Below are 60,948 nucleotides of genomic sequence, written 5' to 3'. Positions count from 1 at the left end.
AAAGCAACCAGAGAGATAAAGAAAATTAAGTGGAAAGATAAAAAAAAGTTTAACACTTTCCAAACATATTGCAGAACCCAAATATAAAATTTAAAAAGAAAAAAAAAAAAACCCAAAAGAACAAGATCAGGTTTTGTTTGATAATATTGATAGTATAATAGTAAGATACTAAAATCGTATCTTACTATTATATCCAATATAATAAAATACATATATATTTTAATATTGACTATTTTATTTAAAATTTAATTATAATTTATTCAACTTAAAATATTTAATAATTATTTTTTTAATAAATATTTATAAATTAACAAAAATATTCCCCACTCAACTAATTGTCGACAACCGACCACTACCATCGAACGGTGGTTGAAAGTCACCAGTATAGTGCATGACCGATTAGATCTGATCAGTCGTACACCGATCTGGTTGAAAACGGCTAGATCTATGACCAAACATCTAGCCGTTGACAACGAGTATATGTTGACCGTACTTCTAGCCACCGTCCGACGGTGGTGGTTGACTACTGACAGTTAGTTAGATGGATGAGGGTGTTTTTTGTTAATTTATAAATTTTTATTATATAAAATATTTAGTTAAATTGATAAATGTAAAAGGTTAAAAAATAATCTAAATATTTTTAAAAAATGTACCAAATTTATTATCAGATCTCATCCAATTTGATTAAATTCCATCCTATCTTATTCGGAATAAAAAACTATTCTAAATAATTAAACAAACTGTGAATACAAAAGACTCTAATGTAATTTGCTCGTAATTATCCTAGTATAATTGACATTTGACATAGTTACTGTGTTGCTGCAAAATTCTGCTGATATATGTTTAGTCAATATTCTACTAAGATCAAAACAGGTCTTCTATTTAAAAAGTCAAGATTCGTGCCATTTGATTTTAGAGAGTTAATATGTGATTATTATTCTAATAATTATTTATCAAAGTACAATAGGCAACGTGAATTTGATTGCTCGTTTTCTGTCATGTCATTACTCATTAATTGTGTCAGGCGAGTATACCTTCATTTCATAACATATATACATCATCAAATTTTTAAGATGATTTTTTAAATCAAAAATTTATGGTCATCATCATGTCACATTATATTTTATTTTGATCGTTTATTTTAAACTTCTACCCACATGTATTATTATGAAACATAGTATAAAATAAACTATTTTTAAGTAATTGAGTAATTTGATATTTTAATAAGAACTTTTAGATGTATTGCGTAAGAGGTATGAGTTTGAATTATTTTTTGGTTGCTGATAAGTATAGTCACTAAAACTCTTAATCGACCCCTTATTTTAGGATTTTAAATGATTAATTAGGTTACACGTAAACTAGTCTGGATATCCTTGATCATTAAAAAAAAAAAAAAAAAGCAGATGGACTGATTGTGGTGATTATTTGGGATTGGGTTAAGAAGAAGAGTTAGAATTGCAGTTGATAACTTAAAGTTACGACAAAAGGAAAATTTATTTTTAAGGATGGACTTCAACATTTGATGACATTTCCTTTTTGAGAAGAACGGTGGTGAAATACCAAATGCAAGCATATTAGCATAAGATAATATATCCCTTTTTCTAAAGAGATTGGTTAGGACTTAGGATAAGATAATGACCCATTTAATTAATACATTACTTATTTACATTTATGCCCCTTCGGAATAAGTTTAGTTTGTTGGACTTTACCTTGATCTAATTTTGTAGATAATTCTGAAGCTATTATTTATGCTTGTGAAATTAAATGAAAGACAGATTAATTAAGATACTTTAAATAGGCTTAAAAAGTTGGTAATGTAATCTTTCCATTTTAGTCATGACAAGTTTAAGGTCGGTTTGTATTTGGTATTCTCTATTTCTCTAAAAGAAGCCATTTTTTTGGCTCATTGATAAATTTGACAATTACTATGAACTAATTAAAAACCTTAAATGTAAACATTTTAATTCTTACTTGCACAAATAATATAAATAATTATACTTACTAATCAATATTCTCTTCATCTCTTGTTTAAGTTAAAATTAATGAAAATAAAAAGAGTTAACGACTTTTTCCCACCCAAATAATGGTTTAATGATACTTTTTCACCTACAGACTTTTAAAATACCACTTTATTATCTAAATTTATAATTTTGGCAATGAATAAAAAATAAATTCAGTCCAGACTATTGAGGTTTTGAAGAGGGGACGTCGATGAATCTTTTGATGGTTGAAATTGATTGGAATTTGACTTGGGAGCAGTGGTTGCGCAAACCCTAATCACTCGATTGTCGACGATTAGCGCAGTAAACGAGAGTAGGGTTTGAGGGGTTTTGATGAGTGATGATTGGGAAGGAGAATGATGGTGGTCTAAAGTCGCAACGATGTCAGACTAAAAAACAAAATATAAATTTAGATAATAAAGTGGTATTTTAAAAGTTTGTGGATGAAAAGTGCCATTAAGACATTATTTGGGCGGGAAACAGTTGTTTACTCAAATAAAAATATGAATGTCAAGTGAACAATATAAAAATACAAAGTCAATTAGGATACAAAATTCAATAAATAAAAAATTGAGGGCCTGAAAAAAAAAAAAATTGGATTAAAGCAAGACCCCAAGAGATGAGGTTTGAATGGTGAAGTGGAAATAAAAAGAAAAAAAAAATACAAGGGCCCATAAAAGGGGTAAAATAATGAAAATATGGAAGTAAAATAAAGAAAGGCAATCCCAGTCAACGCAAGTCATGATGAGTGGGCGGAAAAATTCATGCCGGCTTTTTGGTTGTATTCCCAGTTCATGCATTTCTTTAATCTTTAATTCTTATCGTCATTCTCATTTGCTTAAACTTAGCTTAGCTTACTTTCCCTTTCTTTAATATTACTCACGTACTCCACTCTATACGTGCACCCCAATCGCTCTTTTTATCATTTAATTAGAAAATACTCATTTATTGGCTAGCTTATGATAAAAGAGTTAAAAAAACGTTTTATGAACTTTCGAGTTTGGATCTCTACAAATATTAATAAGGTTAATTATTAAAAGTTTAACTATTAATTAACTTTAAAATCTTAAAAGAATAATTAACATATATATATATATATACTCAACTTGCTTTCTCATGGTATAATAAAAACATTATCATGTCAGTGACATATGGACAGAATCCATCTTTGTATTATCACATTGAAGGCTAAAGTATGGGTTAAATTATAATTTATTATTGAAGATCTACTTGTAAAAGGGATAATCATGAAGAATTTAGTCAAATTAATGTATTATTATTATCACAAATTTATTACTTTTACTTTTTGCTTTGAAAACTTTGTTCACAATTATGTGTCATCGTGATGATGAGCAGGTATGATTTTATCACCATCCTGTTCCTGTCCTGTTTTTATTTAAGAGATTTTAGTTTACACAACTAGCTTTCTACACTAGTTGTACTACATCTACATTTTAGGTTACATGACAAACGAGCATCGAGGACTCCACACGGCGGTAGGTTTTATCAGTTTAAAAAATTTTAAAATACCAATTTTTTTTTTTTTTTTTTTTAACCCTAAGTTGATATTATATTATTATTAAAGTCCGATTCTAACAATAAATTTTTTTTCTATCATCATCGTTTGAATCTTCAGTTTTCTCTTTTCAAAATCACTCACACTTGATTTCTGGTTGATTGTTGACCACTGTAAAACTATGGTTTTCTGTTCTTAACTGATTTCTGACTGTTAAAATTCAATCAATCACCACCATTTGATCCAGTGATCTCTAATCTACAAAACACCTCTTATCTTGGTTCTTGATAACTCACTGAACACTGATTAAGAAATAACGTGTATTTGGAGTATTAACAAAATATGAACTTTGGGTGAAAAAATAGTATTTTGAAACTTTTTATATGGGAAAGTGTCATTAACCCAAACCTTGGGTGGGAAAAAGTGGTTTACTCTATTTAGTACTACTTTTATTTCCTCAGATGAAACATTTGCACTTATTTGTGTATGTTATTCATAAGTAAGTACAAGTAGTTACACTGTTTCTAAGAATTACCCAAGTGAAGTGCTTGTATTTATTCCAATTAAAACTAAAATATATTATTAAATATTTCCTAAATGCATTCCTTATCCGTTTGTCTGTAATAAGATGTCGAAGACCGTGAGAAACAAACGACAAAATAATTATCAAAGGCTCGAATTCATTTAAAATTGCTTCAAAAGACAGCAATCTATATGTTATTCAAGGCTATGATCATAAAATTAGGGAGATTTTCAGGTCTACACAAAATCACTTGAACCAAGAATCGACCTCTCAATCTAACATATAAACTACTTCTCCTTTTTAATAGTTGGATAAAATTTCATGGTCATGTTATGTAATATTATTAAATCTTAGGCATATTTTAATATGGGTTTAATTTAATGTCATCCCACAAAAAACATAAAATAAAAAAAAAATTGAAAGACCATATATTATATGATTGGTATACATGTATGAGAAGTATCTCTTTTGATTTAACCAATTTATGGTTGTTATAAAATACACATAGCAAATTAGATTGAAGTAGGAGAAGAGATAATCTGGTGAGTTTGAGTTTCTCTTTGATTGTTAATAAGAAAAGTTATTGAAGCTCTTATCTAAGATTTTGATATATTAATTAAATTAGGCATAAACTTATTTAAAAATTGACATTAAAAAAAAAAAAAAAGGTGACGACTATAAAGTTTAGGATAGATGAAGATTATTAAAGTCGTTGGACTTTTCAAAGAGGTAGAAGCAACACAAAAGGAATAAAAAGACTTCGCTAAACGACAGATTATTCAACAGTATTAGAGCTTTCTCACATGTGGTACTAAAATCACAACTGCACGGTTAAGCCCATCTACTTTGACAATAACCCCCACTTTTTACTTAACTTACTTTTAACCATTCTGATTAGCACAAATAAAACTTAACACCATTTTTAATTAATTTTTAAAGTTTCTATAAAAAGAGATAGGGAACCAAACACAGTAGTCGGCAAACTCTCTCTCTCTCTCTCTCTTACCATCTCTCTGTATCACTTTTAACTGTTGATGTCTGATCAAATCTTTCAAACGCTGTTCATATTTTCATTAACCGTAGGCGCGCTAGATTTTCTGCGATCTGAAATGTAGAGCCAGTGATTGGTCATTTCGCTTGAAACGTTTGATTCGATCTTGAGCGTTGGTCTGGTTTGTTTAAAGGGTGGCTAAGATGTTTTCTTTTTAGATTTTTTTTAGAGTAAATTAGAAGCTGAACGAAGAAAGACGGTTCTGAGTCTTGGGTTTAATCATTTGATTTCTTGGGGTAACGTGAGTTTTGGTCAGAGAAAGCTAGACCGATTCAGAGCTGCTGGTAGGTATGTTTAAATAAAGAATTAAAAAAGCTGATTGACTGGTAGCTAAGAGAGCTGAAACAAAAACATTACCCTAGGTAGAAAATAGTCTATATAAATATATAAAAAACAAAGCTTTTGTCTTCAAAACTTTTCTTCAGAATTCTACGATAAATGCTCTAGATTTTCTCTTTTTTGTCCCGTAGTTTGATGTTAAAGAAAACCCTAGGAAAAATTTTCAATATTCACAACTATGGTCGACTTGGAAAATTCCTCTACAGCTTCAGGGGAAGCCAGTGTTTCTTCTTCTGGTAACCAAAACCAGAAGCAGACTTCCAATTCCAAATCCAACTCCATCCCCAACTCCAAGAAGAAGCGAAACCTCCCTGGAATGCCAGGTAACATTTAACATATTTCTCTGATAATTAATACTTGTTATTTTTCTTCACTTGACGGGTTATTAATGTTTTTATTTTTCAGATCCAGATGCAGAGGTTATCGCTCTGTCTCCGAAAACCCTTATGGCCACGAACCGATTCGTGTGTGAAATTTGTAGCAAAGGGTTTCAGAGAGACCAGAATCTGCAGCTTCATCGACGAGGCCATAACCTTCCTTGGAAATTAAGGCAGAGACCCACTAAAGAAGTGAAGAAGAGGGTTTATGTGTGTCCTGAACTGACATGTGTCCATCATGATCCAGCTAGAGCTTTGGGTGATCTTACAGGAATCAAGAAACACTTTTGTAGGAAGCACGGTGAGAAGAAGTGGAAATGTGATAAGTGTTCTAAGAAATACGCCGTGCAGTCTGATTGGAAAGCTCACGCCAAAGTTTGTGGCACAAGAGAGTACAAATGCGATTGTGGGACTTTGTTTTCAAGGTTTTCTAATGACTTCATTTTCAATTTCCGACCAAGTCTTCTTTTTTCTTAGGGTTTTTCTTTATCTTTTGGGAGATATCGGCTTGTGAAATTTGTTTGGTTTTCGATTGTTTGAAGGAGGGATAGCTTTATCACCCACAGGGCGTTCTGCGATGTTTTGGCAGAGGAGACCAGAGTTCAGACTCACCCACAAAATCAAAGTAAGGCGGGAGCGAGTGTAAAATCAGAAGCGGAACCTAAAGTCAAACAGGCTGTTGATTCTCCTACATCAACAGCGGTGGCACCAGAACCAGCAACTCCGGCCTCAGCTCCGGCTCATTCTACTTGTGTTACAACCTCTTTAGTTTTGCCGACTAAGAGTTCAGGTAAACATATGGCCCAAGAAATTGGAGAATTTTGAATTCTTTTTGTTCGGGATACGTTGGACTGGGATTTTATTTTTTGGTTAAAAATAAGTCATAAAAAATCTCTGTTTTTTCTCTCTCCTTGTAGATCTTGGAGTGTAGTAGCTTTTGTCTGTTACTGATCTTTGTTGTTATCTGGATGTATGTATGTTACACAGTACAGTCGGTGACCTAAGATTTGAAGTTAGAAAGTAAGACAAAAGTAAGGTTCTTAGAGATGTGCCTTTCAAACTGTAAGATTTAATTGATTTCAATTTTGAGAAAGAATGGTTAGTGATTCAAAAGCTAGAAAAAAAGAGCTGTAGGTTTAGAGAAAGAGAACCCATTATTGATACTGTCTTTTCTTCTAAAGTTCATAAAGAAAAGCCTTAACTTCCCTTTTCTGTACGTTTAAAGAAGTGGGCTTGGAGAAAGGAAACTGTGTTTACAGTCATTTTATTTCACTTTCAATTTTGATTGTGTTTACAGAGTTAGCAGAAAATCCCGCACGAAGTGTTGAGGAGACACCAGGAACAGGGGGTTTAAATGGAAGCTGCAGCAGCAGCAGCAGCTCAAGCAGTGTTGGAACTACCAGTAGCAATGTGTTTGCAAGCTTATTTGCTTCTTCAACTGTATCGGGAAGCTTACAACCTCCTCAAACTCATGCATTCAGCGACTTACTTAGAGTCACGGCACGTCCAGAACTCCCATCTGACCTGACTCTATCAGCAAATGACCCAATTTCACTGTGCCTCTCAACCACTCATGGTTCTTCAGTGTTTGGAAATGCGGGACAAGAGCGGAGGCAATGCACACTGGCATCACAGCCTGCTCTGTCGGCCACTGCCCTGCTTCAAAAAGCTGCACAAATGGGCGCAACAACTAGTAATACTTCATTGCTTCGTGGTTTAGGAATTGTTTCATCATCTACTCAGCACGACAATATACAATGGAGTCAGGGGCTAGGAGATTCTGAGAATGCATCTATTGCAGCAGGGCTTGGACTTGGGCTGCCTAGTGATGGAGGTTCTGGATTGAAGGAGTTAATGATGGGAACACCTTCCGGCTTTGGTCCTAAGCAGCCTACTCTTGATTTCCTTGGTTTGGGGATGGCGGCTGGTGGATCATCCCCCAATAGTGCTATATCATCTCTGGTTCCATCAATTAGTGGTGGTGTGGATGTGGCACCGGCCTCATCCTCATCTTATGGAGGAGGAGAATATTCTAGCAAAGAAATGGGAAGTGGTGGCTCATGAATATAATGCTGGATTAAAATAAAAAGTAATGCATATCTCAATTGTGATGGAGAAGTTGTGTAAATTGTGTAGGCGTACTATTGGGGGGGTTGCAGAGAAGAAAACAATGGTAAGCAACAAGCCATTAATGGCAGTTGGGTCTTTTTTTGTTGTTCTGCTGCTTCTTATGGCATGGAAAATAAGCAGGATGGTGTTGGCCTGTTGGGTGTGTTTAGACTTTTGTAGCAAAGCTTAAACACTGCAGACCCCCCCTAAGTTATTGTATACTTGTGCTGTGATACTACAAGATAAGTAAGATTTTGATCAAGCAATAGGTCTTGTCTTGTGCTAGGCCATTTGGTTTTGATTGAATTCGTTGTAGTAGGTTTTACAAGTCTGAAAAATCACAGAAATTAACCAGACGGCGGCCGTTGTCTGTGTAGCATTAGGCATTAATGAATATGTAGTTGTGAAGATTAAGGTTGACCACAACCTTGTATCTGTTATTATATTCGTCATCTTTTTCAACTGAATGGAATATGTATTATACTTACCTTCCTCTTCTTGTTGTTGAAAAATATTTTCATGATTAGACCTCCTGATACTTCATTTGTCCAGTAGTAGATATTATTAGTTTCATACTTACCCAAACGCCAAATCCTGCGTTCTATATTATATACAGTAACTTAGAAGATGAAGGCTGAGAATAAATAATAGAATAATATGATGAAACAAAATTAGTCAACAGATTCCTTTAGTATAAGAATGTGAATGAATTAATTTTCCAACATGAGGTCAACAAATTTACACTTTCTTGCTCAGCTATAACTCTAATAAAACATTCGTTTAAACTAAACCATCTCTTTAATGAAGATGCTGACATTGTAAAAACTCTTTCCTAACATAGTGGTTTTAAGTTGGTATTTCAAATCACGGGGTACTAATTAAGGAGGTTAATTAATCGATATATTTTTATTTTTTGAAATTGACTATACCCTTTATAATTAATCAACCACATCTCTAACATTTCATAAATTGATGTAGTTTTTGGTAATCCTTTTTTTTTTTTAATCATAAACAGGAAGTTTAATGAAAAAAAAATATATAATTAATTTCATAAAAGACAAATTAATTAATTGATATCATCCCTATCAGTATTAATTATGATTTTTGTCTTATTTATATCACAGGATATTATTAATGAATTAAATATCATATCATTTAGTTGAACAAATTACTAAATTAGAATACAAGCTATAAAACTTATTATTAATTGAAAAAGATAACCTTATTGCTATGAATTATGTAAATTATTGAATAGTGGGTGATGGTGAAACACAAAGTTTTCCTTTTCAATTGCTTAGAGAATAGCAGACATCCGCAATCTAGTTCTAAAAGATTTGATAAATCTCACTTTCACATTTCATGGGTTACAGCGCAGAAGCCAATAACTCATTTCGCGAAATTTTATCATTCCTGTTGTTTATACATATTAGCTTTGTCATTTTTTACTATACCACGTGGTAGGTGATTTAAGAGAGCCTTTTGATTATATTATTAAAAATTTTTGAGTTCGATTCATCCTCAGTTGTTAATAGGGTAGTTACTAAACTCTTATCTGACTAATAATTCTAAGATCTTGAAATTTAGTTGAGGTTTGTATAAATTGACTCGATTATAAAAAAAAAATAAAAAAACTTGCTAGTTTCCTCAAGGTTTTATCTCTAAGTATTCTACCCAATCAATAATAATAAATTTTGAACTTTTATTTATAATAAAACTATTTATTCCTTTTATGATCCATATAGAGTGGGGAGGTTGCGTTTGTCTCCCCTCATCCTTGTTTGCTTTTCATGTGAAAAATGATATTTCTTTCTCTGTTTTCATTTATTTTAGTTTTGATTTGGATAAGAAGAAGTATTGCAGTTTGATTGATTGGGGTCATTATTATTGGTTCAGAGATGGAGTGGACACTAAGAGACAAAGAAGAAAGAAGAACCTTCACTCGCACTGCCATTGGTGATGTAAACCTTCACTAATCTTTTGAAGTTGATAATATTATCTTAGTTAACAATTGAGATGATAGAATTTAAATTCTTTTAAATAATACATGCAAAAATTCTAATTAAACGTTAAACTATTTCAATTTCAATATTAACCAACCTATAATAAGTACTTTTTTTTAATTACTGTATAATTAAATGGCGAGCGTTGGTAGCGTAAAAAAAGTGAGACAGGAGGTGTTTAAGAAGAAACGGATAATAAAGGGGGTTTGAATTGATAGAGATGAAAGAACGTCGCCATCAGAGCGTGTCTTTTGGTGATTGTCGTTTTGCAGTTTCCGATGCCTGCAAGCAATATTTTGCTGCCACCTTACGTCGTGGCTTGTCTTTTTCTTCTAGGCCACGTTTCTTTGTCTGCCTGTTTAAAGTATAATTTTAATATTTTAATTCTTTATTACTGTTGTAGTGAGTTTTGATGTCCCTCAAGGTCAAGGGTTTTTTTTCCCACAAAAATATAAAGGTCAGCTGTTATGTCAAATCTCGAAAGACTGCTACACAAACCGTTTCAGTCTTTCAGATCATGAGTATTTTTTGGAATAAATAATATTTGAAATATTAAAAACTTTTGTTTTAAAGTGTAATTGCTTGATGGAATAGTGGGCATAGATGCAGAACAGCTAAGCCAATCAATCTTGGCAATAAATTCTTTCTCGAGTAATCCATTTTCCCACCCAAGGTTTACCTTAATTACCTTTCCACCCAAAAGGTTTGAAAACACCATTTTTCCACCCAAAGTTTATATTTTGTTTACTATCTAGAATACACTTTTCGATTCGGTAGCCAACGGAGAGAAAAATTGGTCCAGGTTGTTAGAGTTTTTGAAGGGGGGATGCCAGTAAATCTTTTGATGGTGGTAGATTAAATTTTGATGGTTAGGATTGGTCGAAATCTTACTTGGGAGAGACGGTTACATGTTATACAAGGTTTGAAGAGTTTTGGTGAGTGGTAATTGGGAAAGAGAATGGTGTTGATAGAGGTCGCAAAGATGCCGAAATCGACTGGTGATTGGTCAGAATATAAACTTTGGGCGGAAAAGTGGTATTTTAAAATATTTTGGGTGGGAAAATTTATTTACTCATTGTTTCTCTATAAATTATGAGACTGCCAGCTGCACCGCATATTGATTTAATTGGCGCTTGGCAGGCCAGTAATGAACTTCATGATTCTCCTCCGACCTTAACAAAAATTTAAAGTTATCTGTTATAATATATTTCTCTTTCTATTGAATGATATAAGATGTCAGATGTGTGTTCCATCAGCGTTTCTATAACGGGTCTCAATTCCTCGTCCACTTGGTATGTGCTAACGTAAATTTGGTTACAAATCTATGTAATTTCTTCACATCCATCATCCATGTACAAATTTTTCCAAGTCGAAAACATTGTCCTAAAGCAAGTGTCGGCTTTTGTAAATAGACACTATATTAGGTTGAGTTGGTCAGATCTCCAACTATTAAACTACAAAATGATGATTCCCAAAACCCTCAATTCTCCAAACTTTTTAGTGCATAAAAATGACAGAAAACCAAACATAAAATCTTTTGTGCTTGGATACATACATTAATCTTGTCCGCTACACTGTATTAGGAACGTTCATTTGCAGATTCTCTCAACTAATAATATGGAATTTAGTGAGATGGGTTCTGGTATAAATTGCTCAATTTTATTCCTACTACGTGCATGAACATGTTGAAATATCTGATCATGAGTAGAAAGTGCAAGTTCTTCGTGTTCTTTCTCTTATTCATCATTAATGGAGCTCTTCTTGATGCTTGGCCCAATGCCAGTAATAAAAGATATTATGATTTTAAGGTGGTTTTGCGCATAAGAGATAAAAGATTCCCTTTTTTTATTTATTCTAATCATTCCTAGGAGTGATAAATTGAATGTCAAAGTCTTATCTATTTCCAAAGTCTAAATAATGATTGAAATTTCAGGTTCAAACAACTTCTATAACAAAACTGTGCAAAACATCAACTATTGTCACAGTGAATGGAATGTACCCAGGTCCAACCATCTATGCTCGGGAAGATAACAGGGTGATTGTAAAAGTCACAAATCTTACACCCTACAATCTGTCAATCCATTGGTAATTAATTAGCAAAAATCGTTGAATTAATCCTTCAATTTTAAACTCCTCTTTCATGTTATTAAGTTGGGATTAATTCTCAATACAGGCATGGAGTTCGACAAAGACTAACTTGTTGGTTCGATGGTCCTGCCTACATAACTCAGTGTCCAATTCAAGCAGGTCAAAGTTTCACGTACAAGTTCACGTTGCTCAACCAACGTGGAACACTATTTTGGCATGCCCACATATCCTGGCTCAGAGCAACCGTTCATGGCCCCCTTATCATCTACCCAAAGCAAGGGGGCAGCTATCCTTTTCAAACCCCCTTCCAGGAGCACGTAATTGTTCTTGGTATTCACAACTTGTACTTCCAGGAGCTTTATTATTTCAAGTTTGTTAAGCTTGTAAGTTTGTATCTAAGATTGTACATATTGGTGTCTTTATTGTGAACAGGAGAGTACTGGCTTCAGGACATCCAAGAATTGGAGAAGCATGTGAAAGATTCAGGGGGAGGTCCACCAGGTTCAGATGCATACATTTTTAATGGTCATCCTGGTCCACTTCATAACTGTTCTAAAAGTGGTAAACTTCTAATCACTTACAACTAATTAATGTTTCCAGCACCTTCTAGTTCGAGATGATATTGAATGGAAATCCTTTAATTTAATCTTGTGCAGATGTGTACAGTGTCGATGTTACTAAAAGGAAGACATATCTTTTAAGAATAATCAATACGGCTCTGAACATGGAACACTTTTTTGGTGTGGCTAACCATAGCATGACTGTTGTTGAAGCAGATGGAGAGTACACAAAGCCCTTCAATACCTCGTTTCTAATGCTAACTCCAGGCCAAACTTAAAATGTTTTAATTACTGCAGATCAGCCCAATGGAAAATACTACATGGCTATGGCCCCTTATATGCCAGCCAAAAGGGTCCCATTCTTGAATAAAACGTCCTTTGCAATTCTCAATTATATTGAATCTTCGAAGTTAGATTCGTTATCCCCAATAGAATCAAATATGTCAGTCAAAAAATCTTCTCCCGAAAGGTCATTGGTACCTTACAAGCCCATCTTGCCTTGTGTGAGTGACTCTGACTCTGTCCAAGCATTCACAGGCCAGATTAGAAGTTTACACCCAAATGAACATTGGTCACCAATTGATGTTCCTTTGAAAATTGACAAAAGCTTGTTCTTTGCAATTGGGCTGAATGTGTTTAGTTGCAGCTCCTCGGATCCTGACAAATGTCAAGGGCCCAATGGGGGAGTTTTTGCGGCTTCAGTTAATAACATAACATTTAAAAGACCAATGGTTTCTCTGTTGAATGCATACTACAATAATTTAGAAGGGTATTACACTGCTGATTTCCCTGATAAACCTGAAAAAATGTATGATTTTGTGAATGAGGCTCCAAATAATATTGGTGTGGATACACAGCCTGTTATTGGTACTCAAGTGAGTGTGCTGGAGTATGGATGGACTGTCCAAGTCATATTTCAAGACACTGGCACTATAGGAACAGAAAACCATCCAATACATTTACATGGCTTTAGCTTCTATCTTTTGGTCTCAGGGATTGGGAATTTTAATTCCACCACTGCGGCTCTTAATTTGTATGATCCTCCTTACAGAAACACAGTTGGTGTGCCAGCGGCTGGATGGGCCGTCATCCGGTTCAGAGCTGACAATCCTGGTACTTAACTAACTTTCTGTGCTAAGAACTTCACTATTTCATTGCTTAATCTGATCATAACTGTTGATACGAAGCTACTGATATATATATATATATATTAGAATGCTTATATAGGTTATATAAATGCTTGCTAAATATGCATTGCAATTGTATTTTAAGATGCCTCAAATTGTGCTTTAATTGCTTAACAGGAGTATGGTTCATGCACTGCCATCTAGAGGTGCATACAACTTGGGGACTTTCTATGGCTTTTCTAGTGAAAGATGGCAAAGGTAAAATGCAAACTTTGCCACCGCCACCTCCTGATCATCCATTTTGTTAGATGAATTCCAGTGGCAAATCTCTGCTTGCCCTTTTCTACAATTTCTACTCTTTTACATGTATGTAATATTATAGTTCTTGATTGCTGTGTATTTGGTCATTTGCAAGTTCTAGCGCTGTGAATAGAAGATGCATTATTATTTGTAACAAAGATCTCAGAAGTGTGGACTCTGGTGATTTGAAGTTGTGTTTCTTGCTTTGCATCTTACTCTAGTAAAAAATATGAAACGTTAGGGTGTAAGCAAATTTCTCGATACTTTGCTCAATCCATCGTGTTGATATTATATTAGTTTTTAGAGAAATGCTAGATGTAAATATAGTCTTTGTACAAGTGATGTGACAGTTTTTATACCACTAGTTTGTGAAAAAAAATAGAAGATTGATGTGAAAATAGTGGTGTGACAGCTGTCACATCACTATGTACAAAGAATCTTTGTAAAAATCTTTGTATCTCTAGCATTTTCCTAGTTTTTATGGGAAGAATGACAATTTTCCACCCAAACTAAGGCCTAAGTAAGTATTCTTACCCAGAATGTTTCACACCCACTGTTAAAATTCAGACGTTAGTTTTAACGGCAAAAGGTTGTTCTTGTCATTTTGCACAACATATATTATAGGTTTAATATTTCTTACACTCATAAATTACAAACACATAACAATTACCTTCGTTAACTAGGGAATTAGCTATTTAAACCCCTATCTTTGATTTCATTTTCTTTTAGCCATTGACTCAAACAAGTTTTAACCATTTAATAGACCAGATTAAGGATCGGTTCTTGGTCGGATTGGCTGATCTGATCTAAGTTTTAAAACCACGGATTAATCATTGAAGTGGATCTTTCGAGTCCAAGTTTCGTAGCACTCTTACTAAATTTCTATCCAACCCAATTTTAGCCCTTTTACTATAATACCTGTAATAATAAAATCTTAATGCGCAATGATTAGCTCCATTTAAAATAACAATAAGAATCGTATCCTTGACCATTCAATTTTATTTATTTTCTAGATAATATTCTTCAATTGACAAAGCTTTTACAACCCAAAAACCTAAGAAGATATTTGTCTAAGTTTATAAATTAGTCAAACTAGTTTAAAAGTTCTAAAATTAAGTTGACCTGTTTATTTATAACTTTTTTGAACTTATAAGTTGAGCTTATAAGCCAAAAAAAATAAGTTGGGGGAAAGTATTTTTTTTTTTTTTACTTATAAGCACTCTGCTTATAAACTAGTTTGACCAAGTATATTACCACCTTATCCTTATTTAATTTTAAAATTCCATAGTATACCCTTATTTAAGGTAGTATCCTTTTTAGCCATTTTATAATAAAATGTACTTATAAATCATATTTTACCAAACACGTCAACTATTTATCAGTTACTTATAAGTACTTTAACCAAACACGTAATTGCTCAAAATTTCAAATGCTTATAAGCCAAAATTAGCTTATAAGCACTTGCTACTTATAAGCTCATTTTTATAAACTCAGACAAACACCTCATAAGTTTGTTCTATGTATAAATAAATAGTTGGTCAAAATAGTTAATTGGCATTACCCATATTTAGCAAGATACACAGACACAAAAAAGATTTTAGCTTACTAAAAACTAATAAATACTACGTATTTATGATCAATATTGTTGACACCAAAAAATACACCAACTTGAGTAATTCGATTGACCGTGACGGAATCAAAATGGATGTACGTGTGATTAATAAAAAAGAACGTGAGTCAAGCAAAAGAAAGTGAAAATGACCCAAGAAGTTTTCAAGTGATTCAACGAGTTATTCCTCAAACCTACGTCCACTGTTTTCTATTGTTTTTCTTTGATTGGGTAAATAATACAATCTCTCTTCTCCCAAATAATTCTCAACCCCCTTACACTGTTTTTTTGGGTATTTATACAAGAATTTCTATAAAGGTAAGTGAGATAAATTTGGGATTGTGATCATATTTGATGTATATCCCATGTGCAACAAAATCGAGCAAATGTATATAGGCATTATCTATTTCGAGATATCAGGAGATAGAGCTTATCTTTTGACCTGTCGGACAACTATTAAGTAGGTCATGTTGAGCTTTATTTTGATCGAACTCTATCTTCTTGCGAACTTTCGATCGCAACAAGCTTTGTGTTGTACGAGCTATCGACATCTCTGAGTTTATAGCAAATTCACGCACAACAAATATACACTTTTCTATCAATAATAATCTTTAATTAAAATGAATAAAAAAAATCAAATATTTAGATACTTAAGTATAATAATACATAGGAGGATATGAAACTTTATATCTGCAATTTCGAATTCAGATATATAATGAAATATAACATTTTTTAGTTTCTATAAATCTGCGTAGCACTTCTTAGAAAATGTAATCTAAAAAATCCCCCGGCTGAACATATGATAACCATTTCTCATGGTGTACAATATTTCTCCTTTGATTGGCTGAGACTAATTACAAATGAAATTAATTCACTATAGATAATTGACGTCACGTGCGTGCCTGTATTTTAAAGTACAACAATCCGTTTCATTCATTATTATGATATTTTTTAAAATAATATTTTAAAAAAAAAAAAGTAAAATTAGATTATATTTACGAAAAAGATAATTATTAATATTTTATAAGATGAATAAAATATAATAAAATTTTAAAAATATTAAAATAAATACATTTTTTAGTTTTAACTTTATTAAGAAAACTAGAATAATATTTAAAATAGTGTACTGCATGAAGCCTAAGGACTCCCAAATAACAACAACAAACGGTGTTTAACCTAGCTTAGAAGGGGCACTTTAGTCCGAGAATCTACGAGTCCATACTTTGCTGGAGCATTGGCTCACCCATCCCATTTATCACATGTTGTACTTGTGGTTCGGGTTTTTGTCTTTTTGATTCTTGTAATAAGTGAAACTTACGCGAGCTTTATTTTTGAAAGCTCCGTTGATAATCAATTCCAATTTAATTAACTTATATTTGGAGCTTCAATCCATCGTTTTCCCCTCCACATCGAAATCACAAACTTTACTGGTTTTTCTTTATCAATCAATTACAGTCTAAAAACCCGCTCAAAGTAAAGAGGTACCATTTTTAATATTTTTATTGTTCTATGCTTTTACTTCTATCTTTTTTTTTTTTTTTTTTTTAAATAATTAAATCTGCTAATTAATTGGTTTCTTTATATTTTCGTTTCTGTGTTTGGATAATTTTTTTTTGGGATTTATATATTTCCGATAGCAAGTTGTTAAAAGTTTACAACTTGAAATTGACAGGTGTTTTGGTTGTTGATGCGTCGAAAGTGATGAAATTTAGTCTGTTAAATGCTATTGAAGGTTGGATATTCTTTGAGAGTATAATTGAATCAAAGGTATTTTGTGTTAGGGCCTAAAATGCCAGCTGCTGCTCTAACGAAACTGAACCCTACTGTTTGTTCTGGCTTTACGAGAGTTTGTAATTCGACAAGGTTTTTCGGACAAGGAAAACTCTTGTTGGGGAAATCTAGGTCATCTGAGTTTTTGCCATATTCAATTCGGTTGTTATCTGAGACCTCGGGGTTTAATTTAAGTGGGCCTTGTGAGAGGAGTTCTATGGCTGCTTCTGGTACTAAAGCTGTTTTTGGAGATGTTTACATTGATGATTTAGTTTCATGTTGTAGTAATGGCTTAGACTTCACAAAACCTAGTAGTGTTTATTTCAATGACAGAAGTCAGAACCGATGTCGAAAAGCTAGTGTGAGTTTGAGAAAACAGGAATTACCAAGGAATGGGCTTCTTTGTGGGTATTTTGTTTTTGATTCTGTGAGAAAGACTTGGAACTCTAATATTCTTGTTGGCCCATGGTTGAAAAATATTCACACCTCCTCTTCTGTGTGCTTTTCTGCTGGGGCTGCTCATGATGTGTCATTTGATGGAGGTTCTCATGATGAACAGCTTGGGAGTTCCTCTATTGCATCTGACGAGTATGTGCTCTCATCTCTTGTTTATTTTGGTTATATTTTATTTGTTGCTTTGTCATTAGTTTTACCTTAGAATACCCATTGCATTTTTTTTGTGCTCACTGGACAGCAATTGATAACGAGGTGCCTTAGTGCTCTTATTGAACTTCTCTTTTTGCAAAATTTGCTAAAACTTCCCTTAGGTTTTAGTTATTGCAGAAATAGGCTCGGCAGCACTAGAACAAGTAGGTTCTGTCTCACGATAACAGACTTTACTTCTGTAATTGCCCTATGACTTTCCATACTCCCTGTCTTATGCTATCTTCTGCTTGGCATTTGCTTTAGAACTATTCTAGGAGAGAGACACTTGAAGCTACTTTCAGGATCATGTTACTTGCCACATCCTGCTAAAGAAGAAACAGGTGGAGAGGATGCTCACTTTATTTGTGTAGATGAGCAAGCCATTGGTGTAGCAGATGGTGTAGGGGGATGGGCAGATGTTGGTGTTGATTCAGGAGAATTCGCCCGTGAACTTATGTCGCATTCAGTGACGGCGGTTCAAGATGAGCCCAAGGGTGAAATTGATGCTGCAAGGGTGTTGGAGAAGGCCCACTCAAGCACGAAAGCCAAGGGTTCATCAACAGCCTGCATCATTGCCCTTACAAGCAAGGTAATTTTTTAAATTAATTTCTCTAGCAATTCATGGCCATCCCTTTTCTTATTAGTACCAACTTTTGATTATAGCCCTTGATAATAAGTGTTTGAGAAACATATGGTTTAGGTAATAGAATATAAAATCTTACTTCTGTTTTTGTTAGTGATGATTGTTTTTGGCCGCTATCTTTGAGAAAAGGTACTATAATTATTTTGTTCATTTTCAGTGTTTGGTTCTTAATCGTTGTGATTTCTGTCTGAAAAACTTGAGAATGATTTGAAACATCATCTGATTACAACAATTTTGGTGAATGGAAGTGTTGTGGCTAATGTACTATTCTTTGTGTCAACAAAATTTGTGTTATTTTGGTGTCAATCTCCAACATTATGACAACTTTTAGAGTTTTTGTGGGCATTTCTTTTGTAGATTGAGGAAAAATTGTTTTATCCATTTAAGTGATTAGGAGCCTTAATTTCTAATCCTGTGTTGGAAGTGGAGATTTTCCTTTTCCTGTAACAGCAATCCTTAGGGCATCAAACATCTACTGAACCAGATAAGGTCAGTAAAATGTACCTGAACTAAATAAGGTCAGTCAAATTTACTTTAGAATTGAGTTTTAGTTTGAAGATGCTTAAAGATTCTGACTAAGTTTGGTTGTACGCTTAACATTTGGTTCTATATCTACATGTTGGTTGCTTAGAAGCAATGTCCACTTATAGTTTATCCCTTGTCTCTGCATCAAGGCCTAAAAATTTCTCAGGATAATTCCCATGTTGGATACTTTGCGTTCCATAGTATAAAGAAAGCAAATTTTATCACGTTCTACCATATGGTTTATTTTATTTATTTTTTTGTCTTCTTTTAACAGGGAATACATGCAATTAATCTGGGAGATAGTGGATTCATTGTGGTTAGAGATGGATGTACTATCTTCCAGTCTCCAGTGCAGCAGCATGGCTTCAAATTTACATATCAACTAGAGAGTGGCAATACTGGTGATCTACCCAGCTCTGGTCAGGTTAGTTTACTCATTCATACTTCACACTAGCTACAATGTGAATTTGTGCAATAGTTTTCTTACTTTTGCTCTTTTCATTTGGACCATTCTGCACCTGTGCATGTGAAAGAATTTTTTGGCTTATTTCTGGTCCTGTTTACTTCATACATTAGCCAATCTCAAATAATTGGTAGTTTGTGTACTGTTACATTGCAATTTGCTTATTATTAATGGAATTTAAGAATTGAAGTTAGGGCTATTATCATAAATGAACTAAAGAGAGGCATAAGTTATGAAACCTTCAAAAATGACACTTAGTTGCTGTAAGATTTAACCAAAAAAAAAAGTGATTTAGCTTAATGAAAAGACTTAAATACCTCTAACTGATGATTGACTTTTGTGCATGTGAGAAATTTGGCATAAATACTCCAAAACTTAACCTGAAATGCCCAAAACGTGTTATCTTAAAAAACCCAAATGAATGTTCAAATATCAAATATGGTTGTCTCCTTAAACAAACATAACCAGTTGGAAGAGAAAACTTCCATAGCCATTAACACACCTGTTTTGTAGACACAATTTTATGGAGCCATGAAAGTAAATTCCAAACACCAAGATATGAAGTTCATCACTTGGTTAATCAAACTCGATGGGCAATTGACACCGTTTTACAATCCATGCCACGACATTCATGAAAAGTTCATTACTGCAAGTTTCAATTCCCTTTAAATTTAACATTTGTAAAAATCATTATTGCCAGTTTTAGTTCCACCTTTAAATTTAAGGTTTGTAACGTGACCATTAAAACAAGAATTTAAGTCTGCTTTGTTCTTTTAGTTTTCAGTTTAGATTTACCTAGTATCAACATTCACTATCCAACACCACCCATTCCGCCAACTCCTCATCCCAATCCACAAATTTCAGCATCACAAACACTATGAATATGATGAATTAATACACAAACAAAATCTAAATGCACAAAGAATCATTGCACTTGATTTGGGTAACACTCCTGATAAAAAACAAGTATAATAAAATAAAGAACTATCAAATTATCCACAACAAAAAAATTCCAATAAGAACTTTGAAATTGGCATCATCACACTATTGACATAGCATGATTTCCCAAAATTCATTTGATGGAGTAGCAATGAATAAGATAGATAGTATATAAATGAAGGAGATTTAAAAATAGAGAGAATAAAGAAGGATAAATCAAAGGGAGAACAAACAAGAAAGGAGTAGAAAAGAACTAGAACAAGATAGAAGATATAGAATTAGTTTCTTCATTTTCCTCCCTTTCTTGTTGTTCTCCCTAGTCTATCCTCTAGTTCCTATCTAATTTCTCTCTCTCTCTATCTTATTCTTCTCCACCTCTATCAGGATGGGGAGATTTCTCAAGTATCCATCTATCTTATTCTTCTCCACTTCTATCAAAATGGAGAGAAGAATAAGAACAAGATAAATTATTTGATAGAGTAGAAAAGAACTAGAACAAGATAGATTACTTGATGCAGCAGAATAAGATGGGGAAAATAGCAAGAAAAGAACAAGATAGATTATTTGATAGAGCAGAATAAGATGGGAAGAATAGTAAGAAAGAACAAGGTAGATTATTTGATATAGCAGAATAAGATTGGAAGAATAGCAAGAGAGCACGAGAGATAGATTATTTGATAGAGTAGTAGAAAAGAACTAGAACAAGATAATTATATGATAGAGCATAATAGATAGGAAGAATAGCAAGAATCTGGAGAAATCAAGAAGAACTAAGAGAGGAAGAAACAATCCATATGTAGAAAACCAATATCTTTATTAAATCAATAATCAGGCCTTAAAACAATAATGAGAGAAGCCTTCATTTGTAGGCTTAAAAAACTAAATTCTAATCAAAATATAATTTTAATAATCCTAATAACAATTAAACAATGAAATATGAAATATTCTAATCCTAATTAAACAAAGAAACAATGAAATAAAAGACTCAAACAAAATAGAGTTCCAAAATACTAATCCTTAATACAAACCTATTTTCCTACATCACTTTTTATTTGCAAAGTTTCTTAAATACCCTGCATATAATTAAGTCTTAACAGTATTGACCGTTAAATGTAGGTTTCAGAAGGTTTTGGAACATCTGTCTCTTTTTAATTTACTTTTGAAAATATGGTAACCCAAATGCTGATAGCCCCTACAGTTAACTTAAAAACAATTAGACTTTTTTTCCTGCAGATATCTCTTTTAACAGTTCCTGCCATTGATTATAGAAGAGATTTTTTTTTCCCTAACCCTCTTGTTGCTGCATATATTGGTTTATGACCAATGGTTTTACCTTATGCATCACTTCGCAATGTCCAAGATTTTCTCCACCTCAACTTTCAGTAGTTGATCTCCTCCTTTTAAAAGTCTTTTTATTGAGGATCTGAATTTTTTTGATTAGTTTAGAATGAAGTGGTTGGAATTCACTTTTAATTCTTTNAATCAATAATCAGGCCTTAAAACAATAATGAGAGAAGCCTTCATTTGTAGGCTTAAAAAACTAAATTCTAATCAAAATATAATTTTAATAATCCTAATAACAATTAAACAATGAAATATGAAATATTCTAATCCTAATTAAACAAAGAAACAATGAAATAAAAGACTCAAACAAAATAGAGTTCCAAAATACTAATCCTTAATACAAACCTATTTTCCTACATCACTTTTTATTTGCAAAGTTTCTTAAATACCCTGCATATAATTAAGTCTTAACAGTATTGACCGTTAAATGTAGGTTTCAGAAGGTTTTGGAACATCTGTCTCTTTTTAATTTACTTTTGAAAATATGGTAACCCAAATGCTGATAGCCCCTAAAGTTAACTTAAAAACAATTAGACTTTTTTTCCTGCAGATATCTCTTTTAACAGTTCCTGCCATTGATTATAGAAGAGATTTTTTTTTCCCTAACCCTCTTGTTGCTGCATATATTGGTTTATGACCAATGGTTTTACCTTATGCACCACTTCGCAATGTCCAAGATTTTCTCCACCTCAACTTTCAGTAGTTGATCTCCTCCTTTTAAAAGTCTTTTTATTGAGGATCTGAATTTTTTTGATTAGTTTAGAATGAAGTGGTTGGAATTCACTTTTAATTCTTTATTCTTATCACTACATTAGTATTTCTTCATGTTCGATTAGTTTTTATTTACTTGGTTCTATATTTTAGTTTTTTTTATATAGAATATAAAATTTTAGATTTTATATTGTGAATAGCTTTGAACAATTTGGTTAGGTAAATGATATCATGACTTTTATTGATTGATGGAATTTGAGGCTTTTTATCGATGGATATACATTCTGCCAACAATTTAACTTCAAACCTCATACCTGACTTAAAAACTTGTAAGTGTTTAAAGAGTTATTTTTTAGTTCAAGCAGATATATTCTTGATAAAACACCCCTTTGTTTCAACTTTTGTCATTCTTTGACAAATTTGTTATTGATTCTTTCTTCATGCCAAAATGAACAATATAAAAACAAAATTTTTTATTTTTTTCATCATACACATCTCCTGAAATTCAGAAAAATAAGGATCCGAATCACATATCCTGCTCAGGGTTATAAAACCTAGCAAGATTCTCTATCTACCTAGACTAAGCCTATTTCAAAGTGATATCATTGTGACAAAGAAGCTATGAATAAGAGGATGTATAGGAATTTATAGGCGTAAAGCCATGTACACCTGATTTCTTTTGATTATCTTGAGGATTTGAAACACGATACCAACATCCTTTGTTTAGTTACCAAATTGATCTAATATAAAGAAATTCAAATGTGAAGTGATAAAAATAAAAGACTTAAAAAGTGCATTCCGGCTATCTCATTCTATGCCAATTAAAATATTTTGGGCATCCTCAATCAACTGACCTATAAAAAGGGGGCAACTAATGAAGTTGGGGGAAGAGGGAGACCAGAAAATTGTTAATTAAGGTAAAACCATTGGTTTGAACCAATATTTGCAGCAACAGCTCATGTCTGAAAATCAGACAGACAGGAAAGTAAATGAATTCGGAACTACTTAATCCTGTGTTTGTTCTGAGCTTCAAGAATTTTATACTCTGTGACAAGTAGATCATTTTATTTCTTTAGCTAAATTTTGTTTATGTAGTATACATTTGATGTCTTGTCATGCTGTATATATCTTATGAATTCTCTCCTGTTTGAGTTTATAATGAATGAATAAGCAGTTTGAATATATGAAGATTACAAGTTATCTCACAAAGATAACCAGAACCATCTCTTTGGGATTAACCTGTTCAGGTTTATACAATTCCTGTTGCCCCGGGTGATGTCATCGTTGCTGGAACGGATGGATTGTTTGACAACTTGTATAATAGTGAGGTCACTGCTGTTGTTGTTCACACAGTACGTGCTGGCTTAGGACCCCAAGTGACAGCTCAGAAGATAGCAGCTTTGGCACGTCAACGAGCACAGGATAGGAACAGGCAGACACCATTTTCAACTGCTGCTCAAGATGCTGGATTCCGCTATTATGGTGGCAAGCTTGATGACATAACTGTTGTTGTGTCTTACATAAGTAGCTCCGATAATGTCTGAGTCTGTTCAACAAAGTCATCGTGTCTATTATCGACCTTGTAGATGTTCTTATATTCTTTTTCGCTGACCAGTAGTGCTTGGGAGGCCATTAATCCTGTTCTATTTATGCCGAAATCTTGTTGAGCAAACTGTATTTCACAGTGCTTCATTACATTCATTTGATTATCCGAAGTTTTGATCTTCATTGGTATCACAGAACCTCTACTCCCTCCCCTCCGAATCCTTGTTTCTGCATCTGATCAAAATGTCGAGTGAAAGCTGGTCGAATTTGTGATTCAGAGTACTAAATGGCAGTTAGCTTAGGCTTGTTATGCGGCAGTTTTGAGATTGTATAGAACTTATTAGCATTTGTTCACTTCTATCCGTTTCAGTTTCAATCATTACACATCATATAAATCGTTTCAGCAATAGTTACTTGAAAGTTTTCAGTAGATCAACTGAAAGTAAGAGTCCACCAACCATTATAGACATGAATTATAATCACAAAACTTACTGCATTAAGCCATTAACAATAAGAAAACATGGGATCACTCAATTCATTACATCAACAACTTTAAAACCAAAAAGAAGAACACGGCATTAAAGAGTTTTATTCACGCACCGATATCCAAACCGATGGGGGCTCCACTTTGGAGTTTAGGGAACATGTATAAATCCTTCTAAGAACACATGTTTTAGAACTCTTCTCTGCCCAAGGCCACCTACATTGTCTTCTTGTTCTCTTCTCCAGGGTTCTTCTTCTTGTCCCTCTCCTCTTTGTCTTTTTTCTTCTTGTCTCCTGGCCTCTTCTTCCTCTCTCTTTGCTGCTTCTTCTCGTCTTCTCCTTTCTTCTTCATCTTCTTGTCTTTCTTTCTCTTTCTCTCTTCTTCTTTCTTCTTCCACCTCCTCTCTTTTCCTTTCTTCTTCTTGTCTTTGTTTCTCTTCCTCTTCCCTTCTTCTGTCTTCTTCTTCCCTCTCCCTTCTTTCCCTTTCTTCTTCTCTCTTTTTAGCTTCTTCCTCTTCCCTCTTTTTCTCCTCCTCTCTCTTTCTCGCTTCTTCTTCTTCTTCTCTCCTTTTGGCTTCCTCTTCTCTCGTTTTGGCTTCTTCTTCTTCTCTTCTTTTGGCTTCTTCCTCTTCTCTCTTTTTTTCTTCTTCCTCTCTTCTCTTTTTTTCTTTTTCCTCCCTCTTTTTCTCTTCTTCCTCTCTCTTCTTAGCTTCCTTTTCCTCCTTTTCCTTTTTAATTTCTTCCTCCATTATGCTCTCCTCTTCCTCAGCACATGATGTGCAATCTAATATGATTGAATCTGCCTGCTGCGCCAGAAGCTGATTAATTGTTGTGTTTGAGACATTGAAGGATACAGCCAGAACTCGGTTGTCTATTGTTTGAAGGACTGAGCTCTTTCCTGCTAGAAATTGAGGGTAATTTCTCCTTCTTGTTGTGCTGAACCCCATGAAAACAAATGAGTCATTGTTAAAAGACATCTGAGCCATGGGATGGAACCTAGGTACAGCAAAAACATCTCCTTCCTCCACCCTAAACCTCATGTTTTTGCAGCTTGACTTTTTTGCAGTGGTTGGACAAACCACCCGAACCATCCCTTGTCCATGTAGCACTACTGCTAACTCTGTAGCCATTGGATTCCAATGCGGTCCCATCATTGAACCCTTAAAAAACACATTCAGAATAATTGGAATTAGTAAATTAAATGTCGTGAAAGTTCAATTTTATATATGCTAGAAGAGTTAAGTCTATAACAAATTGATCAAACCAACCTTTGTCAAGTTCACCATGAAAATTCCAATGTTTGAGTCCTTTAACAAATTCAAGTCTTTCCTATCCACTGTCAGGCTCCACCCGTTACAATTCCTGAAATCTGGATCAGCATCAAGGATGTTAAATGTTTTAGTTTTCTTCTTCTTGCCGTTCATGGCATGCATGTTGACACCTCTGCCACCTACAAAGGCCTTCAGGAATCGAGTTTCAAATTCCCAAATGGTTGATTTCTTCTCCCCTGGCAAAGCATGAATCATAGGTGGTGGTCTTGTTGTATTTCTTAGTGCTTCTATCAAATCCTCAGGCACCTATTACTCATCACACCAAATTGCATTAACTGTGTCAGTACACCAACTGTAATGTGGGGAATTTAATTATGACTGTGATCGGGAATGGATTATGATTTTACCTTGAAAGCTGACTGCAAGACTTTATCATCAAATCCTAGGACCAGATCACTGATACTACTGTATGCGCCAATTGCGGATTCCTGCATTTGTATCAACGTATTAATTAAACAAAAAAAAAAAAAAGTATAATCGAAGATAACAAAACGATAGTGATTATAATAAGCAAGTTTTACAAATGATTCTTCATCTTTATTGGAAAAGATTGCATAGATCCTGAGCTTCTCTCGTTCCGGCTCCAAATCGCTCTCTATAAAGAAAACAGACCCTGGTTGCAGCCTATACACATCTCCTCTCTTGATATTCAACCTTCTTGTGTCCTTTTCATCAGCCCAACTCAGTCTCCCACTCCCTACACTCAACAAACGAAATTTTAACCACAGTCACTTACTGCTTCAATATTTTGTTAAGAATTTCAATTACTTTGGAATGAATTAATTATTAATCAATGAAATGAACCTACCTGTGTGGACATAGAACACCATGTCTGCATGGAGAAGTACAGGAAGAAAGAGAGAATTTGGCTCCAATGCGATGAAGTGCATATAATAAAGGCCTCTTGTTCCATCACTGATTCTAACTGCAGAAATCTCACCATATTCTGTCTCAACAAGAGACTTTCTCTCCCCTCTCTTCACCATAGACCCCAACTCTGAAGCACACTCATGATGATCATTTAAGGCTTCTACATTCAATAAAGATACAGAAAGAACAAGAAAGAAGCAGAATAGTGAGAGAGATCGAAGCAATAAAACCGAAGATCTGTTCAACATCTTTGCGATTTGCCTCTAAATGATTGTTAAGCTAGTGTCTATAAAGATGAAGAAGACGAGTTTTACGTGTCTTGCATGTAGACACGTGCATTTTCATGCAACGCGTGGCAAGTGATTGGCTATGCTCTTCCCGCTAAAAAACATATTTGTTAAGATTCTTTCTCTTCAATCGAGAGTGTAGATGTTGATTTGGTTTTTATTGTATATACTTATCTTAATATGTTGCGGGCTGGTCCAGTCGCTCTAATCAGACATACGGGCCGGTTACGGGCCCAAACTGTCCTTCTTAAGTGGACTTAGTAGAGGGCTCTATCAAAATAGGTTACTTGGGGTGTAGTTTAAAGCTAGGCCTATAGCGTTGTATACATAACTCTATTTTTTTTTTTTGGTTAATTGGGGTGTCCGGATCAGCTTACGCACACTTTAACTAATCCGTCAGAGTCTTAAAATTAATGACCCGATAAACACCTTAGTGGTCACCGCTATTAGCACCTGTAGGGATTCGAACTTATGAGCTCATAAAATCTCTTTTTATGCTTAACAATCGGCCACCCAGTCATATACATACTCGTATCAAGAGATGCCCATGCATTTTAACACATAAGTAACATATTTTTAATTTAATTAAAGTAAAACTATAATATAATTGTGTTATATCTATAATTAAAAGTAAAAAATTGATGATTCAAAAGAAAAATAATTAGAGAAGATTGGAATTATAGAAAAGAAATTGACTTTGTTTGTAAAGTTAAGGTTGGACCATATGAAGGTCCATGAGAAATGTTGATTAACTGGACCACCTGATTTATTCACGTCATAATCTCAAGTGGTACAGCCAGCAATACCAATTAATAATATACCTTTCATTATACACCACATAACATCTCATGTTTCTCATCTTGACAATTCCAACTCATATTGGTGGTCTTGTCCATTCAATACCCCAAAGAAAACACTATGCAAGTGCCACTCTTTAATCACTTTCAAACTAATCACATAAAATCACGAGCAATGCGACAGCCAATATTGCGTATCGAATCTGTGCACCGAATGATGTGGTAAAATCCTGATCGTTGATTTATTATCAGTTAATATTAATCAACGGTCAGGATTTTATCACGTCATTCGATGCATAGATTCAGTGCGCAACCTTCGGTGGCTTTATTATTTTTGTAAAATCACATCCATAACTGTTGTGGCTGCAAATACACCTATCCAAGTCCGAGTGGGTTATTCTATGATCTATCATGCATGTTCCAGAAATGATTTTGAATGAGAAAGGTTAAGGTTTTTTTTTTTTTTTTATAAATTTAATGATTGGATTGTCCAGGTCAGCTTACGCACACTTTAACTAATCTCATAGGATCCTGAAATTACTGATTAAATATGAGCTCTAATGATCATCCTTATTAATAACGTTAGGGACTTAGAACTCGGATTGTTAATGTTTAAAGTGTTATGAAGAGTAATTAGGACGTTGTTTTGTTTAGAATGTAAATAAAGAATCCAACGGTATAATAGCAAAGCAAATCAAACATATCCAAAGGATCGCCATTTTGGAAAAGGATGTAAAACAACAGAAGATAGAAGATCCGCCTACCACTACCAATATAAGAAGAACAATCAAAGATCAGCTCCACTGCTTTGTGTGTATATATATATATATATATTTTTTTTTTTTTTTGAAATTATTTTGTTTGGCTTTTTTCTTTTTTGATGAGTGGCTGTGGCTGTGTGTGTATAGAGACTTAACTTTACACTTAAATGATTTTAAATTAGAATCTCCACACCAACATTACCACCACCACCACCATCAACTTTTGTAAGCTACAAGCAAACTCCTCCCTTTTCCACCGCGTGCACTTGTAGCCTTAATTCCTAAGTATTTGACTTATTTTATTCTTCTTCTCTTAAAAAATACTTTTCCTTTCAACGTTAATCATGTCTTTTGCTAAAAATATATTTTTTATTTTTACTGCTAAAGATGTTAGCTTAATTAGTATAAATCGGATCTTTCTAGTGGATTTTTTCCTTTTCTTTTTGCATTGAACTTGTACAATATACTGTCGTTCTCAAATATCATGCTCAAAGTGGAAGAATATTATGTTTATTTGATTTTGTAGATAATTAAATAGAAATTTACGTAAAAGAGCAAAAAGAAGATCTAACATAATCTCTTATGTTCGAGTTCATTCGATGGTAAAAGAGCAAGTGAAAAATCTAACATAATCTCCAAAGAGAATGATCTAACATGGTCTTTAAAGTTTAAGTCTCCATGAAGATAGAAGAACAAGAGGAGGATTTAACATGATCTCCCGTGTTCGAGTCCCCACAGTTGTTGATAGAGGTAGTCATTGGAGCTCGTATCTGGTCAATAGTTCCAAGGTCTCGGGAGATTAATTAAGATGTGCGTAAACTGATCTGGACACCCCGATCATAAAAAATAAAAAAAAAAAATTGCATAAATATTCTTGTTTAAAAACTAATATTAGTGCCTCTTTGTAAAGCCTTTTAACTTCTTTTTGTACCTTATTATTATTAATTACCCTCCATTGACCATGGCATCAAAGAGGCTTTTGCATTGGCCTTTACACGTACTAGAACTAATGATGATATACTCAAAATAAAATTTTCATTGATTCCCTCTTATATTAAAGGATTGCCAACATTTAGATTTAGTAGCATTGGATCCCTTAAAAAAATGGGTTCACACCATATAACCATAAGATATTACTTTTAAAAAATATAAAGTATGCCACTAATTTATGCAAAAGTAGAGTATATTGATCATATTGAGCAATGACATAACATTATTTATGTAAGCTTGATTACGACACGAGTTTTACAACTCATTAATATAATTAAAATAAAGAGTAAACTATATATGTTTCTAGATATCGGATTTAATATCTCATAATTATTAATTAATTAAAATTTCTTGGCTGAGAGCCTGAGACTGAGAGTGAAAAGGGTTTAAAACATCTTTTTGTATGTGGGCAAGCTTTTATCTTAAAGGTGGAGATAGTTTGTTTCTTTCTAGTAAATAAATGGACGGATGGATTTTGATTTTATCATCCATCCATCAATCAATCAATCAATAATGCAAAATATGACCCTTCACCATTTCAAGATCAAAGGAACTTATTCTCTTCTTCCTTTCTCTCTCTCTTGTCGTGGCCATGGGCAAAGGCTATCCTACGTGGGCGTGTTTTTAACGCGCTGACTATACATGCATATCCGACAAAAGCCGTCCCAAGTGGGTCCCTAACAAAAGACGTATCCATCCAATCATATCACACTTCGGACAACCATGTGAATTTTTGGTGGGTCCTACTTTCAGCACACGTCAACAACAATTCTAAATAACCTTTTTTTAAAAGAAATTTTTTAACTTTTTTTTTTCTTTTTTTTTTTAATTTTTCGTGTGAACCGGTTGGTGATTCTTGAGTGAAGAGGTAGCGAGAGAAGATCAATTAAGATTTTTAGTGAATTATTTAAAATATTCTGATTTTCATCTTTTTAAGTTGTTAATAGGGATAATTACTTAAGAGATTTATTCTGATTATCAATTTTAATATCTAAAAAAATTAGTTGAATTATACATAAGTTAGTCCGAACACTCTCGATTATTAAAAAAATAAAAAAAAGATAAGGAGAGATTTGTAATTGAAACGTTTAGGTACCCCGTAACTTTTAGGGATGATCCAACGATGGATACTCGATCAACTCTTTTTCTCTTTAAGATGCATCTCACCTAAAAAAATCTTTTCTGTAAGCGTAAATTCAAGAGAATATTTCAGTAAAGATGTGAAATGGACCTGTTACTGTTAGGGTTGGGGTTTCTTTTTTGCATTATTTAGTAAAAGGAATAATATATTTTCATATCTTTCTATTTTAGTTTTTCGTAAGTTTAACATTATTTCTATTATACCCTATTTCTATTTGGTTAATTAATTAAGAAGTTTAATAAAGTAGGTTCTAAGACTGGTCCATACTGTGAAGGTGATGTGACTACAGGGAGAGGAGGTGGTGTCTCTTTCTTTTAGCTTTCTATTAGAACTTTAGCGGGGCCTGGTTATAATGGAGTTGGACCAATGGAACTTCAATGGAACTTTAACGCTCGCGCTTTGACTTGTTTGTCGTTTACTGCTTGAAAACTACATTTGTGGCTTCTATTAGGTTGGAACTCTATTATTTTTTAATTTAATTTGAATTATTTTTTCATTTCTATTTCTGAATTATTTTTTCATTTCTATTTCTGACTTATTTTTTTAGGGTTCTGAATCGTCCCCTGTTTCTTTCAATAGGGTTTGGGATAAACAGGGTCTCTTTAAAAGAAGACAAACCAGACCAGGGTGAATGGCGATCAAATTTGTTCGTATCTCTATCCTTCCTCCTGTATACTCTTGCATCATGTTTGCAATGGAATCATACAAAGTGTATTAAAATATATTTCAAGTGATTTGACAAAATCTACTAAAGTTATATGAAAGCATAAATACTAATTAAAAAGAGTAAACGACATATTCCCACCCAAGATTTGACGAAACTCTAACTTGGTATCCCATATTATATTTATTCCAGATTTTCATCCTTAAAGTGATAGAAAAATATTTGATGTAACAGTAAAGGGGTAAATTCATCATTTTACATGGGTGGCGTACGTTAGCAGATCGTTGCCTCTAACAATCCTCCGATGCACGTTAGTAGATGGTGTCCCCGATGTTTTTTGCCTTTTTTTGGCAATTCTTCCACCCAAAATCACCATTGTCACCACCATTTGAACCCTTATCCTCCCTTGTACAAAACCATACCTTTCACAAGCCCTCATCACTCGTTGATCGCTGGCCATGGCAGCTGCGACATGAGACTGGTTTTTGTCGGTTTTCAGCCGTTTTGAACGGTGACAACCCCAACCACCACCATCATTTAACTCCTCGCATCCTCCCCTACAAAATCCCTAACCTTCCCAGCCAGGGTAGCTCACCGTTTGCCGTCCACCACTTCACCAAAAAATGATTGATGAACACAAACTATCAGCCGGCAAATGGCGACGAAATGGTTGCTGGGGACATAAGGGTTTTATAGATTTGGAGACGATGGTTGCAGTGGTGGTGTCCAATTGGATTTTCGCCATTGGAATCGACCGGAATTTGATGAAGAGCACCGAAACCCTAAGCCTAACGGCATCGGCGACTGGAGGGACCAATGAGTCGGGAACCATAGGGGTTTTGGACAACGGACTACAGGGAAGGTGATGGAGGTGACCAGGGGGTTTGACAACATCGAAAAACAACCCAGGTTTGACGAGGGTGTATAGTAACTGAGGGTGTTTTTGACATAATTTGAAAATAAAATGATAAGTTTATAATTCTACTAATTTAAGGTTAAGGGCATTATGGTAATTATACCCTCTAAACCCCCCCTAAAAATTCTGGAATAAATATAATCTAGGTACTAACTTCGGATTTTATCAAATCTTGGGTGGGAATATGTACTTTACTCAATTAAAAATTTGAATCCTAATTGGATTTGGAACTATTTCCATTTCACCTCGCATCGTCTCTCAAATCTTCGAGAAGAAAAATCTACTTCATAACTATTAATCTTTGTTTTAAATAAAAATATAAAATTGAATATTGAATATTGTTTGTTTGATGACGCAAGAAAAGGAGGCCCTACAAGGTAGCTAGCTGAGCAAACAAAAAATGAAACTGCGAATCCCAGAAAGCAAAATCAAAGCAGTGACGTGAATTAGAAGCTTCAAATGAGATAAAAGAGTAGTCTGACCCGTGTCCAACCATGTCTCTCATGTATGCCTTAATCCCATCTCCATACTACACCCCATGCACACACGCAAAGATAAAAAGCCCGCAATCATAACCATGAAAAGCCCCCCTCCCCACCATNAAAATGATTGATGAACACAAACTATCAGCCGGCAAATGGCGACGAAATGGTTGCTGGGGACATAAGGGTTTTATAGATTTGGAGACGATGGTTGCAGTGGTGGTGTCCAATTGGATTTTCGCCATTGGAATCGACCGGAATTTGATGAAGAGCACCGAAACCCTAAGCCTAACGGCATCGGCGACTGGAGGGACCAATGAGTCGGGAACCATAGGGGTTTTGGACAACGGACTACAGGGAAGGTGATGGAGGTGACCAGGGGGTTTGACAACATCGAAAAACAACCCAGGTTTGACGAGGGTGTATAGTAACTGAGGGTGTTTTTGACATAATTTGAAAATAAAATGATAAGTTTATAATTCTACTAATTTAAGGTTAAGGGCATTATGGTAATTATACCCTCTAAACCCCCCCTAAAAATTCTGGAATAAATATAATCTAGGTACTAACTTCGGATTTTATCAAATCTTGGGTGGGAATATGTACTTTACTCAATTAAAAATTTGAATCCTAATTGGATTTGGAACTATTTCCATTTCACCTCGCATCGTCTCTCAAATCTTCGAGAAGAAAAATCTACTTCATAACTATTAATCTTTGTTTTAAATAAAAATATAAAATTGAATATTGAATATTGTTTGTTTGATGACGCAAGAAAAGGAGGCCCTACAAGGTAGCTAGCTGAGCAAACAAAAAATGAAACTGCGAATCCCAGAAAGCAAAATCAAAGCAGTGACGTGAATTAGAAGCTTCAAATGAGATAAAAGAGTAGTCTGACCCGTGTCCAACCATGTCTCTCATGTATGCCTTAATCCCATCTCCATACTACACCCCATGCACACACGCAAAGATAAAAAGCCCGCAATCATAACCATGAAAAGCCCCCCTCCCCACCATCTTAATTGCTCTAATCAACCACTCTATCCTTGTTTGAGAGACCTCCATAATTTTTTTTTTCTTTTTTTTTTCTCTTCGCTATGAGGGTTCCAGTTAAACCAACACAAAACAACAACCCAAAGCCAGCTTTTTTCAACACCTCAAACATAGCTCAAAACATAAGTTTTGGTACCAACCAAACTAACCGTGGTTCTAACTCATGCTATGAACCAACTTCTGTTCTTGATCTTCGCCGGAGCCCAAGCCCTGAAAAACCTGCCACTGCAACCGACACTTGCACCATTCAAGACCCTCCTCCCCCTGAGTGGGAGGAGCATGTCATGCGAGCCATGGACTGGGATTCAATCATGACGGAGCTGGGTTTAGATGATGATTCTGTTCCTACTTTCAAGTGTAATCCTCAGTTACCTCGCTGCGAGCCTCAAATTCAACAACAATTCACTGAGTTCACTTCTTGTCAGCCACTTGATTCCACTCCACTTCTTCATTCTGATTTTAATTTTAATGTTCCTGACATCAACCTAAACCAGAATCAAAGTTTTAGTAATTTTGAGTTTCCTAACAATTTCCAAAATACTAGTGCCAACTTGAACGTGGGGTTTGATTGTATAGAGGAGCTAATCCGTGCCGCAGACTGTTTCGACTCGAATGAATTACAACTCGCTCAGAGGGTATTGGCGCGGCTCAATCAAAAGCTGAAGTTACCGGTTGGTAAACCACTCCAAAGAGCCGCGTTCTTCTTCAAAGAAGCTCTCAACTCACTCCTCATCGGGTCAACTCGGCCAACTCGCCTCTCTTCCATTTCCGAAATTATACAATCTATCAGAGCCTACAAGGCCTTCAGTGGGATCTCTCCCATCCCCATGTTCACTCAATTCACTTCCAACCAAGCTCTTCTTGAATCCCTTGAAGGATCACCACCGTTGGTTCACATAATAGATTTTGATATCGGATTCGGTGGCCAGTACGCCTCTTTCATGAGAGAATTAGCTGAAAAAGCGCAGTCTTGTAATAAAATGATGAACCCGACATCTCTTCGTATCACGGCTATAGTACCTGAAGAATACGTCCCCGAAACAAGACTGATCAAAGATATTCTTATTCTCTTCGCTCAAGATCTCAGAATCAGGTTCCAGATCGAGTTTGTGCTTGTCCGTACTTTCGAAATGTTATCTTTCAAAGCAGTTAAGTTCATGGACGGTGAAAGAATAGCCGTTGTTCTATCTCCAACTATATTTCGGCGTCTAGGTACAACAAACAACGCTGTGGGGTTTGTCAATGATGTGCGACGACTTTCTCCAAGTGTGGTGGTATTCGTAGATAATGAAGGGTGGACAGAGTCTGGAGCAACGTTGTCTTTTAGAAGGAATTTCGTGAACTATCTTGAATATTACTCGATGGTGTTCGAATCCCTTGATGCAGCGATGGGTAGTGGTGAGTGGGCGAGGAAAATAGAAATGTATTTGCTGAAACCGAAGATAACTGGGGCGGTTGAGGGGGCATTGAGGCGCGTGGCACCATGGAGAGAGTTGTTTTCAGGGGCGGGAATGAGGCCGGTGCATCTGAGTCAGTTTGCAGATTTTCAGGCGGAGTGTTTGCTAGGGAGGGTGCAGGTGAGAGGGTTCCAAGTGGCTAAACGCCAAGCTGAGTTGGTGCTTTGCTGGCATCAGTGGGCCCTCGTTGCCACGTCGGTATGGAGGTGTTAGATAGGGGTAAAATGGGTACTTAGGTAGTAGAGTACTTGGGAGCAAATGGGGTGGAAAGGAATTTAAATATATTCCAACCAATTAATTTGTTTCGTGCTTGGTTTTTTGTTTCTTATTTTATGGCTGTTGACTGTTGTATTGCTAGAAAGAAGGTTGGATATGGATATTGCCCAAGTGTCTCTGTTTTTAGTTGAATTTTTTTTTTTTTGGGGATTAATGTAACGTCTCCTAAGTCCTAACCAAATGCATTTGGGGGAACTATCTATAAATATAAGGGAACTTCTCTAATTATTAAATCAAAATTCTTCAGTATTTTGTGCAATGGAAATAGCCATTGTGATGTAGCTTATAATTTTTTTTTTTTTTTTGGGTCACTGAAGGTGTTTGGTTAGTTTGAACATATCTCAATTAATCCTTAGAGGTCTTAAAGTTGATGATCGGATAAATTTCTAGAATGATCATCCTGTTAATAACCTACATGCATGGAACTTAAAACCTAATATATCCAAAAATCATGGACTCCTTGTTGACAGCAAAACTAAATATGTGACAGCAAAATCCCAATGTTGGTTGTAGCTTATAAATTCCTTAACATACAAAACTAAATATATGACAGCAAAATCCAAATTTATTCTCTCACATTAATGTATGCAATGATGCCTTGTCCAAGTGTGATTTCGTTCTAATTGCTGATTTATTATTGATAATTACAAAAAAAGAGACAGAGGCCATACAATCTAATCAGGCATCAAAATAATGTGATTTATCTTTAAGTTAAATCATGACACAGATATTCTCCTTACTTTCTTCCCGTTAATGATTATCTGCAGGTGTTATTCACAATTACACCCCCTGAAAGTATCCATAAACCTTTGCCCCCAGAAAGTTCGGACTAGCTGTTTACGCCCCATACCTGGGTTATGAACCAATACACCCCTGAAGGTATCTACGAAGAATTTTGCTCCGAGAAAGTTCGGATTTGCGACTAACACCCCCTACCGTCTATTTTTGACGTTAAAGATGCGATGGAAAACCAAGTTTGATTATTGTAACCCATGACTTATTGTAGCTTGACCATTTTACCCCTATAAAATTATCATTGATGAAAATCTTAGGATTTACCTCAAAGAGCAAAGCGATGTAGCTAACCATTCTATTTAGTGCCTGCCACGAAACTGTATACCGTAACAAAAAATGTTAGATTTAATTTATGTTTAAGCATATTTTAAAATCTCATAAAAATGTATTTAAAATATTCTTTTAAAAATTAATCAATAAAAATTATGATAAGAAAATGTATTTTTTATAATATTATTTAATTTCTGTGGAAAAATATTTAAAGTTTACTATTATTTTTATTAAAATACTTTTATAGAATTTTAAATATTTTATATTTATAATTAAATATTTAATGTAATATAACAAATATTAATTTAAATATGGTAAGTTTAGTGATTTTAAATATAAAATATTTTACAGGTATTTGAAATATATTAAATTTATATTTTCAGTATTATTAAATATTAAAATTAATAAGCAAATATTGATTTAAGTGTATTAATTTGATAATATTAAATATAAAATAGTTTTACAGAAATTTTCAATGTAGTATGTTATTTTTCAAATTTTGTTTTTAGATTATATGATGTAAGGCATTAATATAATAACATTGGGTGCGTTTGGCTTATTGTTTTTATCCATATTCCCAATCCTATTTTTCAAATGTTGCTTGGCACGTTATTCCCAAAATATTAGTCTATTTTTTAATCATGTTGAGACCCTGTAAGTTTATTAATTTCATAAATACCCCCCAGAAAAGTTTAAAAACTAACAAAAACACCTCCACCCACCAATACCTGCCAGATTCCGACAACCATCGCCGATGGTAGCTGGAATCTATCACAATAGTCACACAGCCACCGGAAATAGCCTGTAATGGCAAGATCTGACCTTTTCCGGCCAGATCCACAATGGATCTAGCCGGAAAAGGCCAGATCTGCCGTCAACGACGGCCAAAGATGGACGTCGTTTCAACCTTTTCCGGCCGTCGTAGCCACAACAGTTCGTAGATCTGGCCTTTTCTAGCCAGATTCGTAGTGGATCTGGTCGGAAAAGGTCATAACGAAGCGTCACGACATAGATCCGACCGGTCTATGTCACAACGAAATTTTTCAGCTAGATTCCGGCTGTGGTGGCCGGAATCTGGCACTGTAGGTGGTGGGGGTGTTTTTTTCATTTTATATATTAGGGTCTTTAATTAAATTAGTAAACCTAAGGGCTTTTTCACAAATTTTTAAAGTTTACATCGTAATACTCCACTATCCAACAACCTAATACTATCTCCAAAATCTTATCTAAAATAATAAACTAAACGCACCCATTGTTGTCTTTAGCCAAGTGGTTAATAACTTTATATGTTTTGTTTAACTGATTATTGTGGTCTTGGTTCGAGTAAGCAGTGTAACATTTTAAGCAGTGATAAATTGAACTTCAAATGTCTAAGTTACCCTTTCTTCCATCCATTTTAACGTCAAAAATAGACTGCAGGAGGAGTAAGTGACTATTTCAGAGCTTTCTGGGGGGCAAACTCTTCTGGATGCTTTCAGGGGATGTAATCGATAACCATAAAAAAAAAATTGTAGCCATGTTAAAGTTCAAATAATATTTATACAAGGATTACTGTATAATTATAAAAATACTATATGAAATTATAAAAAAAAATTAGGGAGCATTTGGTTGACGGTTATGTGGGATTATTGGGTTAAGTCATCTTATATTACTTGACAACCAAACAATATTACTTGATTACCATGTTTAGTTGTCAAGTAATATAAGATTCTGGTAATGTTCAAATACCAATAGTGGTTACTGTTAATAATATTGAAGGTAATCTAATTACTTTAATTTTCTTAGATATTGTAAGATTACTTGGATAATTTTTTTTGCTACAATTTTATCCCTTATTAATAAAATTTTAGGACAATAATGTCCTTATTTTTAAATTTATTTACATGAATCTTGCTTTTGCCATTTCACCCAAATTAATTAACTTTTTTGGATAAAATTACATTTGAAATCAAAACAAATTTCAGCTTACCCAAGCCACCAACCCCACCCACCTGTTGTCGCCTGTCGCCAGCCAAACCACAGTCGGCCACCGCGGGAATTTGCAGGAAGTCACTTGGAGTTGTCGGGAGTAGCCCATCATCACCAGGAGGCTTCATTATGGCTGTTTCTGGCCATATTGATGGCCGAAAAGGCCATATCGAGAGCAGATTTGGCTGAAAATGGCTAGATCTATTCTGTCCATTTCTGGCCAGATTGATGGGTCAAGCTTTTAACAGCCAGACCCTTGGCCTTTATCGGCCATATCTGAATGAGATATGGTTGTTAATGGCCATGGATCTGGTCGTTAACAGCTAGATCTTGCCCATATCTGGCTGATAAAGGCTAAGGGTCTGACCGTTAATGGCTAGACCCATCAATCCGGCCAGATCGGCTCTTGATATGACCTTTTTGGCCATCAATATGACCAGAAATAGCCATATCGGGGCCTCCCAGTTATGGTGGGCTGCTCACTGCGACTTCCGACAGTGGTTTGCGACTTTGCGGTGGAGGCAGGTGGCGACAAGGTGGTGGGGGTGAGTTTGTTATAAATTAAAGTTTTATGTAAGCGGGGGTGTTTTAGCTAAATTTGAAATATTGGGTGTTATGCACGGGAAAATAAAGAGCTGACGTGGAAGGAGTCACGCCAGGAGTAACCTGCCCCTGTCAGGACAATGTGTGCACGTCAGACCTGCGAATAAACATGGAGCTTACACGCGTCCATCTCTCTGCAGCAAGTCATGCAAAGTCAGCTTGGAAAAAGGGAAAACGGGACGTGAAGATGGATGACGTGCTGACAATCACACCAACCCATAGATTTAATGATGATTACACGCTTCCATTCGATATAAAATGAAGAAAACCCCACCATTAAGGGGGTTGGTTCATTCATTACCAAAAAAACAACTCTCTCACTTGTAAAGAAGAGAAGAGTAGCTCACTTTTCATAACTTTTTGTACGTCAGTACGCTTTAGCGACCTGACCAGCGCTAAAATCAATACAACTCAGTGGATGTAGGNAACCTCACCATTAAGGGGGTTGGTTCATTCATTACCAAAAAACAACTCTCTCACTTGTAAAAAGAGAAGAGTAGCTCACTTTTCATAACTTTTTGTACGTCAGTACGCTTTAGCGACCTGACCAACACTAAAATCAATACAACTCAATGGATGTAGGACTTGCTACCTTAGCATCCGAACCACTTTAAAAGTTTTCCTAGCATTTATTTCATTTCATATACCCATTATCACGTGTGTTAATTCATCACATAACAAAACCCACGTGACAATTGGTTGGTGCCCAAAAACAGCATCAACAACTTCATTCGTAAATAATATAGTAGATGAACTTTGAAATATAGACATTGGAATTCCTACTTTAATTGAACTTAATTTCTTCATTTCGTCATTCTTTGGTTCATTGGGTGCTTCTTTTCTCTATTCCTCGCTTTGTTCTTCTTCCAACCTTTAAGGCACATAATAAACTCGTTATCTTCATATATATATATATATATATATTGAAACCATGAGTTAAAGCATCGGAGCCATCGAGGCCACCTTTAGGCCTTGGGTGCAATAGTTTCAAGATATAACAAATATAGAAAAAATAATAGAGGTTTTCTATAACGGTGAGCCCATATTTTATTTCATGAACGATATTAGGTAATTTTTATTTGTACTCATTATCTTACGTTTTAATTATGGAAAGATTTAACAAACATCAACTTAATTAAAAATAGATATATTTGTTCAGATGTATTCAACTTTTATGTAAATTCAAAACATTAATTCAGCTACCAGAGAAAAAACCTAATGATATTATCTCAATGTGATGCAACAATAATTCATTCGTAAATAATGAAGTAGATGAACTTTGAAATACAGACACAAAATTCCTACTTAAACTTAATTTCTTGATCAATTCGTCATTCTTTGGTTCATTGGGTGCTCCATTGTTTGTTGCTGATTCTTCTCTCCATTCCTCACTTTATTCTTATTCCAACCTTTAATTAAGGCACATATAATAAACTTAGGGCCTATTTTAGATAATAATAAATGTGATAATGAATAATACTATATTTATAACTGAGTCATACAACTAGATAAAATAATCATTTTATATGAATTTTATGCAATTTTTGACTAGTTGTATGGCTCAATTATAAGCAAATATTATTGATTTGGATTATATATGCTACTATGGATTCCAATTAAACATCTAACCGCTGATTATAGATAGGATGATGACATGTTACGAATTAGGAAAAGTTACCAAGAGGATGTAAGCCTCTGGATTGAAGCTCCCTGTATTCTGACAGAGAGCACAACAATAACAGCATAAATGAGTGACCCAGTCCAGTGCAGGACCCTCAGCAAGGTTGAACTCTCTCCTCAGTTTAGTTCGGTAGTCTGCTGTCTGTTCACATAACCCATACTTCCTCTTACAGCATAAGCCTATCCCCAAGCACATCCCCATGTAAAGCGTTGTACTAGTACAACATGCTTCATTAGTTTGAAGCAGCAGAAAACGATGTGTTCATTTAATTGGCATTAAAATCTATAAACTAATTTGTATTCATAAGAAACATAAACAAATGAATAAAATAAAATAACACAAAAGAAATATTTCAATACTTACCGATGTTGCCTTCATCTACCATTTCTGCAACCTGGCCGAATGTCAAGCATGGCAATACAGCAGTTACTGAAATGTAAGAAATTAAAAATTATTTTGTATTTATTCATCATTCGTTATTTAAGATTTAAAAGTTATTAATTCGTTGGCTTATAAATTTATAAATTTAAATACAAAACCTTTCAACTTTTTACGCAAGTGGATTCAATATTCGATGCTTAGATCCATGGCGGCGATAAGACATTTACGCAGTTCAAAATGAAGCCACTGAGTTTGAGAGAGAGAGACAGAGAGTATGACCGTTGCATGGATTATTGCAGCAAGCACATAGCCCACTTTTCCAAGCTTCAGCAGGCTGACCTGTTGGATTAGAATCTGGAGGCTGCGGTAACTCTGTCTCTGGTGACTTTGATTTATTATCTTCTTTTTCTGTTTGAACAGAGGGTTCAGAAACTGCACCCAAATCATCCATTAATGTCAACTCCTATTTCACCGAGTCTACGCTTGTAGGGACAGTACAGAGGTAGCTCAGTATTATGTAAGGACAGCTGGCATTATTCATTCCAAGGTTTTAAAACCGACCCAGGGCCAACCCAGCCAAGCCAGGGTTACAGGTTTGACAGGTTGAATCGTGGCGTTATTATGCTGCTATCAGTATGTGAGTATGATATCAGCAAAAAACAAAAAAATTAAAAAAAAAATACAGATTCTAATTTTAACTGTGATAATAAAAATTTACACATAACAAATATATTCAATCCTGAAATGAAATTAAAACTATAAGTCTATAACATACCAACATTACATGAAAAATATTCAAACCTGAAATGAAATTAAAACTATAAGTCTACAACGTGCCAACACTACATGAAAAATATTCAACCCTGAAATGAAATTAAAACTATAAGTCTACAACATACCAACACTACAAGAAAAATAGCATTTGGCGTCTATCGAAAATAGATGCTAATAGTCGAATTTAAACACTGATTATTTATCGCGTCTAAAATTCTTACTCGCTAGTTAGTTACAAAATCGTTATCGCAGAAAGTATCCATGACTAAAATCATGGTTAGACGCCACAACTTTTTCTTTAACGACCAGCAATTTAGTTATTAATTGCCTCGAAAAATAGTCCCCTAGATTAGACGCCAAATGAATGAGGGTAACTTAGTAAAATTGCATCGTGACTATTGATTTAGTCGCAGAATGTAGCTTTAGTGACTAAAAAATAAATATTAATTCCCAAAAAATAGATGCTGAATACTTAAGGATAATTTGGTAAAACTTTAGTTGTAATTGCCAGAAATTTTAGTCCATGAATGTTGGACCGAAATATGATAATTTCCTTTCTGCAACCATTCAATTAGTTGCAAAAAAATGTGTTTTAATGACTAAATTATCGGTGGCAAAAACAACTCAATTTTAGTTACTAAAAGTGTTTGACCAATTTGCTTTCTTTGATTTCACAACTAATCATTTGGTTAAGAAAATTGATTTTTCTACATCTAAGTGGTATAATTGCCCATAGTACATGAGATTTAGAAACTAATTTTTGTAATCAGTGTAATAATTGATTAGTCCAAGATTGTTTATTATTTCTGCAACTAAAATTTAGTGGCAGATAGGATTACATTTAAGAGCAATGTTTGCTACTCCTTGTAATTCACCTGGTGAACACATTGTACATCAACAAATAAAAGATAATACAAAAATGTGAATTAATAACATCAATTATTTTCATTGCATATAAAGACAATAGTCCATACATGGATTTTTTAGCAACATTAGCAATAAAAAAAATAGGTGAACACTGAAAAGATCCAAGCCCTACGATATGAAAAGTCCGACCAGCAAAAGCAGGTCATGAGTCTGAACGGGCGAATGCGGCACTTAGTCGCTTATATCGGGTAACAGACCGTGTTTACCATTTCAACGTACTGAAAGCCAATAGAAATCGAGTGGACTTCCGAATGCGAGCAGGCATTCCAGAGTATAAAAGAGCATCTTGGGAAGCACAACTCCTCTCTAAGCCACTCCACAGAAATCCTGCTCGTCTACCTGTCCGTTCTCAGTTCGCGGTCAGGCAGCTTTGATACGAGAAGAGGAAAAGTTCAGTGGCCGGTATACTATGCAAGTAAGCGACTATCGGATGCCGAGATGCGGTACCCGAAATGGAGCGCCTAGCTTTTGCCCTGCTGGTCGCGTCCAGAAAGCTGCGACCTACTTCTATGCCCACACGATTAACGTATGACGAGCTACCCTCTCAGGCAGGTCCTCCAGAAACCAGAGGCCTGGGTAAGCTGCTCAAATGGGCCATGGAATTGAGCCAGTTGTCGACTTAAGTACACGCCTAGGTCGACCATCAAAGGGCAAGCTGTTGCAGACTTTATCTCGGATTCTCCTATCTCCCGAGGAGCAGCAGTCTAGCGAGGTTGGGAAGAAACTATCCAGAACCTGTCAACGTGGAACTCTACGTGACGGGTCATCGAACAGAAAAAGAGCTGGTGCCGGTCTCTCCAGTGAGTCCGAGGGGATCCGAACCATGGTATCTCCGATTCGGGTTTTAAGCGACCAAATGAGTCCGAATACGAGGCTCTGCTCGCCGGGTTGCGACTCGCCAAAGAAATGGGTGCAGCGATCAGTATATATAGCGACTCCATGCTGGTCGTCAACCAGATCCTAGGGGAGTACCAAGCTAAGGAAGAGAACATGATCCGCTACCTGAAAGAAGCTAAGCCTCTTGGGATCGTTCAAGCACTTTGAGATCGCTCAGATCCCCAGGGAGAGCAACTCAATAGCGGACGCCTTGGAAAGATTGCTCATCACTAGATTCGGAGGCTCCTGATAACATTCCTGTTCGTTTTGTCAATGCTCCGACTGTCAGCTCGACCGAGCAGGCCGTGAACGAGGTTCAGACGGATTCGGATGAACCCCATTGTACAGTACCTCAAAGACGGGACCTTACCCAACGATAAAGTCGAGGCGAGGGTCCTGCGACAAGGTCTGCTCGCTTTACGCTCATCGGGGACCAATGTACAGGAGGGGATTCAGTGCCGCTCCTCCGATGTGTGACCAGTGAAGAGGCAGACTACATCATGAGGAATCATGAGGGATCTGCGGTAACCACACAGCAGCTCGGTCTCTGGCGAACAAGATGTGTTCGCCAGGGATACTACTGGCCCCGAATCCAAGAAGTGCGAATAACTCGTCAAGAAATGTGACAAGTGCCAACGGTTCGCGAACATTCGCGAGCCCCTTCTCACGAGCTAATACTATGTCTAGCCTGGCCTTTTTCCATGTGGGGAATCGACCTCATCGGCCCCATGCCGGTTGGAAAGGGAGGGTCAAGTATGCCGTGGTCGCGGTAGACTACTTCACGAAAGGGTCCGAAGCCGAGCCGCTAGCCGCGATCACGACCAGAAAGCTAAAGGACTTCGTTTTCAAGAATATAGTGTGCCGCTACGGAATTCCTCAAACCCTCATCTCAGATAAGGAAAGACAGTTCGACAATGAGGAGTTCAGGCAGTTCTGCGACGAACTGGGCATCCATAAAAAATTTGCCTCAGTGCCAGACCCCAGGCGAATGGCCAAGTCGAAGAGTCAACAGAACCATCAAGCACATCTGAAAGCCAAGTCGGGCAGCCAAAGGAAATGGGCTGACGACTCCCCGAAGGTCTTGGGCGTACAGGACAACTCCAAGGATTACCTCGGAAACTCATTTTCGTAGCTTATGGACTGGAAGCAATGATCCGTAGAGGTCGGAACGGTCTCTTCGGAGGGACTGTACCATGAGAACGAACGGGACTAATGAGAGCAAGTTTGGATCTGGTCGAAGAGACCGCCAACAAGGCTCGCTAAGGATAGCGGCCTACAACAGCGAGAAAGAGGTTCTTCGACTCCAGGTCAAACGAAGAGACTTCCAGGTCGGAGACCTTGTACTAAAGGAAGTTCTCTGGGACCAGAGAAACGAGTGCAGGGGTATTAGGACCTAACTGGGAAGGTCCATACCGGGTCGACAAAATAATAGACCGGGACCTACCATCTCAAAAGGTTGAACGGTTCAAAGTAGCCCGAGCATGGAATGCCGAGCACCTCCGGCCTACTATCCTAATCCTCGAACTCAACTCGCTATTTTGTAAATTCCTTTTAAGTGTTACCGTGTCGCTTAAAACAGTCGTATGTGTTCTGTTCGCATTTGTAGACAATTATGTAAATCGCAAATTGTAAATTGTACAACACAATAATGAAGAGCGAACTGTGAATTGAATAGATACTACATTTACAAGAAAATTCAAAAAACCCGATTACAACAAAGACAGTACATACGCCAAGGTTGGTCGGGGAGGTCCTTCGGCCAGAGCCACCCGCTGGTCGGGTCCTGAGCGGCCGCGCAGCTGGTCGTCCTCTTCGGCCATAATGCAAGGTCGCTGCCAACCCTCGGGAGGGGGACATGTCCAGTCGGGTTCCTTGCTCGCAGGGTGTAGATACACAAACGCCAGTCCGCGGCCTTCCTTCCAGCTCCTCACTGATTCTGCATTCATCAGTCAGAGAAGCGACCTTCGCTTGACTTCCTGGAGCTCGCCTAAGAGCTAGCCTTTCCGCTGGAAAACCGCTATATCTTCAGCTCGCTGAGCCCGTGCCAAGGTCGCCGTGAGCTCCTGGTCCTTCTCTCCGACCTCTCTAGAAAGCTGGCGGTCGTCCTTTGAAGTTCTCTGACTTCCTCGACACGCGATCGAGCTCTGCCCTCTGGAAGTCTACTGTTCGCTGAGCAGCGTCCTTTTGGTTCAGGTACCTCTTCGCGCTTTGAACGCTTGGGTCTTTCCGCTTCAACGGACCAAGTTCTGCTTCAGTTGCGGACCTCCGCCTCCAGGTGCTGTTCCCTTTGCGGCCCAGCCGCGTTTCCAGGACATCCTCATCGAAGCAACCCCTGCGAGCAGATACGAGTTAGAAATAAATCCAAATAGGAATTCAAGGTACAGCTGGTTTACCTTGCTCAGATGCTGAAACGAGGTGGCCATCAGGTCGTCACCGCCCGTCTGCAAATTCATTATACGACCCCCGATAGCTCGCTCTCGAGCAAGCCATATACAATAGGCGCAAGTACTCGGGCAGACTCCCGAACGAGTCCAGAACAGGGGCGTCTTCGCCTTGTCGCCAGTCACCGCCCCGCTCGAGGGTTTCCTTTCCCGGCCTGCCTGGATTCTGGCGCGTCCTGAGGGGCTCCTCTCGGATTCGTCTCAGATTCTTCGACCTGACCTGTTTCCTTTCTTGGACTTTGGGGCGGAGCCTTCCGCCTGGGGCGAGCAGGAGGTGCTGGAGTGACTGTTCTGTTCTGGTCGCTTCTTGTGCAGGGCGAGGCTGCGAAGGCGCAGAAGTTCGCAGCGGTTGTGGGGAATGGGCAGCAAGCACCTCGGCCTCCCTTTCCATTCCCTTTCCTCCTTGATCGAGGGAAACAAATGGGCTCGGCGGGACTGCCCGGACTCCTTTGGGGCATGGTCTCTGCATTTAACTTTGTCAGTATGAGAATTTTACACGACCAAAAAGCTACCGCATAACTCACCGTCCAAGGGTTCTAATGATGCCTTGTCGGTGAAAAAACCGTACTTCCGCAGGTTCGCGGTCGTCACGAGCTTCCTCGCGTCCCGTGTTCCTCGTTCTAGTATCCCGAAGGATAAGAGCCTGCTCGGGTCGGCGAGTAGTAATCTTGGCTGGTCGTTCTATTAACGCATAAGAAAACCCTGGCGACTATAGGATGCGCCGAGACTCTGATACACGTCGGCTACGACGAGCACTCCGCCAAAAACCGTCTCAGTAAGCACGAAATCTCCATCGCCACTGCGATGTGGTGCACGGATCCGAAATGATGTAAGGGAATTCATCCTGACACCCTCGCGAAGATCCTCCATCAGCGAGGAACGCTAGTTAGGCTAAGCGACACACTGACGCTTCCTATTCTGGGCATATTCCTCGAGTACTCGGCGAATGACTCCAGCGGGCGTCCGAGCTGCGCGACTCCTCCAACTACGAAGGAGCGATCTGGATGGATGCACGGTTCCATTCCAGTCGTGCAACATCACCGAGCAGGACATGGTGACTAGTTGAGGGCCCTGTATGTTTGGCCCGTGCCCGGCAGCAAGGACCAAATACTTAAACACCTAGAGGTGATTCAAGCCGCCATCCACGGCTCGAAACCATACGGCGTCGAAACTCCGCGTGAAACAACCGGAAGACCAACGCCGTGGTTGACCAAACCATACCAAAAAAAAAAAAAAAAAAAAAAGAGAGAACCTTACTCTGTGGTATATGGAGCTAGGCGGAGACTCGTTCCGGTTGCCTGAAAAGCGTCGATCGGGAGAGAATGGTTCTTGGTTTGCCAAAGTTTGTCACCCAAAGCGAAAGAAATTTCGGTGACTTCATCTGAAAAATACCAAGTTTTTATATGGATAGCGAAACGACGGTTCACCCCCTCGGAGTCGAAACGGCAGGTTCCCTCACTCGCATTAAATGCGCCCAGTCGCATTAAATGAAGTAAAAGGGGGCGCCATTTCAAACCCACGTCAGTAAATGCAGTAATTAGGGCTGTCAGTTTCAAACGCGTTAAACGGTCATACTGTCAAAACGGCGTCGGGTCATCATACCGCGCATTTAATGTGTCTGACACGCGCTGTAACGCATGCAGAGGCGCCTGACAGGGACAGATTCATTGAAACTACTAAGGAGCGTCCGACAGTCCAGGTCGCTGAGATAAAGATTGTCAGGTCGTTTGGGCAAGGGATCGCGCGAGGTCGCGCGAGACCGTGTTCGCTACGATCTTTAGGCGAGCTCGTCCCATCCAGGTCGGAGCGACCAAAGTCTCCAGTGGACTTAGTTTCCAAGGCTCGTTCCTCGAACCTTAAAAATAGGGGGCTTCTGTTATGCACGGGAAATAAAGAGCTGACGTGGAAGGAGTCGCGTCAGGAGTAACCTGCCCCTGTCAGGACAATGTGCGCACGTCAGACCTGCGAATAAACATGGAGCTTACAGCGTCCACTCTCTGCAGCAATAGTATGCAAAGTCAGCTTGGAAAAAGGGAAAGGGACGTGAAGATGGATGACGTGCTGACAATCACACCAACCCATAGATTTAATGATGATTCCACGTTCCATTCGATATAAATGTAAGAAAACCTCACCATTAAGGGGGTTGGTTCATTCATTACAAAAAACAACTCTCTCACTTGTAAAAAGAGAAGTAGCTCACTTTTCATAACTTTTGTACGTCAGTACGCTTTAGCGACCTGACCAACACAAAATCATACAACTCAATGGATGAGGACTTGTACTTAGCATCCGAACCACTTTAAAAGTTTTCCTAGCATTTATTTCATTTCATATACCCATTATCAGTGTGTTAATTCATCACATAACAAAACCCACGTGACAATTGGTTGTGCCCAATAAAATCATACAAGCAACTTCATTGTAAATAAATAGTAGTGAACTTTGAAATATAGACATTGGAATTCTACTTTAATTGAACTATATTTCTTCATTTCGTCATTCTTTGGTTCATGGTGCTTCTTTCTCTATTCCTCGCTTTGTTCTTCTTCCAACCTTTAAGGCACATAAATAAACTCGTTATCTTCATATATATATAATATATATTTGAAACCATGAGTTAAAGCATCGGAGCCATCGAGGCCACCTTTAGGCCTTGGGTGCAATAGTTTCAAGATAAACAATATAGAAAAATAATAGAGGTTTTCTATAACGGTGAGCCCATATTTTTTTCATGAACGATATAGGTAATTTTTTATTTGTACTCACTATCTTACGTTTAATTATGGAAAGATTAAAAACACATACAATTAAAAATAGATATATTTGTTCAGATGTATTCAACTTTTAGTAAATCAAAACAATTCAGTACCCAGAGAAAAACCTAATGATATTATCTCAATGGTATGCAACAAATTCATGTAAATAATGAAGTAGATGAAATTGAAATGCAGACACAAAATTCCTATTAAACATATATTCTTGATCAACGTCAATTCATTTGGGTCATGGAACTGCAGAATGCTTGTGGACAACGGAAGCGCTGTGAACATCCTGTTCAAGTCCGCTTTCGATAGAATGAACCTGGCCGAGGCAGACCTAAAGCCAGCCTCGATGCCTCTGTACGGTTTTACAGGGGATCACCTGATCCCTAGCGGAACAATCCAACTACCAGTCACGCTCGGCAACTACGACGAGGTGACTAGGGTTACCGAATTCTTGGTCGTGGACTGCCCATCGGCCTTCAATGGAATCTTAGGGCGACCTCTCCTAAGAACTTTCAGGGCAGTCACTTCCATTTATCATCTCAAGATGAAGTTCCCCACTCCATCGGGGATAGGGGAGGTAAGCGGATCGCAAAACGCATCTCGCGAATGCTATATAAAAGCGGTCCAAATGGCCGACAAAGGAAAGGGCATTTCGCGATGTGCACCCTGCCAGGCCATGGCGATCAGCCGGGTCGAGCCACAGCCTGGTCCAGCGGAGGATAATATAGATCCGCGAATTCAGGAAATCCCCCCGAGCGGCCCGATTGAGGATCTGTCCGAAGTTTTGGTTGATCCAAAAGAGCCGAGCCGAATGCTCAAGATCGGAAGCTGTCTCAACCCTCAGCTCGCTTCCAAGCTGGTGAGCTTCTTGAAGAAGAACATTGATGTATTCGCCTGGTCGCACGCAGATATGGTCGGGATCAGCCCGAACGTTATTTGCCATTCATTGAACGTCAGCAGTGAAGCTAAGCCAATTCGCCAAAAGAGAAGGGCGATGGATCCGGAGCGATACGCTGCATTAAAATCAGAAGTGGAGAACCTTCTCCGCAATGGATCTATTCGCGAGGCTCTCTACCCGACCTGGGTTGCTAACCCGGTCTTGGTAAAGAAGCCAAATGGCAAGTGGCGGACCTGCGTAGACTTCAGCGACCTGAACAAAGCTTGCCCAAAAGACAGCTTCCCCCTGCCAAGAATCGACCAGCTCGTTGATGCCACCTCAGGGCAAGAGCTGTTAAGCTTCATGGATGCATACTCAGGATATAATCAAATCCCAATGTATAAACCAGATGAGGAGCATACGACCTTCATTACAGACCGGGGCCTGTACTGTTACAAAGTCATGCCCTTCGGCCTCAAGAATGCGGGTGCGACCTATCAGAGGTTAGTCAACCGAATGTTCTCCGACCAGATCGGGAGGCCAATGGAGGTCTATGTGGACGACATGCTGGTCAAATCCCAGGTCGCCTCAGAGCATATTTCGCATCTCGCTGAGATGTTTGACATACTCCGGCTCTACAGAATGAAGCTGAACCCTCTCAAATGTTCATTCGGGGTATCGTCAGGAAAGTTCCTGGGATATATGGTCAATCAGCGGGGCATAGAAATAAACCCCGAAAAGAAATTGGTTATGGCCGGGAAACTAAAGGACTGACAAGGGAGAGTCACGTGAAGGGTGACCTGCTCCCGTCAGAGCAACACGCACACGTCAGGCGCCAAATGATATAGAGCTTACACGGTCCATTTCCCTGCAATAAATCATGCGAAGTCAGCTGGGGAGAGAGCAATGGGACATAAAGCCGGATTATATCCTGACAATCGCCACCAAACCATGGATTTAATGATGATTACACGCTTCAGTTTGATATAAAATGAAGAAGGCCCCTCATTAAGGGGATTCGGCCATTTTCGTATAGGGAAAAACTCTCTCTCTCTCTCCTGTAAAAACATTTTTACTTTTTCAACTCTTTTGTAAGTCAGGCGCACTTGCGACCTGACCCACACTAATATCAATACAAATCAGTGGACGTAGGACTTGTACCTTAGCATCCGAACCACTTAAAAAACTCCCTTGGCATTATTTCGCTTATATATTCAAATTTCACGTGTATTTAACAGCCAATCAACGTTACGCACGTGACAATTCGTTGGTGCCAAAACGAGTATCAACAGTTTGGCGCTAGAAGGAGGGGTGATTTAGTGTCTACCCTTATCAGGAGAATCTTTGACCTACTGGTCTTACAGCTACAATGGCCCGCCAATCTGAGCCTGAGCAGGTCAACTGCATGCTGAAGGAGTCCCCCAGCCCAGAGGGACCCCCCTTCCAACATACCTCCAGTTTGCAAAATGCTGCGGGAATACCCCAGCAGCTCCACAACTAGACCCTGCCATCAGAAGTTACCGGAGAGGTTGATAAACTCTCCAGACGGTCAAACAGAGGTTGGACCGTTTGGACCAAGGCATGTCATCTACGACAGCCAGAGCGGTACAACCGCCAAGATGCCTGCAGGGCACGCGAAAGCGCGGCAAGGGCGATAGCGTGCCACGAGCACTGCAGCGCGTAAGCGCAAGGGTAAGCAAGTGGCAAAAAATAAGCTACGGGCTCCCAAGGGCCGGCGAATACACAAGGGTGCCCCGAGCAGGGTGTCGGCAAAGCTGAGACTCGGTGAAAAAGTGAATCCCGAGCTGTCCCATGCCACGTCGCAGGCGAACCCAAGCGAAAAACGCTGGGCGCGATGATTCTGATCACCCACCAGCAGAACGATCCTGATCGTTCTCATGCGGGTGGCCCCACAACTCGCGGGGCGGTTCGTACCACCGCGAAGGTCGTGAAAGTGCCCCGCACAACCCATCGCCTTCACACGCCTCAAGTCAGCGTGTGTCAAGTGCGACGGAAACGCGGCCGAGGCGAGGAGGAATCCGACCTCCGGACTCTTGAACCGCAAACGAGAAGGCCGCTCGCACGGGTGAAAGCAACCCCCAATTGGCTCCGTTACAGCAAATTGAGGAGCGCAGCGAGCTCTGGACAGGTTAAGGGAGCAGCCAAAACGAACAGTAGCGTGCCTCTGCATCCCCTTTCACTCCCGAGGTGCTAGCTGCCCCGCTTCCACCAGGGTTCAGGATCCAGATATGCGGCGTTCGATGGAAACCATGATCGCAGGATCATTTATATGAGTTCAACGACCTGATGGGCTCCACTAGGTTTCGGAACTCGCAAAATGCCGTTGTTTGGCCGTGACGCTGACTTCTCACGCCAAACGGTGGTTAAGGTCGCTCCCAGCGGGATCGATCAGTTCGTGGTCTCAGATGAGCATGAGACGTTCCTGCGGCATTTCCAAGCCAACGGAAATTTTCAATGCCTTTGAGCTACTTAGCAACATAGGCAAGAAAGAGACGAATCCCTGCAGTCTTACATGATCGCTTCCACAGGGAACTCAACAAAGTGCTCACGCTCAGAAGAGTCATCCGAACTCTTATAATAGCTGGAGTTCGCCCGCAAACCGACCTGTGGAAAGAACTGCAAGCGAGGACGATATTTCCCTCACCAGATTCTACAACCTAGCAGAAAAGTATCTCCGAATAGAGAATTCGCTGGCGGCACTCCACCGTGGCGATCACGGCACTTCCAGCAGTACACCTGGTCGGGGATATAACAGGCGAGCTGATCACAAAGGAGACAATAACGACCAGCAAAAAGGGAAGAAACCCCGTTACGAGCAGAAAAAGTCCTATGCTCCTGTTCTCGTCGCGAGCGGAGGGGCCAATATACTCTGTTGAATGTGTCCATATCAGCAATCCTCGATAAATCGAGGAGGCCAGCCTGCCGATGAGCCCGAACCCATGAAAACCCCTACTACGGCCAGAAACAGCAAAAATACTGCTGTTACCATCGGGATAATGGGCATCTCACTGATGAGTGCCGAGCTCTAAAGCAGGCCATCGAAGAGCTCATCAAGAAGGGGCATTTCAAGGAGTACATTGATGACTCCCAAAAGAACACAAGGGGAGCGAAAGAAAAGTGCCGTGATCGCAGCGGGTACGATAGTGTTAACATAATTTCGGAGGTCCGCACCTCGCGGGAAACATGCGAGGAGCGCAGGAAAGATACGCTCGCGAAGCGCACCATGACCGATCAGGGTGATGAACACTTGCAGCGACCTCAAAGGCCAGAAAAAAGGAACCAATCACTTCTGCGAGAAAAGAGGCGGTCGCTTGCACCCATCCTCACGAGGACGTTGGTGATCACCCCTGATAGGTGTAACAAAACAAAAGAAAAAATTTAAAAAAAAAGGGGGAGGGGGCTACCCAGCCCGGCCCAGAGCATAACTCGCTAGGTTAGGGTTGGCAAGCCTAACCCACCAAAAACACTAAGCTGCCGCGGACAGGGCTGAGTCATGTTACTTTTCCAACATTAATTTCAATGACTTTCGACCACCGCCTGATGGTGGTGACTGGCTGTCGGCAATAATTTGATGGGTGGAGTGTTTTGTTAACTTATAAACTTTTATTATGGAAGTCTTTAGTTAAATTAATAAATGTAGAGAGTTAAAAAGAATCTAAACATTTTAGAAAATATTTTACAAAATACATTCTCAAATCATACCGTATTTCATTAAATAGTATTCTAATTCTAAAAAGTAAAACAAACGCACTCTTAAATGTTTATGGTATTAACTGAATGACATTTATATATCAAAGATATTGTTATGCCTAAAAATATAAGGGCTGACGTTAGGACCCTTTAGCCCGCAAAAGTCGGGTCATTGGAACAGCCACCGTCTGCGTCTGTCAGGATAGTGGGCGCGCGTCAGGCTACTCAAGAGGCTGTGGCGCTCCCACGTGTCCAATCCCTGCTCTAAATCGCACAAATCACTCTGGAAGGTGGGCAATGTAACATAAAGAGGGATTTGCACGGATAATCCCACCAACTTGCAGATTTAGTGATCATCGCCTCAAGGCATCTGACTATAAATTAGGAATTCATCTCTCATTAAGGGGATTCGCACATTTTTCACTTGATTAATTATTCTCTCTTTTCTTAGCAATTGATATCTTGTAATATCTTTATAAAGTCAGTCAGCTAATATCGACCTGACCCCTATCATCAATATAAGCATCAGTGGATGTAGGACTTGCTACCTTAGCATCTGAACCACTTTAAAAACTGTCTCCATTGCATTTACTATCTCTTATCCATTACTTTCACGTGTGATTTCGGGGTCCCTACAATATTTCGCACGTACTATATATAATTACTTCAACAACGTTACAACTTGATCCTCACAAGGTTGAAACTCATATTCAGAAAAACAAAACATGAACAAACATGCATAAATTATTTATGTGAAGAACGGATATTTGATGGAACGGATATAGACGCCAGGGGGCTTGTAGGCAATGAAACTGATGCATTGCACTTGGCGGACATTGTCAAAACCAATAATCCTGACGAAGGCTTCAGGATAAGCTTTGATAGCCTCGTCAAGCTCCTTCAAAACCTGAGAAGAATCAGTGCATCCAAACATCAGCAGCTTCCACATTGTCCAATACCTCCCGTCGTAGTATCCTGGAGACCTGTGGTTCTCACGGTACACGAATCCATGCTGCCACAAAATATTTTAAACTTTCAGAAACCTTCAACTACAGGACTTTCTTTCTTGATTTAGACAACACCTTTTTGTATTCTAATACACATATATATTTAAATTTGGAATTTTGTTAATAAATACTAGATAAATTTTTTCATAATTTACTATATATATATATGTGTATTAATTAAATGAATAAAATGATTTTCGTAATGTTCTTAGAAAACAAAATAATCTGAAACCTGCAACTCAAATTCCAAGCAAGGAACCCATCCCTGGCGAAGCAGGTATTCAACTTCCTTGGCCAATTGTTCCCGGCTTAGGGGCAGAAGGTACGACAGCGTTTCGAACTTCTTCTTCCCAAGTGGTGGCCAAACCTGCATGCATTGAACTCTACCACCATTGCTCGACACAGACCTCATGTCACCACTGTTGCTTTTCCGACTTACAGGGAAAGGTGACATGGACTTGAGACCGGAGAACGGTGCCACCAAGCTCGGCTGAGCTGCGGTGGCGGCACCGCCGTTAATGGTTGCAGCAGTTGCTGCTGTTGAGATCATTTGGGTTGCCATTTTCTATTATCCACTATCCAGTACAAATTGCTCTTGTGAAGACGCCTTTATATAGCCTTGTTGGGTTTGCTAGATTTCCATCCAAGGGTTGGAATTTTATCTTGGATTTACGGATATCAGCCCTTCTCCAAGTGCCACGTGGCACAAAATCAGTCTATCAGACCATCACCCTATCTTGATACTGTATAATATGTGAGGAAATAAAATAAAATAACCCATCATTTTTTATTTTCATCTTCCTCATAAACTTTATAGAAATGAATAATACACCATAGACAATATTGTAGGCCTAGAAATCGTTTCGAATGCGCTGCGCAGCTAATGCTGTCAAAACGGTGTCGGGTCAGCACACGATGCATTTAATGTGTCTGACAAACGCTTCAGCGCATGCAGGCAAGACAGCGCAGGACCAGGTTCATTGAATTTCTAAGGCACAGAAAGGAGTGTCCATCAAATCCAGGTCGTTAGAATGAAGATAGTCAGGTCGCTTAGGCGAGGAATTGCACGAGATCGTGTTCGCCAAGAGACTTGTGCCGAGCTCATCCCATTCAGGTCGGAGCGACCAAAAACCTCCAACGACTTAGTTTCCAGGGTCGTTCCTCAAACCTTAAAAACTAGGGGGCGCTGTTAGGCCTGGGAAACTAAAGGACTGACAAGGGAGAGTCACGTGAAGGGTGACCTGCTCCCGTCAGAGCAGCAAAAGCACACGTCAGGCCTGCCAAATGATATGGAGCTTACACGCGTCCATTTCCTACAATAAATCGTGCGAAGTCAGCTTGGGAAGAGAGCAATGGGAAATAAAGCCGGATTATATCCTGACAATCGCACCAAACCATGGATTTAATGATGATTACACGCTTCAGTTTGATATAAAATGAAGAAGGCCCCTTCATTAAGGGGATTCGGCCATTTTCGTATAGGGAAAAACTTCTCTCTCTCCTGTAAAACATTTTTACTTTTTCAACTCTTTTGTAAGTCAGTCTGCAGTTGCGACCTGACCCACACTAATATCAATACAAATCAGTGGACGGTAGGACTTGCTACCTTAGCATCCGAACCACTTAAAAAACTCCTTGCATTTATTTCGCTTATATATTCAATTTTCATGTGTATTTAACAGCCAATCAACGTTACGCACGTGACAATTCATTGGTGCCAAACGAGCATCAACATCGGAAGCCACCTTATCTTCTTCAGCTCGCTGAGCCCGCGCGAAGGTCGCCTGGAGCTCCTGGTCCTTTTCTCCAACTTCCTTAGAGAGCCTGGCAGTTGTCCTTTGAAGTTCCTTGACTTCCTCCACACGTCGATCGAGCTCCGTCTTCTGGAAGTCCACTGTTCGTAAAGCAGCGTCCTTTTGGCTCAGATACCTGTTCGCCGCTTCGAACGCTTGAGTTCTTTCTGCTTCAACGGACTCCAAGCTCTGCTTTAGCTTTGCGACCTCTTCCTGCAGGTCGCTTGTCCCCTTGGCGGCCCCCAGTCGCGTCTTTTCCATGGACATTCTCATCGCGAGCAACGCCTGTGAGCAAGATATGAGTTAGAAATAAACCAGAATAAAATTTCAAGTACGGCTCGTTTACCTTGCTCAGATGCTGAAACGACGTGGTCATCAGGTCATCGCCCGTGTCGGCAAACTCGTCGTACGACTCCGACAGCTCGCACTCGAGCAGGCCATAAACTATTGGCTGCAAGTATTCGGGCAGACTCCCCAATGAGTCTAGAACCGGCATGTCCTTCGCCTTGCCAGCAGCGACTGCCTTGCCCACGGGCTCCTTGCCCGACCTCCTGGGTTCCTGGCACGACCTCAGACGCTGTTCCTCAGATTCGGTCTCCGACTCTTCGGGCTGAATCTGCTTCCTCTTCTTCGACCTCTGGGCCGGAGCCTTCCGCTTTGGGCGAGCAATTGGTGCCTGAGCAGCCTGTTCCGTCCTGGTCGCTTCTTGCACAGGACGAGGCTGGGAAGCCGGGACTGTTCGCACCGGCTGTGCTGGGATTGGACGAGCAGCTTCGGCCGCCCTCTCACTCCTCGATCTAGGAAAGACGAATGGTGCTCAGTGGGGCTGCTCGGACTCCTTTGGAGGCATCGTTCCTGCATTTAAGTTTGTTAGTAAACGAAATCATTCTACGACCAGAAAGGAACCAGTATAATTTACCTTCTGGGGGTTCTAAAGACGCCTTGTCGCTGAAGAACCCGTACTTCCGCAAGTTCGCGGTCGTCACAAGGTTCCTCGCGTCCTGGCTCTCCTCGTCCAGTACTCCAAAGGATACGAGCCTGTTTGGGTCGGCGAGTAAGTCTTGGCTGGTCGTTCTGTTAACTGCAAAAGAAAACAGNCGGACTCCTTTGGAGGCATCGTTCCTGCATTTAAGTTTGTTAGTAAACGAAATCATTCTACGACCAGAAAGGAACCAGTATAATTTACCTTCTGGGGGTTCTAAAGACGCCTTGTCGCTGAAGAACCCGTACTTCCGCAAGTTCGCGGTCGTCACAAGGTTCCTCGCGTCCTGGCTCTCCTCGTCCAGTACTCCAAAGGATACGAGCCTGTTTGGGTCGGCGAGTAAGTCTTGGCTGGTCGTTCTGTTAACTGCAAAAGAAAACAGGTCGTTACTACTGATCATGAGAGCAGATAATGAACCCAGCGAAAGGAAACCTACTTGGATGCTGAAAACGGCAGTAGCCGTCGTAAAAGAAAAAGAAGAACTTTGTCTCGTAAGCCCCCGCATTGCTGGGATAGCTGTGTATCCCTGCGGCAATGGTAGGTCGCCGAGACAGATAGTACGAGTCCTTGTCCCTGCTCTTTTTGAGATAATAGGCGATGCCGAGCTCCACTGCCGTTGGCTCGCCCAAGCCGCTTTCGCAGCACGCAATGTACATCGCGACAGCGATGACATAAGAGTTTGGCATCAGCTGCATCGGTGCAATCCCGAAATGATCCAGGACCAACCTGATGAAAGGATGGAAGGGAATCCTCCCTCCACCCTTGAAGATCTCTTCAGAGATCGCGGCAAGGCCATCAGCCGGGCGCCGTGATGGCCTAGTGTGGTCGAGGAACACCTCCACGCGGATGTCAAACTGCCTCTTTATTCTATTATATTCCTCGGTGGTGAGAACCGAGTAGACATCGAGAGGTGCGTCCTCAGGAGCTCCCTGCGAGGATGAGCTGGCTCCTTCCTCGGGTCTGGATGTTGACGGTTCCATTCCAGTCTGCAACATCGACAGACACGGTCATTTAGGCCTTCGTGCTTGTCCCGTGCGGCGGCAGGGGACAAACTCTTAAACCCTAACAGTAACTCGAGCCGCCATACACGGTTCAAATCCAATGACGGCGTCACGTCCCTGGTGAAACACCGGGAGACCCAACACCATCACCCAACCAAGCAAATGCAAAGAAAAAGAGGAAGAAGAGAATCTTACCTTCTGTGATGAGTAACCAAGACCGAAGCTCGTTTCAATTGCCTGAGAGGTGCCGATCGGGAAAGAATGGTTTCTGATTTGCAAAGGGCTGTCACTCGAAACAAAAGAAATTTCATTGACCTCATCTGAAAAATGCGAGTTTTTATATGGATCACGAATCGACGGTTACCACCCCTCGGAATCGAAACGACAGCCCACTCTTCTCCCCGCATTAAATGCGCCCCACGTCGCATTAAATGCCGTGATAATAGCCATCGTTTCGAATGCGCTGCGCAGCTAATGCTGTCAAAACGGTGTCGGGTCAGCACACGATGCATTTAATGTGTCTGACAAACGCTTCAGCGCATGCAGAGCACCTGACAGCGCAGGACCAGGTTCATTGAATTTCTAAGGCACAGAAAGGAGTGTCCATCAAATCCAGGTCGTTAGAATGAAGATAGTCAGGTCGCTTAGGCGAGGAATTGCACGAGATCATGTTCGCCAAGAGACATGTGCCGAGCTCATCCCATTCAGGTCGGAGCGACCAAAAACCTCCATACGACTTAGTTTCCAAGGTTCGTTCCTCAAACCTTAAAAACTAGGGGGCTACTGTTATGGCCTGGGAAACTAAAGGACTGACAAGGGAGAGTCACGTGAAGGGTGACCTGCTCCCGTCAGAGCAACACGCACACGTCAGGCCTGCCAAATGATATGGAGCTTACACGCGTCCATTTCCCTACAATAAATCGTGCGAAGTCAGCTTGGGAAGAGAGCAATGGGACATAAAGCCGGATTATATCCTGACAATCGCACCAAACCATGGATTTAATGATGATTACACGCTTCAGTTTGATATAAAATGAAGAAGGCCCCTTCATTAAGGGGATTCGGCCATTTTCGTATAGGGAAAAACTCTCTCTCTCTCCTGTAAAAACATTTTTACTTTTTCAACTCTTTTGTAAGTCAGTCTGCAGTTGCGACCTGACCCACACTAATATCAATACAAATCAGTGGACGTAGGACTTGCTACCTTAGCATCCGAACCACTTAAAAAACTCCCTTGGCATTTATTTCGCTTTATATATTCAATTTTCATGTGTATTTAACAGCCAATCAACGTTACGCACGTGACAATTCATTGGTGCCAAAAACGAGCATCAACATAATTAAATGAATAAAATGATTTTAGTAATGTTCTTATAAAACAAAATAATCTGAGGACCTGCAACTCAAATTCCAAGCAAGGAACCCATCCCTGGCGAAACAGGTATTCAACTCCCTTGGCCAATTGTTCCTGGCTTAGTGGCGGAAGGTACGATAGCGTTTCGAACTTCTTCTTCCCAAGTGGTGGCCAAACCTGCATGCATTGAACTCTACCACCATTGCTCGACACAGACCTCATGTCACCACTGTTGCTTTTCCGACTTACAGGGAAAGGTGACATGGACTTGAGACCGGAGAACGGTGCCACCAAGCTCGGCTGAGCTGCGGTGGCGGCACCGCCGTTAATGGTTGCAGCAGTTGCTGCTGTTGAGATCATTTGGGTTGCCATTTTCTATTATCCACTATCCAGTACAAATTGCTCTTGTGAAGACGCCTTTATATAGCCTTGTTGGGTTTGCTAGATTTCCATCCAAGGGTTGGAATTTTATCTTGGATTTACGGATATCAGCCCTTCTCCAAGTGCCACGTGGCACAAAATCAGTCTATCAGACCATCACCCTATCTTGATACTGTATAATATGTGAGGAAATAAAATAAAATAACCCATCATTTTTTATTTTCATCTTCCTCATAAACTTTATAGAAATGAATAATACACCATAGACAATATTGTAGGCCTATGAAATATATATATATATATAAGATTTTTATGTAATAAGTGGAGGAAAATACAATATAAATTATATAATAGAAGATTTTTATTTGGAAAGAAGAAAACAATAGAAGACCATAGCTTGTTGCAGGTTTTGGGATTATGAGTCCCCACTTTGAAGGTTGGTGGTGTAGCAATCGTGGACCATTTTGTTAAAGTGGTCCTCAACTCATCCAAATACATGAAAGAACAAAATTGAGAAAGAAATCACATCTATTTTGTGAATTTTGATTTCTATGAACACTACATTGTAGGGTTCAGTAGGGATTTCAATAGTGAACCCATTTTGAACTCAAATTCAATAAGTGAGTTTGGGAGAATTTTTTTTTTTTTTGGTAACTTGGGTGTTCG

General features: G+C 38.4%; 6 protein-coding genes across 6 annotated transcripts; 4 read left to right on the top strand and 2 right to left on the bottom strand.

Moving 5' to 3' along the window:
* The first annotated feature begins 5,002 nt into the window (after window positions 1–5,002).
* On the top strand, window positions 5,003–8,402 carry LOC116115628 (zinc finger protein GAI-ASSOCIATED FACTOR 1-like). The gene is made up of 4 exons (XM_031401760.1): window positions 5,003–5,752; window positions 5,835–6,231; window positions 6,349–6,596; window positions 7,104–8,402. Exons 1-4 carry the CDS (start codon window positions 5,608–5,610, stop codon window positions 7,868–7,870), a joined length of 1,557 nt encoding a protein of 518 aa, XP_031257620.1. The 5' UTR covers window positions 5,003–5,607; the 3' UTR covers window positions 7,871–8,402.
* A 3,213-nt stretch (window positions 8,403–11,615) lies between these two features.
* On the top strand, window positions 11,616–13,998 carry LOC116115672 (laccase-6-like). Its single transcript, XM_031401801.1, is given in 7 exon segments — window positions 11,616–11,723; window positions 11,849–12,000; window positions 12,089–12,333; window positions 12,436–12,564; window positions 12,660–12,972; window positions 13,033–13,676; window positions 13,868–13,998. Coding segments are annotated over 7 exon segments (1,722 nt in total).
* A 2,898-nt stretch (window positions 13,999–16,896) lies between these two features.
* Window positions 16,897–24,373, top strand: LOC116115636 (probable protein phosphatase 2C 80). The gene is made up of 5 exons (XM_031401774.1): window positions 16,897–17,080; window positions 17,272–17,957; window positions 18,279–18,603; window positions 19,457–19,606; window positions 23,887–24,373. The coding sequence occupies exons 2-5, from the start codon at window positions 17,389–17,391 to the stop codon at window positions 24,181–24,183; spliced, it is 1,341 nt and encodes a 446-aa protein (XP_031257634.1). The 5' UTR covers window positions 16,897–17,080; window positions 17,272–17,388; the 3' UTR covers window positions 24,184–24,373.
* A 446-nt stretch (window positions 24,374–24,819) lies between these two features.
* On the bottom strand, window positions 24,820–27,108 carry LOC116115670 (vicilin-like seed storage protein At2g18540). The gene is made up of 5 exons (XM_031401800.1): window positions 26,807–27,108; window positions 26,520–26,695; window positions 26,346–26,426; window positions 25,936–26,244; window positions 24,820–25,827 (listed from the first exon to the last, which is right to left on the bottom strand). Exons 1-5 carry the CDS (start codon window positions 26,982–26,984, stop codon window positions 24,820–24,822), a joined length of 1,752 nt encoding a protein of 583 aa, XP_031257660.1. The 5' UTR covers window positions 26,985–27,108.
* Window positions 27,109–33,819: 6,711 nt separating this feature from the next.
* LOC116115637 (scarecrow-like protein 15) lies at window positions 33,820–35,931 on the top strand. The gene has a single exon (XM_031401775.1). It carries the CDS (start codon window positions 34,004–34,006, stop codon window positions 35,627–35,629), a length of 1,626 nt encoding a protein of 541 aa, XP_031257635.1. The 5' UTR covers window positions 33,820–34,003; the 3' UTR covers window positions 35,630–35,931.
* Window positions 35,932–54,473: 18,542 nt separating this feature from the next.
* On the bottom strand, window positions 54,474–55,333 carry LOC116115639 (ribulose bisphosphate carboxylase small chain, chloroplastic-like). Its single transcript, XM_031401777.1, has 2 exons — window positions 55,004–55,333; window positions 54,474–54,776 (listed from the first exon to the last, which is right to left on the bottom strand). The coding sequence occupies exons 1-2, from the start codon at window positions 55,331–55,333 to the stop codon at window positions 54,513–54,515; spliced, it is 594 nt and encodes a 197-aa protein (XP_031257637.1). The 3' UTR covers window positions 54,474–54,512.
* Between the last annotated feature and the right edge of the window lie 5,615 nt (window positions 55,334–60,948).

This window comes from Pistacia vera, unplaced genomic scaffold, assembly GCF_008641045.1.
Source record: "Pistacia vera cultivar Batoury unplaced genomic scaffold, PisVer_v2 Contig749, whole genome shotgun sequence".
Taxonomy (NCBI): domain Eukaryota; kingdom Viridiplantae; phylum Streptophyta; class Magnoliopsida; order Sapindales; family Anacardiaceae; genus Pistacia; species Pistacia vera.
Note: the sequence above shows the minus strand (reverse complement) of the source record. Positions and strands in the feature narration are given on the sequence as shown.

Bases quoted from the DNA above. Each gene is read 5' to 3' on its own strand.
- LOC116115636 (XM_031401774.1), top strand. From the start codon at position 17,389: ATGCCAGCTGCTGCTCTAACGAAACTGAACCCTACTGTTTGTTCTGGC. The intron at 17,958-18,278 runs GTATGTGCTCTC...CATTTGCTTTAG, and splicing joins TCCTCTATTGCATCTGACGA to AACTATTCTAGGAGAGAGAC. The intron at 19,607-23,886 runs GTTAGTTTACTC...TAACCTGTTCAG, and splicing joins ATCTACCCAGCTCTGGTCAG to GTTTATACAATTCCTGTTGC.
- LOC116115628 (XM_031401760.1), top strand. From the start codon at position 5,608: ATGGTCGACTTGGAAAATTCCTCTACAGCTTCAGGGGAAGCCAGTGTT. The intron at 5,753-5,834 runs GTAACATTTAAC...TTTATTTTTCAG, and splicing joins AAACCTCCCTGGAATGCCAG to ATCCAGATGCAGAGGTTATC. The intron at 6,232-6,348 runs GTTTTCTAATGA...GATTGTTTGAAG, and splicing joins TGTGGGACTTTGTTTTCAAG to GAGGGATAGCTTTATCACCC.
- LOC116115639 (XM_031401777.1), bottom strand. From the start codon at position 55,333: ATGGCAACCCAAATGATCTCAACAGCAGCAACTGCTGCAACCATTAAC. The intron at 54,777-55,003 runs GTTTCAGATTAT...ATTTTGTGGCAG, and splicing joins GCTTGGAATTTGAGTTGCAG to CATGGATTCGTGTACCGTGA.
- LOC116115637 (XM_031401775.1), top strand. From the start codon at position 34,004: ATGAGGGTTCCAGTTAAACCAACACAAAACAACAACCCAAAGCCAGCT.
- LOC116115670 (XM_031401800.1), bottom strand. From the start codon at position 26,984: ATGGTGAAGAGAGGGGAGAGAAAGTCTCTTGTTGAGACAGAATATGGT. The intron at 26,696-26,806 runs GTAGGTTCATTT...TGTTGAGTGTAG, and splicing joins GGTGTTCTATGTCCACACAG to GGAGTGGGAGACTGAGTTGG. The intron at 26,427-26,519 runs GTAAAACTTGCT...ATACAAATGCAG, and splicing joins ATAAAGATGAAGAATCATTT to GAATCCGCAATTGGCGCATA.